At 37.4% G+C, this 51,553-nt stretch overlaps 1 protein-coding gene across 1 annotated transcript; it reads left to right on the forward strand.

Moving 5' to 3' along the window:
* The first annotated feature begins 7,237 nt into the window (after positions 1-7,237).
* Positions 7,238-29,442, forward strand: LOC139148223 (alanine--glyoxylate aminotransferase 2, mitochondrial-like). The gene is made up of 13 exons (XM_070719538.1): positions 7,238-7,550; positions 15,707-15,783; positions 18,121-18,305; positions 18,767-18,890; positions 19,521-19,615; positions 20,562-20,721; positions 21,101-21,229; positions 22,825-22,990; positions 23,362-23,421; positions 24,464-24,552; positions 25,160-25,309; positions 26,394-26,492; positions 26,807-29,442. Exons 1-13 carry the CDS (start codon positions 7,487-7,489, stop codon positions 26,912-26,914), a joined length of 1,506 nt encoding a protein of 501 aa, XP_070575639.1. The 5' UTR covers positions 7,238-7,486; the 3' UTR covers positions 26,915-29,442.
* Positions 29,443-51,553: the final 22,111 nt, after the last annotated feature.

Genomic DNA, 51,553 nt, shown 5'->3' on the forward strand with positions numbered 1-51,553 from the left:
TTACTACAAATTGATACCAAATATGACAAAATTATGTTCACAGCCTTCGAAACTATCTCACAACATATCCTCGGTTGGTGTAGGTAATTTAAGGTCACAAACTGAGAAAATTACCTAAAATATAAAAAATTGGGGGTTCCCAACACTTTGAGCAGAAAATTTATCTAATAACATCCCTCGGGACATTTGTATCAAATTACAAAGCTATCAGACAAGTAATTTTGAGAACAAGTTTTCTTGACCAAAAATGACAAAATTGGGAAATACAAATTTGTATATTTCAGGACAACTTCCACATATCTAACTATTGTCATCCCTGGACATCTGTACACCAAATATAAAAGCTGTCTGTCCAGGGGCTTTAAAAAGAAAATATATTTTAAGATTTTTTGACCAAAAATGACAAAAATTGCCCCAAAACAGTAATTTTTCCAATTTTGTCGTAATTTCAACAAATTAGAAGGGTAACACCCTTGCAAACAACCAACCCAAATTTGGGAAAAACTGGGCCGGTGGTTTCAGAGAAGAAGAATTTTTACTTAAAATGAGAAAAATAACCAAAAAAATTCAGCAAAAATACTAAATTCAAGATATCTTCACGATATTCATAAAACTGTATAAGGTTCACAGGTACTTCCACACAAATTTTCAAAGCAATCAAAAGAGCGGTTCTTGAGTTATTAATTCTTGACCATTTTCACATTTTTTAAACTCATTTGCATAATTTTGACAATGCAAACTTCATTAGAACAAAATCTGATCTACAGCCCAGGATGCATCAACATACCAAATATCAAGCTGAAAAGTGCAGCGGTTCGCGAGTTTTTGATGTTGAAGGACATACTATACTTATACACACATATACATACATTCATACATACATACATACATACATACATACATACATACATACATACATACATACATACATACATACATACATACATACATACATACATACATACATACATACATACATACATACATACATACATACATACATACATACATACATACATACATACATACATACATACATACATACATACATACAGACCACCAACTTCAGCTTATACGATAACCTTACATTGGTATACCAAATGTGGGCTAAAATAGCCCTCTGAGGATTATCAGGAGATGTAATTATTATTGGAACCAAGCAAAAAGGCTCGTTTTTTGTTGCTCCTCTCAAAGGTTTTGGTATAGGCACTTTTAAATACAAGCATAGGTGTTACCGACAGGAATGGAAGTTTTACAAACGCAAAACTTGTTTACGTTATTTTAATGATATAAAAGAAGATATTTCGAATAAAAATTACACATTTTCAAAGAGAAACGTGAGTTAGACAAGCAAAAACAGGTGTGACACATGACCAATATGAATGGCCGGTTTGGAATACGGGCATAGGGTTTGCAAGTAGAATCACAGGCGACCCAATAAGTTCTGAGTTTTTCACACTGTTTTCTCTATCATTTTCTCTTCTTTCTTCATGCTCTGAATGATCGGAATAAATAAAATAAATGGTTTATATAACCTAACCTAGCCTCTGTGACTCTTTATTTATTTTACACTCCATTACAAGGACGTATATCTCTCATACACACATGCTGTAATTAATTAGTCAACACAACTAATTATGCTAATCCGTGGACTTATCAGAGGTTGGTCAACACCCGTTTTAGTAACCATTCCTATCTTTCGCGATGTAGACCAACCCGTAAAATCCCTGATAAGTCCACGGATTAGCATAATTAGTTGTGTTGACTAATTAATTACAGCATGTGTGTATGAGAGATATATATCCTTGTTATGGAGTGTAAAATAAATAAAGAGTTACAGAGGCTAGTTTAGGTTATATAAACCATTTATTTTATTTATTCCGATCATTCAGAGCATGAAGAAAGAAGAGAAAATGATAGAGAAAACAGTGTGAAAAACTCAGAACTTATTGGGTCGCCTGTGGTAGAATGAAGGTTGTGCGACATGAAAATAGGTTTGTAGAAAACTGAGAAAAAGTTTTGTACAAATATAAAATAGGTGTTACAAAAAGAAAATGTTTGTTACAAAACGAAAATGTTTTTTACTAAAAGAAAATGTTTTTTACAAATTGGAATCGGTTTTTCAACAATATTGCACCGTTTGACTTGCCATAGAGGTCTTTAATTGTCTAATCATAGACAGTATGGTAGAGGGGCCACACTGTCTAAGGTCTAATTTGCTTCGTGCGTACAATTCTGACTGTTCCCATTTCTGCCACTGGCGGCGCTGTGCATTCCAATCACTAAAGACACGTTACCGTCACGGTACCCGATTATGTGAACACTCAACATACTCAAGATTACGTACACCACATTGAGCCAGCCGACCGAGGGCTCCCATATTGATCAAATAGCAACTATGCTGGTAGCATTCACAGTTAGCATTATATGACTATACACACATAATTAAAGTGTTGAAAATGCATGCTAAGCACTTTTTGTGTAAAATGCTTCAGGAATTATGTCGATGCTCAAACACAAGATACAGAAAATAAAAAATGCAGAAAAAGTAGTAGATAGAAATATACATACAAAAATCACCGAAGTTACAGCGGAGGTCCCAGTCTTATATTGCACAAGTGTCAGACTCTATTTATTACAATACTTGATTTGGTCAGTCTATGCGTGAGAGCAGTGAATTGCCAACAAAAATAATTCAAAAGGTTATTTAATTTAATTTTCCGATGAAATAGTAAAATTATGTTGCAGTATTGCGGAAAACCTCGTTCGATGATGGCCTAGACTATCGTTCTGAAATGTTGCAAACTTGTATACTGTGCTGTCGCTGTCACTTTGACTTTCGTAAATTACGACAAAAATGAAAATTTTACTTATGAACAATAATGAAAGTACTATCGGAGATTTGCGAACGTTTATTTTTAATTTTGAACGATGATTTTCGGTTAAGATTATGAATTATGTGGAAATACTCTGTCATATATTGTCTTTCAAAAACTACTCTGCACAGTACACCTGTCATCGGCCCTTGATCGACACATGGTGACAGCTAGCTTTGGTCTTTGACCTGTGCTAAAATGAGCTTGCGCGAAAAAGGTCCCCGGGTCGTGTACTCTGCAGATCTGACAATGGTGTGCCATTCAGAGGTTTTGAGACACCCAAGCACTCACATGCTGTCAACTTTCCGAATGGGCGGTTGAAGTTAAGGGGATCGAGAGAAAGCGGGCAGCCTTAAAAATGCTTCAGATGGATAGTATCCTCAGCTGGAAAAGAAACTTAGGGATAAAAACGGCAACTGACATAGGAAAAAATTAGAAACCAGGAAACCGTCGAGAAGAGATCAAGAGCAGTCAGCCTGAAAGACAGTCGAACTACAGTCGAGTGAAGTCCGGACCGCGCATGGTTGAAGACGTACCGCAAAGTGTTTGTCTCTGCATGGAGGTAGAAGCGACATTCCATGGTAAAAGTTTAAGATTAGCCTGAAATCTCAGTTGTCATAGACTTGTCATTTGACGATCTGCAGATTGAATTTTTCAGTGAACTTGCCAATTTTAATGGGTTTCCTTCAAAATATTTTACAAGAAACTGTCTCAGTAAATGTTATGAATAGGCCTACTGATAGTATTCTTTGATGCTCCAGAGAAAATGCTGTGCACAGTCCCATGACAAAAAGTTTATCCAGACAAAAAAATAAATGACGATCATCTGCCGTTTTAAGTTAACTAAGAAAACATTAGCAGGATCACCAGTTTCACCTTGCGCACTAAAATTTTCAGTTGTAACGAGACAAAATGTGTGAGAAACCACAGGGAAGGAAAGGTCAATTTTGACTGCCAATGTTCTGATCAGTGATTGTCTTCAAATAATTTTAGAGCTGAACATGACATAGAGGTACCACTTACTACGTATGGATGACATGCATACTTTCAAGATAACAAAGCTTTCCAAATATGAAAAACAGGGGACAGATTTTCTAGCATCTAAAACTTGTGCAAACACTGATAATATTAATGACCGCTTAATATATAAATATATATAATCATCAACCACTGACTACACAGAGGGAGTTACGGTTTGTGTCACAATATACTTGAAAATGTTATGTTGTGTAATAAAGATCGATAAATTGAATAACATATTCATGGGCCGCTTGACCAAAATGACACACTTTATTCAGACAATGATCTATGATGTACTGTGTTATGCAAGGGATCTTCTGACAATGCGTATTAAAGACGCTAAAAAGGAATTTTTCATTTGCTTTTGTCTCTCATAAAATCATTCATCATTTCTATCCCTTTAAAATCATTGAGTACCAGAAGTGCTTGTTGAAAATTGGCGGGCTCAGCATTACATAATTTGTGCTTATTAATATTTTTTGATCCGAATTCGTAAATTTACTAACAATTTCGAAAGGTCAGGGAGAGCACAGTATTCAAACAAGAAAAACGCAAACGGCCAAATGCTACAACTCAGGCACCGTGCGCGGAATTGCATGATGTCATCGTCTCGAAATGAGTACACTTCAAGATTTCAGTCTTGGGATGATAGAAAGGTGATGGAAACTTCGATGCATGGCAGTGGTGACAGCCTTAAGCTTACCTGTTGGCGATAAATTTCAAGTTGACGAAGTGGTGTTGTTTTAGGGGCAAAATGGTTTTCGGCGACCTGACTTTTTGGGCGAAAAGATTTTGATACGAGGTTGTTTAGGTTCGAAGTGCATGGTTTTGGTGCGAAATGGTATGGGACAAGACGGGATGGTGCGAAGTGATTTTGGTGCGAAGTGTCTGGGAACCCGCGACGCGATCGTAGCAGACTACCCAGCGAACGAGCGCCTGTGACCATACCCAGGCAAAACCTCGAGCTACAGTACTGCAGCTGTGTGCGATACTGCGTTCGCCTGTTGCAGATGATTAGTCTTACTCCAAAGTAGTCCAAAATAAATTACTTATTCTTGACCGCGGGTGACGTCACTTTCACCTCACGCACGCGAGTGAGGTGAATAGCGCTGTTCACGGTTACAGGTGTGTTACTAAATATAGCTGTACGCGCGCGACATCGGACACGCAGCTTGAAATGCGGACAAATTATATCAAGTTGCATATACATGGCCGTTTTTGCAGCTTGCACTCGAAGTCGTGAATATGCCTTTTAGTATTAATTGTTACACTAGCAGTCGCCTACTAAGATGTGTTTTCGTCGTTTTCGCATACGTAATTTTCAAAAGCGTAATCTGAAAATGCGGACAAATATTTATTTTTGCATATTAATGAGAGAACAGTGACGTAAACAGTGAACAGCCCTATTGGGATTTGACTATACAGGACAGTGAACAATGCAGAAATTATGTGACAAAGGACAGAACTTGGTGTTTATCATTGACATAATGTTGAAACTTTGAATACTGGTGTAAAGGTTGAAAAATCATCACTTCAATATTTTGTTCTCACGGCAGTGTGACGCAAACATGACGTGAAAAAACGCAAGTTCCCGGATGTCCGCGGTCAAGAATTAAAAGTCGAAATTTAACATCGCGTCCAGACACTCCCAGACTGATCCGTCGCTCGAGCTTTTTTTTTTTGAAAAAGATAAATTTATTTCCACATAGTCAAAATAAAACAAATCTACATAACTGTGAATGCATTAAAATTACAATGCGTCTTGTCTGAAGACAAAAAACCCCAAATAATTAGCTGTTTAATTACAAAGATCATCATAAGAATGCATTCAGAATGCATTCTTCTCCTTCAAGTCTTACAAGGCTTGAAAACTTTGTGATAAAATCCTCAGTTTTCTTATAAGTGAAATACGATGTATTCATCCATGAGGAGAGATAAAATTTCAATTGCATGACATAGGATTGAAGGGAAACTTTAATCCCATCAAGAGTAACCGAATTTCGAATATTCCAAACTGTATATTTTAAAAAGCAAGTAATACAGTAAATAATGTCAGATGTTGCATTATTATCATTTTCGATTCCTGCAATTGCTAATCTTTTGATATTGATATCATTATCAAAGTTGTGTTTTCTGACAAAGAAACAAATACATTTCTGCCAGATTTCTTTAACATATTTACACTCAAATAAGATGTGTTCCAGTGTTTCTTCTTGGCGACAAATATGGCATTTCCCATCACTTAAATTGAAAGTTTTGGCTAAGCTTTCTAGGCCTCGATGGAATATCTTCCAATTTAAATCATTTACTGAATTGCTGACAATTCCTGTTGAATTAAGACGGCTGAATAGAGTAGCTTTGTAACTGTCAGTGAGGCTTAGATTCTCAGCCCATTTTTGACCAATCTGACCTTTGACTGCATGCCATTTCTTATCAACTAATTTCCAATAAAGTGACTTGGTTTTGACATCACTTTTTGTCAGACCATAATTCTCTAAGTCTAAAATATGATAGTTTTCTTCATTTTGGATGTTTGAAGAGATGATTTGTTTCCAGGAATCTGGAATAGCATTGAGGAGTGTTTCATACTCTGTCTTGATTTCCTCTTGCACATGTCTATTTGTACCTCCTCCCATTTTTGCAATTATTCCCATGGTTGAAGCCAGTCATTTCTGTCATCATTCCAGATGTCCTTAAGCCTTAAAATTCAACTCTTTGACCATTTTTCATAAAAGAGGACACTTCCTTCTTCTTAATATTGTCATTATACCACAGAACTTCTCTAAGAAGATTCTGTTTTGATGTTGGTAGATTCACTAGTGTAGTCTATTAGTGACTTCCAGGTATTTAACATATCCCCATACACCATTTGGGTTCGTTTGTTGTTGACTTTGAAATTGAGATGGAGGTAGTGATAATCACTATTCAGTTTATTGTCATAATTCGCTATGAAATATTTTGATAAGCTGGCCCATTTCATTTATCTGGATTTTTCTCAAATAATTTCATAAGCCACTTTAATTGGAGTGCATCAATTTTTTCTTCAATGTCGACAACTTTTTTGACACAGTCATCATATCTTTGAATGAAAGTGCCCCTTTTAACTTCCCGTTTGCCTCTCCAAATAAAATTCCATAATTTACTATTTGCTTCATTAATAATTTTCTTAGGTACGTGATCAAATGATGCAAGGTACCATAATTTTGATGCAGCTCGAGCTACGCTCCCGGGGAGCGTAGAGAGCGCCCCCAGCGACGGATCTTCCAGTCTAAGACACTTTATGCAAAATCAGACGATTAATCATCTTCCCCTACTGTACTGCTACGTCCAGAATTTAATCTAATCGATTTTTGACGGCGTAAACGACGATGTGACTGTTTACAATACAGACGTCAGCTGACGGTTATTTAAACCAATCAGGGGATCGCTTATGCAGGACAAAGGTCATGGCCTTGAAGTGTTGACGTTGTCTCCTGCAACATTTGCATACTCCCAGTACGTAAACATCCAGCAGAGTTGGCAGAGCTGAGAAGGCTTCCACAGTTGTTGGTTGTTTATAAGTATTTATTTGTGGTTCGAGAATTGTAACGATGTCGTCTTTACAGCTATTCAGACATCTACGGTCCCAATGGCCAAGAGTCCTGGCTTACAGCAGTAAGTTGACAGTGCATTTTTCGACTTGCATCACAACCCATGCGCGTGCATGGTCATCGCATAACGGTACTGTGTATACACAATATTTACACAAGCTGTTGCGTCCTGAGTGTGTGTGTTTTTTAATGAGCGTAGTTGTAGATAAGTCGCTAGCATACAGTCCCCACGAAAAGTATGCCTCCCAGTTTGAACGCTTTTTACATCGACTTCTATCGCATATCATGGTACATGTCATGTACACCGAGTGAGAGACGCCATTGAGCATGCCACCGTTTTGATCTATACGTGTCCTACATTGGCCTCGTTTAATGGGCGGTTCAAGGCGGTTTTTTGGCGCTGAAATTGAAAATACCAAACACTCGTGTTCCGTATATTCGTTATGCCAATAAAGTTGTGCGCGTTTCATTTTGCCGTGTTTTTCTACCGTACATGTTGTTGACCGGTGCTCACCGTGCCATTAATATTGAATGAGCTGGAGGCAAATTCATCAAACCAGAGTGACCTCCTTTTTGTAGGGTCCACTCAAATACAGTCGTCTGTAATAGCGGGGCGGTCAGTCCTCTGCGTCAGTCCGGACATTCTAACTTTTTTGTCTGAACATGGAAGTTGCACACATGATCTCAGATTTCATGATTTTAGATAATAATGATAATATTTATTGCTTGTTTGTTTCATTGCGATAAAAGTCTTACATGAAATAAGTTTTGATTTTTCTCAGTGTCATAACGAGATAAATGAAATAATAATAATAATAATAATAATAATAATAATAACAACAAAAACATCTAGGTATTTCTAATATCTATGTATTTCTTAGTGTATATGTATAAATGTAGGGTGTAAGTTATTCATCAAATGACAACTCTTGCTTTGTCAGTAGAAAAATGAGCTGATTTAGGTGTGTTTCAATAGTTTGTGAATTTTTTGGTCTTGTAAGATAAGGTATGCTACAGGAACTTTGCTGGTTGTTGGAATTAAAATCGTCCATGACACTGTTCAAAGGGTACAGTTCATAAAAGTAAAAAACATGGGAAAAAATTAAGTGAAAATGTAAGTTTTGAAAGGAAAGAGAGTTATGATTGATCATATCATCTAAAAGCAAATTATTCTCAGAAATAATAGTAAATCTAGCCTTCCGAACTAGGTCAACGACCACCAAATTGGTTTCTGTCCAGAACAAGTGAATCTGCCATTCCACTGGTTTGATGCACTTCTGATTGAAAAAGACTGTATGCATGGCAGGACTTATGAACTAGAGTGGAGAGAAATGCTACACTTACCATGTCTATGTTGATACTGTTCACAAAGACATATACAGTATTAATTTTGCTCACCCTGGACCCTAGCTGCAGTACAGTAGCTTGAGGTTTTGCCTGGTTATTTGGTCGGACAGCAAAACCAGACAAAACTTCGAGCAGTGTACTGCAGCTATCTTGACCCATGTGAACGTTTTTCACATAGTTTAGTATAGGATACCATCAAAGTTAGTTGGTTTCATAAAAAGCAACACACAAGACTCAAAGAAACATGTGCTAAAGCTGTGTATTTATGCCATAGAAAGTGGAAAGACGACTCTTTCTACTGCCTATGCTTATACTCAAATAACTGATTTTCACATAAGAAATCTTTGAAATATTATGTATGGTACTCCTATGAATTCATACCTGTTTGCCAGCTGGATGAGTGTTCTTAAGTTATAATTATATAGTAACGTCACCATTATGTAGACATTCCCTTGTGTGTAAAATACACTCATCACGAAAGACATTGATGGCCAGTGTGACTCTACATTGAGTGTTAATCCTTGCTGCTGTACAACAGGCATGTTTCCTCCAAGGGCCATTAGGCATTGTCAGTCATAGCAATGGTGTAAGAAAAATAAATTTATGATTATGAATACGTTTGATGAAATTAAATATTTCTGTCATTATTTTATACTTACAAAAGTACCCTACTGCACTCCAATCCTGAATGATGATCGGTTTTCATGCCAAATTCGCGCAGTTGTATTTCAGACCCTGTTATTAATATGATTTGGAATATTCTTGATAAAAAATTTGTATTTCTGTCATTATTGTACACTTACAAAAGTAAACTACAACACTCAAATCCTGAATGATGATCAGTATTTATTCCAAATTCACCCAGCTGTAACACAGACACTCAGAAATATGGTCCATATATATAGTTATACACTTCAGCCGCATTGTTGAGTAACTTGATGCACAGTGCATGGTCACAGTACTGCCTCGGCAGACTCGAAACAGTAAATAATAGGAAGGGGTTGACTCTAACCGTCCAGGCAGTGCACAGGCCTTCAAATAACTCACAGTTTCTTCCTTGCTACTTGTTAATTTCAATATTTATACCACACTGGGGCAAGTTGATAGGTCAGGCATCAAACTGGCCTGGTTTTAGACCAGTGTTTTCCACAATACTTTTGTCAGATACAGTTATGTCACATACAGCGTTTACCATTGTTGATGCTATCATCTTGGCAGGCACAGATGTTTGCCTTTGATGCCATCGACTGATATCTGTTTTGCAAAACGTTCAAAGTGCTCTCTTTTTAGACCCCGCGGACGAAGTCCGGCGGGGACTTATAGATTGGGTCCCGTCTGTGCGTCCGTCCGTCCGTCCGTCCATCCGTCCGTCCGTCCGTCCGTCCGTCCGTCATCAACAGTTTCTCAGACACTGCTGAACAAATTTCGTTCAAACTTGGCACAAAGGCATAGCACTATGACCTACAGATGCACGTCAATTTATTTTGTGATACGATCGAATTTGGCCGCGAGGCGGCCATTTTGTTGCGATTTTTCATGTCTTTGGACCATAACTCAGACATCGTTGTGCAGAATCTATTCAAACTTGGCACAAAGGCATAACAATATCGCTTTCATATCCATGTCGAATAATTTTGCGATACGATCCAATATGGGCGCGAGGCGGCCATTTTGTTGCAATTTTTCATGTCTTTTGACCATAACTCAGACATCCTTGAACAGATTCTGTTCAAACTTGGCACTAAGGCATAACACTATGGCCTACATGTGCATGTCAAATTATTTTGCGATATGATCCAATTTGGCCGCAAGGCGGCCATTTTGTTTGCAATTTTTCATGTCTTTGAACCGTAACTCAAACATCCTTGAACAAATTTTGTTCAAACTTGGCACAAAGGCAAAGCACGTACTATGGCATGCATATGCATGTATCAATTAACCTTGCGATAGGATCCAATATGGCTGCAGAACTGCCATTTTGTTGGAATTTTGCATGTTTTTGAAGCGTAATTCAAAGGTCATTACACCCATTTTGTCCAAACTTGGCACAAAGATCAAGCACTATGGCATACATGTCAATGTACTTCATGACATGTTCCAATATGGCTGCCAGATTGTCATTTTTTTCCAATATTGCTGCCAGATGGTCACCTTTGGATTTTTTCATGTCTTTGAGGCTTAATCATATGCAAATATTCCTTAACCAATGTTGTTGAGACTTGGTACAAAGATAAAGTACTATGGCATACATATGCATGTCTACTAATTTTGTGCTCTGATCCATATGGTCAATAGACAGCCATTTGATTTCAATTTTGGTGTGATTTTTTTATGTCCTTGAAACATAAACATAGGTCCACTGTCCCTCGATGGACTGATTTTGTTCAAACGTGATACGAAGATAAAATACTATAATGGCTGCATTCTTGTGCACATTAATTTGTTTCATTATATGATCCGAAATGGCTGATGGCTGATTACAACAACATACCCGATCCCATACCATTTCGAAAATTCCACCAAACCATGTGTATAGTATGTGCCGTCATGACACTAGAGGCAGTGAGGGCATCGTTATGTGTGATGTAATCAAAAGTTCCTTCAGTGGTCATTACCGGCAGAGATCATGAGTCATTTATTGAACGTTCCTCAGATTATTTTATTATGCAAGTCACAGGCCTGATGCACCCGTTGCATCAATGTCATTCCACAGCGACCTAGACCACAGCTACCGAGACACAAAAGATTATAACAAAATGGATAAGCGGGGACTGTGTCATCAACGATGACTTGTTCTATATATGGATGAAACAGATGTTGGTTGCTGAAGGTTGTCACTGTATGAAAGGAGGAAAAATCCATATTTTTTGCTAGGTTCCCTTAGGAGTCAAATTGTTGATGATTTTTTTTAGTTGTTTTGTATGTCAATAATTGCAAGTCTTCGCTCTTCTCCAAAAGCATGTATAAACACCCATTGTTTCGCCTTTCAATATAGTGTCTATTCATGTAAAATCCACTGTTGTTGTTTACAGTTGAAACCAGAATTCACTTGTCAACAATAGCAACAGTTCACACATGTATGGCCTGAGTTGAATGCTGTGTATCTCAGCATGCTTTGGGGAGTAGAACAAGAAACTGATGTTGACATCAAAAACAAAATGGATAAACAAGTCAAGAAAACTTTAACAGTTACTGGCCCTTTAATAGAATGTGGCCCAAAAAATTGCAAATCACATCCCAGATTTTTTACTACAACTGCAATGTCCTTGACCATCAATGATCAAGGTCAGCCACGTTTTCACAAACACGTTATCTTCAACAAGTGCTTGAACCAAAACTGTTTTGTAAACAAACACTTTTGTGAAAGCTACGTGAGCTGTACAATGTAATAACACATTCTCTTTATATGGACTTCATGATGTGAATTGCTGCAATGCTTACTTCACATATTTTTCAACCTCAGTGTACTCATATAGCTCTAAGCGTAACACAACATGGTACATGGTAGGGGTTGAGTAGAGAATTTTGCTTGTCAAAAGGCTGCAAACATTTGAGTATAAATAAATGCATAAATCAAATAGATTTCTTCCATAAAAATACAACTCTAATTATCAAGATCCTATAGCAGTGTTTCTTATCTTGGCATAACAATAGAACGTGTACTGCATTTACACAAACTCATGTGTCTCCCTCCGTGTGATTTAAAATCCCAAGCAGGGATGATTCACTTCTTTCAGCAGTCGTGTCTATATTTCTGTTGTCCCCCTTCTCTAAAGACCACAACATGATTGAGTAAAAGACCGACCCATCGCTGCATCAGATCTTGAATCAGATTCATCTTCCCCGCATTTATTTACAGATAGGAGTAATTGCACCATAAACATCCACAATCAGATAATTATGAACAGTCAGCGGTGATATGGAACTCTATCATGTGTTGTTGCCATAGTAACAGGGTTTACTCTATGTGGGTGCCTACTGAAACTAGGACACTATGTATGACTTACAACTTGGCTGAATTACATGTACTGTATCTGCAGTCACCCACAGACTCATGCATTGCACAGATAAATGTTTACATTGTCAAATAAATGTACTTTACAATTTGTGTTCAATCCTCATTTAAGATAGGGAGTTCGAATCACACCATTCAAACCTTTGATGAAATAACTGGGAGATGTTATTATTTTAACACTGTTCGACTCATACATGTACCACTAGCTGAAATCTTCGATTCATGATTATTCACTGTTTGAAAATGATGTGGACGCGTTGAATATTGATCAATCTGTAAGCGATGCATTCGTTTTCAAAGTCAACCCTTTGCCCAGCAAGCAATTTGTTTGACCAGCTGTGACGTAGATGGATAACTTCTGTCAACAATTATCCAGTTAGACTAGGATGTCAAATATCATAGAGTTCCATAGACCGATCTGTGATGTATTTCTTTGTGTTGTTAATATAGACATCAAAACACGTACATGTAAAATCAGGTCAGGAGAGAATGGCCATTAATTTTCAATTTTGGCTTTAAATCATTGAGAAATAGACTTTTTTTTCAGTTGACGTTGCAGCAGATGGGCCACTGTAGTGCATGAATTGTGTGCAGTCTGTCACATCTCAGGGGGTTAATGTGGCTGGCATAATTATAGCACCACTTTAATAAGCTACAGTAGGTCACAAAACTTGACAAGTACCGTACACGTGGCACAAAATGTCAACGTCCGCTTCTACCAAAGTTGTTCAGATTTGGTTAAAATATTGCCCAAGCAACAATCTACATGTTAGAGTTGTCAGTCTTGTATGAAATAAGTGTAGAAGTACCCATTAGCTGACGTTGTCTGGTAGCGTTAATATTAGCCTGGTGAACGGGCTGTGGCATTACTCAACAAATATACCATTTCAATAATAATACAGTTATTGCTATATAGTATGAAGTGTGTTTACTCCAAAGATGAATAGTCGAAATCCCTTGCAAATATCAAAAGCATGATTAATAAAACCAAGTCAGATGCATTTAACTTTGCCAACTACTAAGCTTCCGTTTCAAAGTTTTTTGCTCACGTGTTCACACACGTGAGCATATGGTTTAGCCATGTCTGTCTGTGTGTGTGTCTGTATCCCCATTATCTCAAAAACGGCTGAACGTATTTCAGTCAAATTTGGTAGACATCTTCAGAATTCAAATGGCTAGAACTGAAAAGGTTTTGGTGGGCGTGGCTTGCATATTAATGAAGTTATCACAGTTTTAATTTTTCTGATACATGGTAGTCTATGGGAAGCATGATGACCATGGTTTCTGTACATCTCGACCCCTAACCAACTCGACCCCAGTCAACTCGACCCGCTACCAACCTAACCCTGGAATTGGTATATAGGGATAACTTAGCATAACAATTTTTTTGACAAAATGTCATGTGACCACGATGACCTTTGACCTTGAATATACGTATATGTCCATAACTAAGTAACCACAAGTGCTACACCCTTCATATTTGGTATGATGGGAGACCTTATGACACCACATCCTGTACCTCATTAATTATGCGCATATCTAATTCTGAGCCAGCCAATAGAGCTGGAGGTCTGATTTTTGGTATATAGGGATAACTTAGCAATACAATTTTTTTGACAAAATGTCACGTGACCTCGATGACCTTTGACCTTGAATATACGTATATATCCATAACTCAGTAACCACAAGTGCTACACGCTTCATATTTGGTATGATGGGAGACCTTATGACACCACATCCTGTACCTCATTAATTATGCGCATATCTAATTCTGAGCCAGCCAATAGAGCTAGAGGTCTGATTTTTGGTATATAGGGATAACTTAGCAATACAATTTTTTTTGACAAAATGTCATGTGACCTCGATGACCTTTGACCTTGAATATACGTATATGTCCATAACTCAGTAACCACAAGTGCTACACGCTTCATATTTGGTATGATGGGAGACCTTATGACACCACATCCTGTACCTCATTAATTATGCACATATCTAATTCTGAGCCAGCCAATAGAGCTAGAGGTCTGATTTTTGGTATATAGGGATAACATACAAATACAATTTTTTTTTACAAATTGTCATGTGACCTCGATGACCTTTGACCTTGAATATATGTATGTGTCCATAACTCAGTAACTACAAGTGCTACACCCTTCATATTTGGTATGATGGGAGACCTTATGACACCACACATCCTGTACCTCATTAATTATGCACATATCTAATTCTGAGCCAGCCAATAGAGCTAGAGGTCTGATTTTTGGTATATAGGGATAGATTAGCATTACAATTATTTTGACAAAATGTCATGTGACCTTGATGACCTTTGACCTTGAATATACGTATATATCCATAACTCAGTAACCACAAATGCTACACGCTTCATATTTGGTATGATGGGAGACCTTATGACATCATATTCTGTACCTCATTAATTATATGCATATCTAATTCTGAGCCAGCCAATAGAGCTAGAGGTCTGATATTTGGTACACTGGCATAAGTATTTGATAGAAGTTTTATGCAAAACTACCAGGTTGAAAGGATGACTTTTGTTCATCATAATGCTTTCAATGAGTTGCAAACATGTGGCAAAGGTTCAAGTTTACACATAACTGCAATATATAATGAAACACGTGAGCATTTTCAGTTCATATCTGGTTTCAGGTCTGTAATAACATCAATGCGTTGAATCGTAGAAAACCCATGCAAATTATTGATAGATTGACTGATCAATTTTTCTGCATCATAAGTCTATTCAGATTTCAATATTTTGTATTTTAAAGAATTTTTATACACATTTTGCTGAGTTTGAAAGATTCTAACTCGTGGAATATTTCGTTGTTGTTATCTTTCAGCTGCAGCCAATGCGCCCAAAGTGCTTCAAGATATTCCTGAAATGCCTCCACATGACTTCAAACCTGAACCACACACTGTAAGATTTTTTTGGTATTTCATCAGTACTTTTGGCTTCATCCATTGTTGTGCTTTATACAACGTGCTTTCATATGAGTGAAGGCAACAGTATTGTACAAATTTCAGACTCCTGCATTTTCAGACAGGGCCATTAATACTCTTCTGGAAAGGCCTTGAAAGATCCTGAAATTTAAAGCCTCCTGGAAAACCCCGGAAGGTTTCTCGAAAATGATTTGGGTCCTGGAAAGTCATGGAAAATTGATAATCCCACCACAATGTAAAAAGTGACATATTGTAAAAAATGATCTCTGGAAAATGGTATTTTGAACCTCGAAAAGTGCTTGAAAATTACTGAAAAAGTCTTGAAGTGATTTTATTTGTATGGTCCCTGTTTAGTGAGACATCTAATTATTACAACAAGTACAAAGACAGCTATCCCTTTGTATATATAAATCAGCTCTAGCTGTCCTTGATATCAACCTTGTACGATTTTGAAATTTATAAAAGACTTGTGTCAAAATTTCAAGGCAGACAATTCTTTATAATAAAGTTTATTGCTATATTTTTTCCATTGCTGTGGCCATTATATACCAGGAGTTAAAAAATACGTAAAGGAGTTTGAGAGAAATCCTGTGATATCAGCATTATATTTTTGAACTGGCCAAGCTGTATATCTTTTTGACCACACAGAACAAGCCCTCCCATCAATATTTACATGTGACCCTGTCACTACCAAATTGTGACCTCCTCCTCTGTTTAAAATGGGGTTGACCTGATTACTGGAAAATTAGGGTCATCTGAGGATATTGACATATGTGAGAGCACCAGTACTGAATGGATTGTGAATCATCAAAAAGATGTAGTTGTTTTGTCACTTTCCTTTGGATCCGGAGAGAATTTTTGGTTTCAAAGCTGTACATTTATTTATTTGAAAGAAAGAAATGGTAGCAAGGTACAGCAGAAAATGAGATCCCGTGTCCTCATTCAAGGGTTCAACCGCAAGCCTCGAGTTCAACACGGTCAAAGTATTGAGCTGTGGATATCATTTGCATGACCTTTGACATAAATCAGATGACATCGATAGATCACAGAGTATGTTAATCTGTTCTATATTAACTTTGGTGCCACATTGTCAGGGTACTGTGGTACACATACATGTATCAAATGGTGTTGAAGATCAGGAGAAGAGAAAAACATACTTCAGCACTTCAGAAATGACATTGTTTCACCAGAAATCGTTTCATCCTTTCACTGAGTAGTTAGGGAGTACAGAATGTGACGGCCAGATTGAATTTCATTGGTTGAATGTATGCTAATATTTGATAAAGTCCCCTAGCAAACCATCTTACTCAAGTCCCATTTGATTTGACAGATCCTCCGTTTATTTGGATCGAGTAGGATGACTGTTGATGGTTACTTTTAAATATCAAAGTTATACTCACTATCGAGAGCAGTTTTTAGCTTTGATATTTGAAGTTGCATATCAGCTTGACAGGGAATTTCAATGAAATTCAGCTTTGTGAAAAAAGAGAATTCATTTTGTCGCTGTGGTCATTTGCTTTGGGCCTGTCAATTTTAGTTGCTGAGCTTGAATAAATTTTCAAAGTACATAGAGATCCCCCATATTTGACTTTTGACTGCTGAGGAAATATAATGAAGATTATACATGCACCCACCATTACTACAGCCCCAACTGTCAGTTGGTTGCAGGACTCCTAAACAGAACCCTACTAGTGGTCTGACTGGGCTGGTACCATACACCAAATGAGTTTGCTTACCCCAGGGCATATATACAATCCATTTGTTTATATCAGTACCCTGTACCTTTCCAGAAATATATCCTGAGTACTTGAAAATTCCAAAGTTGGGCCAACTGATTTATCAAAGTATAGTGTAACCCACTATTAGATACAGGGCTTAGTGTTTGTGATATTGTGTAATATGTCAGCGATTTTACCATGTCTGTTTAGGAAATGTAGTAACATATAGCATTTCTACTACCCCATGTGATTTCATGAAATACACCAAATGGACTGCTTTAATCTCATAGACACTTCACTGATTATCAACTTTTAATTGCAAAATGTTACTCAGCCCTAACACTGTCCCGAAATACTGTGTACCAAGATTAACTGTCAGTAACTGATGTGTATTAAAGAAATTCTGCTTGCTGTAGCCAATTATTGATTTTCACTTAGATGGCCATGCAAAAATAAGTACACTACGGTTACTGTATGATGCTACTGATGTTCTATAGAAGTAAGTAAATATGATTGACACACCTCTGTTACCATACATGTATATGGGAATACACCACAAATTAATGCCACAGTTGCACATTTCACTTTTGCTTCAGGGTCTAAGCTTTGAACACGCCAAGAAGGTCAGAAAGGGTAACCTCCATCCCAGTCTGCTCACCTACTACAGAGAACCAGTCTATGTGACCCAGGGTCACATGCAATGGCTGTATGATGATACTGGCAGGCGATACCTGGATCTCTTTGCTGGCATCGTCACCGTCAGTGTTGGACATTGTCATCCGTAAGTAACACATACCTTAGTAGTCACTGAATTCCCCAAGTTGGTGAATACTAATTGCAATCATTGCAGGCAGAAAGGTATAAGTTCTTTAATCTGAGGTTTTTCGTATTTCATAATTGTACCGCTCCCTCAAGTCTCAAATCTGGCAAGTGTACATATCATATATCTCATACTTCAGGAGCAATTTTGAAAATTTTAAGGTTTTTAATGTTCACCTTTAGGGAACAAACAATTTCTAGTTTTAGGAAGAAGCCAAAATGATTCAAAAAGTACTTTCTTGTTAGCATTAATTCCCTAAAATTGCTGCCATGACAGTTGGTGTATTAGTAGCAGGCACTGTGTAGGACATGATGTGATGGGGTTTCCCGGTTTAACCTGTCTTTATTTATTTCAAATTGTGACTCCCTGTAACATCACTTTGTTGAAAGAACTACATTAAGTTGTAAAAATGTTGTTCTCAGGAAAGTCCATGCTGCCTTGGACAAGCAACTGAAGAAACTGTGGCACACAACCAATATATACATGCATCCAAACATCCATGAATATGCAGAACGTTTGACTGAGAAACTACCAGGTGATCTCAAGGTAAGAAGTCAGAGTATATGTTTGCTTCGTGATCGCGCACTGCATGAAAACCCAATAATACTTACTGTATTAGCATGGATTATTGCCTGCAGTTTAGCTGAAGAGTGCACATACAGATGAATACAATCAAGAATCCATTGCTTGTATTCAGCAAGCCTGTATTCATGTGGATTCATGTGATTTCACGTGTATCATTCTATAATACAGGCAACTCATTAGTGTGAATTTATCTGTATTATTGCGTTTTGATGGTTCTCAGCTGATCAGGTAAAAATGCCTCCACGACTCCTGGTGTGAAGATATCACTCTCAGAATTGCCCAATGACATTATGTCTGAATAATCTTGTGTTCAGTAACATAACTTTGTAATATTGCAAACTTATGATTATTCCTCTCCAAGAGAAATGTAAAACTGTAAATAGTGTGTACCATTATGATTCCTGATGGTTTCCGTGTGGCATTTTGTAAAAGGAACTACTAGTGAGCTCTGTAATAGAATACAAAATGATTGTATATTCTGAAGACTGAGATAGACGAAACAGAAAGAATACTGGCAGATAATGCTGTCACATACCATGACAGGCTCATCACACTGTGTTTGAAACGTCGGTGTTCATTATTGATTTCCAGGTGGTGTACTTTGTCAACAGTGGTTCAGAAGCCAATGATCTCGCCATGCTGATGGCAAGACTGCACACAGGCTGTTTTGACATTGTGTCATTGAGGTGAGTCAGTTCTTAGGTTTACATGATCCGTATCTGACTGTATGGTAGTTGTAAACTGCATGAAAACTCATCACTTTCTCCAACTTTGAACATGGCAAGACTGGAAGGCTGACGAGTAGTGGAGCGCCCTCATGTGACAGACCTAGTCATAACAATTGGCAAACTGAAGTTCAGTCAGTTGGAGCATAGACCCTTGAGAAAACCGTTTTCTCAAGGGTCTATGGTTGGAGGAAAAAATGTCATCATTTCACAAAAAAACCCAAAAAGCAATGGTACTGAGTGGTGATAACGTGTACCAATAATTGAGTGTACAAATGATCAGGATTTAGACAGTAACATTGGCTGCCATGTTCTTGTACAAGCAATGGCTGTCCGTAGATGCTGATATTGGTGCATCACAACTCTTTCTTGACCAAGGACAGCTATCAAAATGACATGAAGTTCATGACATTTTTAGTTTTATTTAGTGCACACAATTGTCAAATTATCAGTGCATCAACAATGCTTGACCAACTTACGACACTGGTTTAACCCTTTCACCACCATGGTTCTGCCCAAACCCTTTGTTATAAGTGGTGAGTGTGGACCTATTTACAGGGAATTTGGGATGAACAGGTTAAACTTCCTCAATGATATTCCTCTGTAGGGAACAGTAGATAAGAATACTTACACAGCAATTTTGGTAAATTCGCCAATCTGCAGCTTGCAACATGCCATGTGTAATATATTGATTTCCCAGCTTGTGGGCTACATTCAAACTTCCAAGAGAGAGAGAAAATGTCAAAACCCAAAAGAAGATATGTATTTTCACAGATTATTACAGCCCTATACATGCATGTAATGATCTTGTTAATTCAATTCATTGAGGTTAAAAAGAATAAAAAGAGATACAACAGTACAAATCCAATGAACATGTATTCATATTCCATGTTCTTCATCTCACTAGGAATGCTTACCATGGCATGAGTCCCTACACCTTTGGTCTGACTGCCATAGGTACCTGGAGTTACAACGTTGCCAGAGGATTTGGGGTTCACAACACCATGAATCCGGATGTCTTCCGTGGTCCCTGGGGAGGTACCCACTGCAGGGATTCACCAGTTCAGGTAACAGATGTGACATCAAGCATGTGAGATGTTTATGGATATTGCAGATGCCTGTTGTGCTTTCTGCCACTTCTTCACATTGCCATCAGCGTCCACAAGGTATCATCTTCCCACGGACAATTTTACATACTAGTACTTGTTTCAGCATCAACATGGGACTTCTGTCTTCCTGTTTAGTCAGTTATAGTAAAAATATTGCCCAGCGAAGCGGGCTCTTGATCTTGCCATATCTTTTGTTCTAGGTAAACCAATACGTCATATCATCAGTTTTCATCATAGCTGTAGCATATAGATTTCAATAAGATGTGAGCGACATTACTTTTAAATATATAACCTTCCTCATGCTTAATCTCATTTGTTGTGTGTTTGTCTCTGATAGACCATAAGGAAGTGTGACTGCCCAGCTGATTGCTGCCTTGCTAGCGATAACTATGTTGAGCAATTGAAAGATGTACTCAGACATACATGTGGAAAAAAAGTGGCCGGGTTCTTTGCTGAACCAATACAGGTATGTCTGCTTTTTCTGTTACTTTTCAATTATTTTGATTTTCTTCACAGATCTTTCTAATATTATTTTTTTGTTATTAAAAGGCTTTTCAAAGGGTTTGAGAGAATCACTCACAGGCTGGTGTGATTTAACATTGAAGAAATGACTGTATATCATGTTTTATTATTAAGGCGATAATTCATTAACAACTGAGAGCTGTGACAGCGCAACCTTTCTGGCGACTTTCATTAAATGTACTGCGATAAATATCAGACTGAGGGTTAATCAGTGTTTCATGCTTTAAGGCAGTATATACCTCGAAATTGACAGATATAAACTGTTGCTTAAACTAAACTTGCCTATAAACAGCTGGGATAGCGTGTCTGAAATACTGCCAAGCTGTCAATAAGTTGTCCAAATGTCACATTATAACACAATTTATGTAAACAACATATTGGAATTGTAAGGTCTTGCTCAGCCTACAGTTGATTATTGGTGATATGTCATTCCCTTCAACTTTCCACTAAGTGTCTTTGCGAGCCAACCATGTTTGAAACTGTTGAAATGTATTGGTTGCAGCATAGACCCTCGAGATTCTCGAGGGTCTCTTATGGTTGCAGCCTCATTGCTCTTGCAAAACCATAATTGTACGTGTATTCCCCATGCTGCACACCCCTGAGCTCAAATGGTAAATCCCAGTGGAAACAACACTTTCTAAATATTATATATCGGCAGTAAAAAGGATATCTGATTGGATGACTAATCTACATGTAGCTTTATTTAATGCTATAGCGTATTTCTTTTATCATGGTAGGAGATATTTTTGTCCTCAGTAATAAATAGATAGGTATTTTTGTCCATAGAATAGACCAGGATATTTTTGTCTTCAATAACAGGGTGATGTTTTTGCCCTCAGCAGTGAGATTTACAGCCACTCACCAAGTCAGTGTACAGCCAAAGGCCAGTCTCAAACTTGGCATGTCTTTGATGCAAGACTGAACCATACTTGTGCTCGGCTAGCTTTGCGTCACTTGACCTGGTTAGCTACTGTTTATGTAGGGACTGTGCTTAGATGAATAGTTGCCGTTAAATGCCAGCTGCTGTCACCGTAAAATCAATGCAATATCCACTGACTTTGAAGAATGGCCGTGCTGTTCTGACTGTACATTTTCCTCAAAAACTGTCAATAATATGTCATGTTTAATGTAGTAGCACGTCGAAAGTGAAAGACAAACTTTTGCTCAAACTTTCCTTTCAACCATTCTCTTACCAAATCAACAATAAATATCAGGGGTCCCGTGCAAAGTTTAGAACTAGTGAAACAAATTACTCAACATTTTGCGATATTTGAAATTCAAAATGGCTCCCATCTGTTTGTTAACTCTATGGGGTAAAAATAAAATTCTGAATTTTTTAAAAACTAAGACAATGAAAGGCTTTCTTTCTTCAAGAGCTTTAAAATGAGCCCCCACAAGTGGTAGATCAGAATATAATTGTAGAAATTTGAGGGTCTGAATGTCTGTCCTAGAGGAACGTTCATCCTTTGAGAGGGTATGTTTTACATGATGAAATGACCGTTATATAATTATACTGTACATTGATTCTGTCACACACAGGGTGTAGGTGGAGCAGTGCAGTACCCCAAAAATTTCTTGAAAGACGCTTACGCAGCAGTCAGAGAGAAAGGGGGCGTTTGCATCGCTGATGAAGTTCAAACGGGATTCGGAAGGCTTGGCTCACACTACTGGGGATTTCAAACCCATGGAGTTATGCCAGATATCGGTATGTGATGTGTTGCACATGATGTGTATTATTGTAGGACTGTGATGAGCAAATGTGCTGTTTCTCAAATTTTGTCAGCAAGATATTAAAACACCAGTAATAGTTATAACAAAGGATCCCCTTTTGTCAGGCAAGTACTCCCCTGACTATGACTTCAAAGTTCATATAAATTATTTAACCATAAATTTTTGCTTCTCAGTTCATGTTTTACATATATTAGATACAGCAGGATTCTTAAACATTGTCATCATGTTCAAAATGTAACAACCTAGAGGGTACATTGTGCGACTTTGTGATTTTTTTTTCGTGTTGCACATAATCTTGTTTGTTCATAAGAATGGTTGAAACTTAAACACAATGTATCTTCACAGTGACAATGGCTAAAGGCATGGGCAATGGATTTCCAATGGCAGCTGTCATCACAACACCAGGTAAGTGCAAGTGACATCGCAACCTTTTTTCTTGTCCTTTTTATTAATTGCAGTGATTTCAGGGACGTACGTTGCCAAATCATGTGTTTCCAGAATTTTATGTGCAGAGAATTTTTGTACAACTCTTGAAATACTACTGTAGATGTACATGACTTGTTGTTGAACATGGGTCATCACCTTACTGATTGTTATGAAATCCTACCAGTATAATCTGCAAGAAATGACCGAAAAAATTTTCAATTAAGTCTACAAAGTCAGTTTGAATTTTATTTAATATTGATGATTTGATTAGAGTCCAATGAGAAAATATATTTCTAATAGCTTTCACTGTCACACTTTACTCAGTGCATGTATAGTGTGACTTTGAAATCTTAAAGTGAAAATAAGTGACTAACTAGTGTACAGATCTTTGTGTGTTTTTAAAGCTCGACAAAAATTCTTGGTAGCCCTTTTAAAGCAACCCATGTTACAATGAAGGATTCGAAAACTGTTGCAGCAATATTTACAGCTCTTTGAAACAGTTCGAGCCAATGTCTTTCTATCATAGTGATTCAGCCAAAGAAATGTTTCAGACAGTAGATGGACCCAATTTTAACCTCCCAGTGAAAGCTATATTTCACTTAGCACTGGGTGAAATTAATTTTTTGACCAACAGTGCATCCATGGTGTTATAAATATTTCAGAGTTCACAAATTTTAAAAGGAAGATACTAGAGTTAATACGTTCTGAGCACATTTTGATTATATTGTGAAAAATTGTATTTTAAGAGTTATGTTATGGAGATAAGTAATTTTTTTCAACAGCTTGAATTTGGACATTAAGTACACTTTAAAGCCACGGTACAAGAACAGACACTTAGTGTTCCAAGGTTACACTGTCTGTTCCTGTAATCTGTCGACTGCCATTATTCTGCATATTTGTCAAATGGCAACATTGAAAACGACAGGGTTTGACACAGAGCCTGCCAGTGGAAAGGGTTAAACACTGCTGAGTTCTAATCGGCATGAGTGTTAACTTTGAATTGATGTTTGTATTTTACCAGAAATTGCTCAGAGCATGAGTGGGGTCCTGCATTTCAACACATTTGGTGGTAATCCCATGGCTAGTGCTGTCGGTACGGCTGTCCTTGAGGTAAGGTTTGAAAAAATGCTATTATGTGACTAAAATAATATGAATGCCACATTTGAGTGCAAGTTATGTGATGAACAAAGTTGGACTCTTGAAATTTACTATTTTTAGTGTGTTTGAAAATCATGTTTTCTTGCTCTTTTTTGATGATTTAACTTTAAACGTTATATTATTCCAACCGGGGTCATGCAAGAATTTTACTGCAACAATTGTTTATTTATATTGGTAAATTCTGGTGATTTGCCATTCAAATTCAACATTTCTCTGTGAACATGAAAGAAGATAGTTCAACTGGTTCACCCCAATTCCAGTCCACAATCACCACTGATGACAGTAGGTTTGGGCCAAACCATTGTGGTGAAAGGGTTAGCCAGTACTCGATCATCACTGTCTATGCCTTGAGCAAATATATGTAGGCGGATGTTCTCCACTTACTTTTTAAATATCAATATTTTGGGTTGGACCAATCTTTTACCACCACAAAATGAAAGGAGACGTACCTCGATGTTTAAGATTTCTGGTCCAAGGATCACAACAGGGACAATGCCTATTGATAAACACATCCATTTGTTTTAGTGTGCTTACTTTTTTGGATTTGTTTATCTTGTAGGTGATTGAGGAAGATCAATTGCAAGCTAACTGTGTAAATGTTGGCACGTACTTTCTTGAGGAACTGGCCAAAGTGAGGGATGAATTCCAAATTGTTGGCGACGTCAGAGGCAAAGGCCTCATGATTGGTGTTGAACTGGTCACCGACAAGGTAGGGAAAACAAAAGTTAAAGTTGCCAATTACTTGAACGTTGAGGGCGCTATTGAGTTTGTCCACCTCCGCCTTTATGAAATCCAGTTTTGTCACTTTAATAGTCTCTGCAGGCGTGTATCTGCTATATTGTCAGAGTGCTCAGCAATTGTACCCCTTATTAATATTATACGAGAAATTTTCTTTAGGAACTTTGGATTGTCAAACTGTTTACGAATTAAATCCTTAAGGTGAAGTACTACGAATTACGTCAAAATTAGGTTGTGGTGTCATTTTTTTGAAACTTTGCATAAATATTCTTAGAAGTTGTGCAAGTGCAAAAATGAAATAAAAAATGGGTGTCACCACGCTCGTTTCCATGGAAACGGACGTTAAAATGGCGTCGTTAGAAATAAATAAAAATGATATAATTCACTTAAACTAAAGAAAGCAATTATAAAACGCTTAGCAAATGAGTTAATTTTAATAAATACCAAGACTTAAGATCCATATCTATCGAATGTATAGTTTTCATGATGTTTGTGAAGAAATTTTAACATAAGTATCGATTACAAAATGACGATATCGAAATTATATCACTACATAATTTTCAAACTTTCTTCCTGTCGCTTTGAATGGTGTCATTTTGACCAAACTTGGCGAATAAAATCCTGATATAATATCATTTAGTTTACACTTTTAATAAAAGGGTGTCACCACGCTACTTTTTACAATATCTCCAGGTGAATGGGTAATATGCGCCATGTAAATGGGAGAGAAATGTTAATTTTTCGCTAATATTGAATAAAAACCAGCTTCCTAGGGGGTCAAAATATGACAAGGATATAGGTCACATGTATTTCTAAGAGACTGGGTCAAAAAATTAGGTAAAAGCGCTATTTCAACAATGACAGGTGATGTTAAATACATGCGCTACAAAATAACCCATTTGCGGCAGGCTGGAGTTAAATCTGCGCAGAAACGTTCTAGAGCACGTGCGCGTCCGAATTTGTCGCCCTTTTCCTTAAAAAATTACAAAAAAATTAATCTTGCTATTTTTGATATGCGCACCATTTTTGTATATTTTGCTCTTTTACTCCTGTAGGAGACCCGTAACCCACTGCCCCCTAACGAAGTTGGTGATGTGTGGGAGGATATGAAAGACATGGGAGTGTTAGTCGGTAAAGGAGGACTCTATGGAACGGTCAGTGAATCTTTCTGTTCAATCTTGACAATTATTCAGAGAAGGTCTCCATGTTCAGATGCTGTCTTCACTGATTGTCTGCTCTACTTAATATGTCACAATGTCCACCTTGTTAAAACTCTCATATGGTATATTGTGTGTTCTTTGAGAAATACTGTCAACAACAAGTGAAGAAATTTTTAATCAGGGGCATTATTTGATTTCATAATCCAAACTTACAAATCTACAACAGATTCTGTGTACTCTGATTTCGTTCATACACATTTCCCAAATGAATCAAATTTGTGTTTTTTCTCCATTTTCTTTATGAATAGGCTCTTCGTATAAAACCTCCCATGTGTATTACGAAAGAGGATGTTGATTTTTGCACGGCTGTGATGCGCAGAGCTCTACAGAACCACAAGGAGAAGTACGGCCTGTAGGAAGCCAATAATCAAGCCTTTGTTACGTCCAATGTGGAAACATACCTCCCGTAGAGAATAGACACAAATGGTGTAAATAGCTGCTTGCTTTTTCTATCATAAAGATGATTTTTAATTTTGCTGAGAAAAATTATGCCATGTATACGGCAAAGCAGAAGCAGTGAAATTCATGGGCAACCAATCGATATTTATGGACAGCGGTCTTATAATGTGAGCCTTACAAATCTGGGTGTGACTTCCAAAACACGGATATACTGCCAAATATGCTCAATTGTTTTTTTTTCTTATTTTGTCATTGAACTTATGATTGATACTTGATACAGGGTTGGCTATGACTAGTACAGGAGGTGGTATTGCTTGTATGTTATGCACTTGATGTTTGTCTCATGCAGAAGGGTTAATCAATGAGCAAAGTGATAATCAGCCTATTCTTCCCCCTATATATATCACAGTGTGCAGGTCCAACACATATTTTTAACACAGTTGGACTGGACCATTATTGTTATGATTGGGCATTGATTGAGGCACCAACTGTGAAGTGCAATTTGCCATTAACTTTGAATTTCACTTGGCTGAAATTTATGATCATAATATTTCTAGAGCAGTTGACACTCAGAATTCAAGTGGAGAGCAGCACTTATATTTAAAGCTGTCGGTGTAAGCCAGCATGTAATAGACCCACTAGTGTGTCTATATTGCACATGTTTTTGGAACTGATTTCTTTCCCCTTGTGTCCATGGAACATGATAATAACTAGTATACATGGTTTTTATTTCAGAATGGGTATTCTTTTATTGTGGTAAGCAAATCTTCAACCACGTATGGTTGGTATGATTGCTGAGAAAGGGTATACTCTTGGCTGTAGTAATTAGGTCCCTAGGGTATTACCGTGAAATGCACTTTCACAGATTTTTTTTTATCCTGTAAAAGAAGTTGAGGAAAACAAAATGTCTCTGAGGTTTGAAGAAACGTGTAACAGCTTGCAAATATAAGTGGCCGTGGTTGTGTTTTTTAAGTTGTAGGTCGCATCTTGACTTTCAATGTTGACAAAAATGATGTGTCTGTCATTATTAATCGTGTCATTCAATCTTGAAAAACTTTCTTAGCATGAAAGTGACATTGAATTTATTTTGTAAACTGGATGAGAGCTGAGTCTTCTGATGGGTTTGTCAAAGAGGGTTTGAAATAGCAGTCATGTATAATGGTTTGCCATTTACCAGGAATGTAAAATAGGAGCCAGTAGTTGTTTAAAATAACCAGTTCCCATACTTGCAAATTTTCTTAAAACTGAATGCTTTCTATCATTTTTTGCTCCCTCATCGATTCAGCTGCCTGTTTTTGACATTCTGTCCCCTACTTTATAGAGTTTAGCTAGAGCCTTGGTTAGCCTGTCAAAACCAGACCAGAGTCAGAATGTTTCAAATGTACTGATGTGCAAAAAAAAATTTGAAGAAAGTGTTGTTTTGGGTACAATAAGAGAACCTTATTATGTTTGATTTGATTAGATTAGACGTGATCAGATTTTATTTGAGTTGTCTGGCAATTGCCTATATAGGTTAATCTCTTGCAAAGATTTGGTCAGAATTTAACCAATGATGCATGCACAATTACAAGACAAAAACCAATTATATGTTCAACAACTGCTTTATGCCTTCAATATCATATTTCACAAGACAAAAGATATATTTTCAAATAGTGTGTAATGTGACTTTTACAGCTGTATTCTTTTATCAAGCCTATGGGTTAGATTAGGCAGAATGTAAGAATTATTCCTTGGCATTTATGCTGCAAGTCTGCCTTGGCAAATTTTGAAATTTTTGAAAATTTACACACACACACACGCGCACACAAAATCAGTCGGATACTCTCAGCCAAACATGCATACAATGTGAAATTATGTTGCCATGGATATAAGGTATGACCATTTATTTTGCATTTTAAAGTATATGAAAAGTGGTTTAAGAAAGGTGTCGTACAGTTGATACAGTACCGATAAATTTAAACAAAAAACTAATATATCCTGTTGATTTGTTTGCTGGTGTATCACCATTTTAAAAGTGCCGTGGTACTATCAAAAGAGATACCAGGCTCTGTGACAGTAATAATTAATATGGTGTCATAGTAATATATGATAAGGCAACATTGTTTACAAAATGTACTGCAGTGTAAAGTTCAAAGACAAGGGTGATGATATAAGTAACACAAGCCTCAGTTTTGCCATACTCTATACATGTCCGTGATGGTTTTTATGCCCATCTCTATGAATGTATAACCATCAGAACTATATTTCAACACTGCTATGGACACAAAGTATAGATGTGTATTTTATCCTATCGCAACTAATGCAAAATGCAAACTACTTACATAAACACGATGGAGGGTTTTCTATTATTTGACGGTTTGCTAGATAATGGTAATTTTAACATGGTGTATTTAATGTACTAGATGGCTATGATGATTTTTATAATGAAATGGAAATTCCAGGTATGTAATAAAGTGCCATGACAGATGAGCTGAGCAACAAGTCAGCTATGCATAGATTGCATTTTTCTGTATTTGTTATATATATATATATATATATATATATATATATATATATATATATATATATATATATATATATATATATATATATATGTATGTATGTAATATATGTATGTTTTGGTATGTATGTATGTATGTATGTATTTATGTGTGTGTGTGTGTGTGGGGGGGTGTGCGTGAATGAATTATGTATGTTAACACACTACAGGCTTTTCGAATCTGTGCTTGTATGATTGTGTCTGGTTAGATTACTTCAGCAGGCGTATATATGTACATCATACTACATGCATGTTTGTGGAATGTATAAATTCATGTGTTCGGTAAGTACGCACGTTGAAAATGTTTGCGTGTTTCCATGGATTTTATATATGTAACCAGCATGTCAGTGTCTACGTCACTGTGTCTGTGTGTGTTGTGGATCTATGTTTGTAATATTCTGCAGCCGACAGACATTTCTTGTCAAAATATGACCGAGGGAAACAGTATCTCGACTGCCGACCGTGGAGTGGTGGAATGCTCGGTGTCCGGTTTGTGGATTAGTCAATTTAGACAGTGGTTGACCTGAAGGTCATGCCCATAGGTAGTAAAGGATATTTTAGGGTAACCTTGCACAGTTGGAAATTTTATTCGGTAGAGAAATGAGTTTTGAACAGCAAACTGTCACTGAGTAAAAGAGAAGCCAAAAAGAAGCGCATTTAACCTTTATCGTGAAGCCATTGTTATATGGACAAAGCAGTGATTTTAGATTTGTGTTCACCATACAATTTATGCTGCGTCTGAACAAAAGTAAGCCTTATTATCTGCTAATTAAAGAAAGCTATGATTAAGATTTCATTTATGGAATTCAATACGACAAGGAATTACAGCAAAACGTAAACCGGCATTTTATTGCCTCATATCATTTACTTACAATGAGAGTCGGTCACAAATATTGTTTCGGGTTACCGATATCGATTTAGCTGTGTTCCCTTCAGAAATAATGTTTCTTCACTCACATGCAAAGCCTTTGGATAAAATGTATCAACATATTATATGTGACATTGACTTCATCTACAGCTCTCGGCTTTTCACTCCGACAAACCTTACTGAATGAAATAAGCGAGCAATTTCGAGTAGAAGCGAGGAAAAATGATTCACAAGAACTGAAGATAGACCGCGAGAAAAATGGAAAGGGGCGATCTCAGTAAAGTTGAGCGTAAGTATGGAAGACCGGTCACGACATGTGACATGCGACCTGCGACTTCAAAACTGCGACCTGCGTCCTGCGAGTTTGAAACATACGACCTGCGACTTCGGCATTTAGACCAAGGTGTAGGCCTAACCTGCGACTTCACAACAGCGACCTGCGTCCTGCGTGTTTGTCAAACTGCGATATCAGTCTTGATTTGTTCGCACCATTGCTCTGAACACGAGCCTGAAAAACACGAGGGACACCATTGCACTATATTAAAACAGCCGGTTTACCGCATTCTCGCGACCAGAGCATTATTTTCGCACCACTGGCCTACGCAAAAATCGGCCAGCGAAAGAATTCAACCAGCGATAGAAGTGCATGAAGCTGTGACGGTAGAGAATTCCACAAACGAAGAGCACAAATTTATTTTCCTTCTTACGAAAGGCAAACCGATCTGAAATAATGCAATAGCAATAGGGTTTTAAACGTCTACATCAGTGTTTAATAGTTTCTGGAACTTTTCTGCCTACATGATCTAAAATATTATATACACACAAAAAATAATATGTACATATTATAGTATGTACATATTAGGCTTAAAGACTGAAAATAGGATTGTAGGAGGGTTTAATTATGTCCTGTTTTACAGTTTTAACTCGCGTTATCTATAAAGAACTTGAGTCGGTCTCTGGCTATTCATGGTTAGCAAATATGTTTGCACTTCTGTCAATATCAGTATTATTTTAACTGCTTTACTTTGCATATGTTATTTGTGTAGACAAATGTAGTCGAAGTTAACCAGTAAGAATATTTTTATTTTTCCAAAATTTACTGAACAAAAGTTGGATCAATTCGATTTTTTGACGAAAAGTAAAAATGAAATTAGACGAAAAGATGGCACATCCGATGATCAATCACTAGAGAATTGGAACAAAATTGGAAATGTTAGAAAATGAACGACAATAACTGAAAATTCGAATGTTTGCAATGACACTGACGCAGTTATGATACAGGGGGTACAACTGATGAATTAAACAGACAGCTAGATGGTTATACCACAGTGAAATGAGGATAAATACCAGAGATTTCTAAAAATCAAAAGTTTGTCGATAACATAAGGAAAGAAGCGAGGTAAGGCAGACGAAGAATATCTAAAATAATTTGAAATTATAATATAAACATATAAATGCCTATCACGTAGCATATTTTTTCCATGCATTAACACGTACTGTCAACATTTCCGTCATAAAATTATCTCTCCAGATGAAAATGAGTGAACTGGTGTGTACATGAATTGAGTTTTGCCAGACTTGGTGAACGATTTACCAAAGCGAAAGCAATGGCTTATTAATTGATCGATGTTGAACGTTAAATCTCCTTTCCACGTTTTACCCTTTGAGCGCTGTAATTTCTCCCCACCAAAATTTTAGTGCAAAATTTTACCAATTGTATGATTTTTCCGTAATTTTTTGATAATTTTGGACCAAATCGACATCACATTTCATTGGCTACAGGTTTTTTCCCAATTTTTTTGCAAAAATTGAGAAAAATTGACAGGGTTTATTATATAAAGGGGACAAAAATAGACTTTGGCGCTCAAAGGATTAAAGTTCACGCAAGACGCCTCCAATCTAATACTGAGGAAAACACCATGAAACGTTACGTGTTGTTGTCGCATGTCGCATTGTGAAGTCGCAGGTCGCAGTTTGACAAACACGCAGGTCGCTGTTGTGAAGTCGCAGGTTACACGTAGGTCTAAATGCCGAAGTCGCAGGTCGCATGTTTCAAACTCGCGGGACGCAGTCGCAGTTTTGAAGTCGCAGGTCGCATGTCGCATCAGTCGTGACCGGTCTTCCATACGTACGGATAACACTACAAAAGCTGGGCTCATCATCGATTCGTCAAACGAGGGCGCACTCACCACAGTTTTAATTGGTCAAAGCCCGCAAAATCGCTTTCGGAAACGTGCCACTCAAGCATCGTTTCTTTTTGCCAGCTGTAAGCGAAGACACGGATAAATTGGAAAATTCATCCTTCATTTTTGGAAAATGAGAAATGTTCACTGGGTATACTGCCGAGTTGGTGGCTAATGATTATCTACGAAATGGAGAAACGGCGAATTGGTGAAATAGCAAAATGAAGAAATAAACTGAAAAAAATGAGAAATTATAGGAAAACATGCTTGATACGATGTCAATAACCAACTTCGTCACTTACAATATAAGTAGAACTTCAATATTGTTGAAAATCCGTGACAAATTACGTCCACTCCTTCTGATGTCGTGATTCTTGATATATCATATTCTAAAACACTTGTTTTGACATTTTCGATTTGAAATTTTGATGATCTAAGTCGTGACAATGCCCCAGTCCTCAAACGTTCACAGTGAATAAAACAGGAGGCAGATGTAAGACATCCTTCTTTTATATATATATATCATACAACGGCACCGGACTTTAAATCAAATAAGTCAAAACGTCGTTTTAGCGTGACCAATTACGTCCAGGTGATGTGCCATCTTTCAGCTGTTCTGGGCTATCATCATGACAACTATATCATTGGGCACATTGCTTTTATTCCTTCTGGCCTATACAAATTTAATATTCGATAAGGAACACTTCTTGCATGTGAGTTTGACCCAGAGTTTGACCCAAAGCGCCCTCTATCGTTAGTTTGATGGAAACGGGGCAGAATACATCGCAATCATGTGCTGATAAGGCTTTGCTACAGCACCAACTTGTCGTACATAATTATAAGGGCGTTACATTAATCTTTCATTTTTTTTTTCAAATTGTTAAAGATGTCTTATATATACAAATTATTTTATGAACGTCACATTACGACCATCAAGATTTTAAAAAACTAAAGTTTTCGCTAGTGTTAAAATGTACCAGTCAGGCTCGAGCACGGTAATGAGGGCGGCCGGTCGCAGCTGTTGACCGGCTTTCATTGGCCGCACCCGCGTACTCGTGTGCGGGATACAGGGTAGCTGTACGTATCCACGGAGTTGTTGTGCGGTCGGTGTTAGTTTCCACACTTTTTATATGCTTGCTAGCTACCAGAATGCGAGAACAGCGAAAGAAAACACTCATAAACGAAACAGCACTGCTAAACAAATGACAGTACGACGGGTGTCTACTAAGCATAGGCGTAGGAACGGGGGGGGGGGGGCGGCGGGCCGACCGCCCCCCAATGCTGAAGTGGGGGGGGGGGAGCAAAGGTATACTTTTGCCCCCCCAACTTTTACAAATACACATTGACTACGGCTAGCTGTACCAACTATTGCTGAGTGCTATGTAGGGAGTTAAACAAACGACTGGAGTTAAGGTGCCGTAAAATAAATTCTTTGTTTGCCGTCCGCGTGCGGGTAGGTTTATGGACGAAATCTCGAAAACAAACACAGATCGTGTGATCGAAAACTTTGAATACGGCGGGATGTGCCCTTTATTTGTTCGCGATGTCGCAGTAATTTACTTAAAAGTCGCAAAATCGCAAATGTCGTACGATCGTTTCCATACAAAACTACGGAAGCGTATTCGTGCCATTTTTTTGAAAGAAAAAAAAATTAAATATCTCGTAATTACGAGTTTTTGATTCTCGTAATTACGAGTTTTTGGTTCTCGTAATTACGAGTTTTTGATTCTCGTAATTACGAGTTTTCGATTCTCGTAATTACGAGAATACAAAATCTCGTAATTACGAGTTTTTATTCACGTAATTACGAGTTTTTGATTCTCGTAACTATAAGCCCTGATTCTCTTAGTTATCAGACAATCCTTAACAACTCAGTCCTTATATAGTTTTGAGCTTTTGTTTCTCATACATATTGTTGGTTATTGTTCAACGAGAATATGGTGTTTTCAATATGGTGTTTTCAATATGGTATTACCTTGATTTATAAGGTTTAGTAAGCAATTATAATTCACTCGTAGATGAATAGATAAATGAACGAACTTTGGACTGTTGCATGGCTACAATTGTAGATATTCAGTATGTTATCCATTACATTAAAAGTCAAGCATAATCGCGCGTAGACTTTGTATGGCTGGATAAACAACAATCCGTTTCTTTGCATTGCTTCCTCCTAATGTAAAAGAATAGTACACAAACATTGATTATGATCTAGATGTCATTGAATGACCGAATTGAAGTGCAACTCATTTCAAGAACCCAAGAAATGATTGAAAATGGCAAATAAAAGCGAATAGATGTTTATTTTTATCACAGGTGTTATCAAGTAGAAGTGGAAAGGAAATCTCAAAATAGACGACGAGTTGAAATAACGCAGTGAAAGTTAAATTTTCATATGATTCAATAAACATTGAAATTACAAAATCATCATTATGCAAACATTCTTGCAATTTGAAAACCTCATAATTTTGAGATTTTAGAAATTTGCGACTACTTGACTGTAGTTTTGACCATGTATTCATTTATTCGCAATGACAATAACGGACTATAGATTCTCATTACAAGATAATTCTCGTAATTACGAGTTTTTTAATCCTCGTAATTACGAGTTTTTGATTCTCGTAATTACGAGTTTTTGATTCTCGTAATTACGATTTTTAATCCTCGTAATTACGAATTTTTGTATTCTCGTAATTACGAGTTTTTGATTCTCGTAATTACGAGTTTTTAATTCTCGTAATTACGAGTTTTTAATTCTCGTAATTACGAGTTTTTGATTCTCGTAATTACGAGTTTTTGATTCTCGTAATTACGAGTTTTTGATTCTCGTAATTACGAGTTTTCAATTCTCGTAATTACGAGAATTTAAATCTCGTAATTACGAGTTTTTAATTCTCGTAATTACGAGTTTTTGATTCTCGTAATTACGAGTTTTTAATTCTCGTAATTACGAGTTTTTGATTCTCGTAATTACGAGTTTTTGATTCTCGTTATTACGAATTTTAAAATCTCGTAATTACGAGTTTTTGATTCTCGTAATTACGAGTTTTTGATTCTCGTAATTACGAGTTTTTGATTCTCGTAATTACAAGATTTCAATTCTCGTGATTATTAGTTTCTGACTCTCTTAATTATGAGCATTGATTCTCCTACATATTATGAGACTTAAACTATAATGACTCGTAGTCTTTCTATGGTGTTTGTGCTCTTTAGTGTGAACCTATAAATTGCTTATACATATTGCTATTGATCATAATTCAACGAATACAACCGTTAACGTGAATCTTGACTTCATCAGGTGTAGTGAGCAAGTATAGTAAAATCGTTAATGGATAAAAGAATGAATAAACTTTTGGGTTGTTACATGGCTTACAATTGTAGATATTCAGTAACTTATCCATCAGATCAAAATCCACGCCAAGCACATGCTAAGCATGGCCTATAGATTTTGTCTGTCCGGATATGCAATACATTCAGAGCTAGAACTAAAGATGCATAAGTATGCTATTATGCCAATATTTCAGTCCTATAAACACCTATATTTGGTCTTCTCCGACAAGCTTAAATATCTCCGCTCTCAGAAGATAACATTGATACTACATGTGCCTGCCAAAGTGATGTTAACTTTTTACATTTAGCACAGACCGTCAGCCTTTTCATGTTGTGTCTGCACTAGAAATCATGATGAGAAACCAGCATCTTCTGAAATATTTGAACTATCCTACTGTATGATTTTATGTATCTGTCCGACATCCCCCTTCATATATGAAAAACATATCTAAAAGAGCAGTAGACCTCAACAAGGTTTGAAAGATTTCAAAGCTTCATTGCTCGCGAAAATAATCAAAGTATGTACATAGACAGATAAAGAGAAGTATTTGTATGATGAGTGTCCTTGCATTGTTTCCTCTCAACATAAAATAACGAAAAATGTGTATTATGTATTTGATGACCTAATTGAAATTTATGTTAAATCCCTTTCAAACACATAAATGGCAAATAAAATGGGAAATAAAAGCAAAAAAGTGTTGATGAAGTGATGATGTTTAAATAGAAATGAAAAGGACATTATGAAATAACACAATAAAAAGTAAATTTTCACTTGACTCGTGATATTACGACATGTTCATTACGCTCACATGCTGGCCTTTTTGATAACTACACAATTTTAAAATTTTAGGAATATCCAATCAGCCTACTCGACAAAAACTTTTGATCATAAATATTCAATCATAACAACAATTACAGATTTTACATTTTCATGAAAGGATAATTATAAAATATGTTTCAATATTCATATTTATGAGTTTCCGATTCTCATGATTACAAGTATTAAATTCTCGTAATTACGAGTTTTTGATTCTCGTAATTACGAGTTTTTTAATTGTCGTAATTACGAGTTTTTAATTCTCGTAATTACGAGTTTTAAAAACTCATAATTACGAGAATCAAAAACTCGTAATTACGAGTTTTCAATTCTCATAATTACGAGAATTAAAACTTGTAATTACGAGATTTAAAAACTCGTAATTACGAGAATCAAAAACTCGTAATTACGAGTTTTTAATTCTCGTAATTATGAGAAATAGAACTCGTAATTACGAGAAATAAAAACTCGTAATAACGAGAATAAAAACTCCTAATTACGAGATTCATAAACTCGTAATTACGAGAATAAAAATTCGTAATGTCATTGTTTTGCTCTTGATTACTTGTAATTCAAAAACTTGGGTAAGCTTATCGAAAATTACTAAATTTCAACTTTCGTTTATGAAAGTCAAATTGTGTTCAAAATGATAATCTATCATTTTCAATATTTAAGAAGTCATGTGAAAATTTAATAGTACTCATGTCATTTCATCCAACACTTCCTGTTTGAGATTTCCTCATTAGTACTTAATGATATCTACGATATAAATAATAATCTTAAAAAATAATTATAATCATGATAATATTTTCGCTTGTATTGCCATTTTTATTCCTGTCTGAGGTTCTTGAAAGGGACTGTAGGCGAGTGGATTATTCAATAAGATCATACACAATTCTATCGTCTTGCTCCATTTTATGGTGGTATTAAACATTGCAAGGACATTCATTTTAGAACATTATGCTCTTAACCAGCTGCGATACAAGCTTTTACGGTCTTTATCTTTGTAAGCAATATCGGGAAATTGGGAGGGTTGGAAATCTGTGTGAGCTACGATTTTCTTACAGGAGGAGGCTGTCGAAGAAGCACACAGAAATCATAAACACAGACAGTTCTAGTATTTCAAGAGATATAAGATGCTCATCTCATAACTTCTGAATAAAACCCTCATGAGAAAAACTGCCAATCTACGCTGAATGTGAAATCTTACATCACAGTGCTATGTATTTGTAACATAAAGTCTGGAACAGCCTACCCAATATTGTCAAACAAAGTGCAACAAGAGATTTATTTATAAACTCATTAAGACAGCATCTCTTAAGTGAATACCAAGATGTGTGAATATCTATCTATTTTTTTTCATTTAAAATATAGAATTTTGATTAACAATTGACATAATTAGCCCTTTAAAACAAATATTGCAATGTAAATTTCATGAAAATGGGGCCAGGCTCGATTAACTCTGGGCTATTATTCCTGGCTCCAACTTGCCTTTTTCCTCGTCATTGTATACTTTGTATACCTTGTATACTTATACTTATATTTGGAATTGGCAAAGTAAAGTAAAGTAAAGTAAAGTAAAGTAAAGTAAAGTAAAGTAAAGATTACCTCACAGGCTTGACAGCATGTCGGAGAAGACCATAATAAATTAAAAGGTGTTTATAAAGGTGTTTATAATGGCATACTAAAGATGTATCATTCGAAGCAAAAAAAATGTGTTTCCAACTACACAAACTCTGCCAACGAAGCTTGGCATGCATGAAGTTCGAATTGTTGATAACTGTTTGAATATCTGTACAAATGTAGCCGTGTGACAGTCAAAAGATCATTTATTCAATTATTCATATATAAGTGTACTGCAATTATTTAGTACACCGTATCAAATTCGGGTTCATGCAAGCATGTGTTAACCGTCAAAAGATAATGAATAATGTACATAAGAAAGTAGAAAACAATAAAGACCTACAACCATATATAGCAATGTTTAAAGATTAAATCTGGTAATTGAAACAATCAAGACCTGTTGTTCCGATAAATCAAAACTCATTAAAATCAAAAACTCGTAATTACGAGATTTCAAAACTCGTAATTACGAGAACTCAAATCCCGTAATTACGAGAATCAAAAACTCGTAATTACGAGATTTCAAAACTCGTAATTATGAGAACTCAAAACCCGTAATTACGAGAATCAAAAACTCGTAATTACGAGATATCAAAACTCGTAATTATGAGAATCAAAAACTCGTAATTACGAGTTTTTAAAACTCGTAATTACGAGAATCAAAAACTTTTAATTACGAGATCATTTTTTTTCCTATAAAAATGGCACCAATAGGCTTCCGTACAAATCAGATTAATTATCTAAAGGGATACATCAACCGCTGTATGTAAAGTGTACATGTGCACCTCCTGCTGTAGCGGACTGCAGTGTACGCAAGTGAAGATCAATCGACCGTTTCACAAGTTGATTTCTCCCTAAAAGTTTTCAAATCTGCGGAAGTGCGTAAAATCTTTTTGGTCTCCATACAAGACGGATCGAAAACAATTCTTGACTGGTTTAGCTTCGAATATATAGGAACGGAACTGAATTTCCATCAGCTTTTCCACGATCCGCGATTGATCACGATGTTGGATCTGCACCGTGGCAAGCAGGTACCACCGGTGAAATGTCCGTTGTTGAATGCTCCAAATAGGTCGTATGCGGTGGAAGTTGCCCTTTCTTTGAACATTTTTTCTGTTAAAAAACGATTTGGACATTTTATAAGTCCGGATTAGAATCCAGTTTTCAAAATAGCAATGGCCATTCGGCATTGCTGTCTTGACAAGCAGAATATTTAGCATTTTAGTATGCAATAGCGTCAGTTTTCTGTCATTAATATGCAAAAATAACTATTAGTCCGCATTTTCGGCAAGAACGATGATATCAAAACCTGCTAGTGTTATAATGAATACAAAAACTCACACTAATTCTTATGAATTTATGGCTCTGACCACACTGAGCTACAACAAAGACCACGCATGAAAAACTTTGTCCGAATTTCAGGCAGCCGTGTCTGAAGTCGCGCGTGCAGCTATATTTAGTAACAAACCTGACATCGAGATCAGCGCTATTGGAAGTCGGCTAAAAAGTAGTTGATTACAAAATTCAGAATAAATAGCCTTTAAATAGAGCATTTAACTCAACAGAAACAGTGCTAAAGACTAGTATTTATTTGAATCTTAAAAAGGAGAATTTGTACTCAAGGCTGTTATGATTTGTTCAGCTACCCACTTTTCTTAATGCAAAAATTGTAATTGTAATGAAGAGATAGTAGTTTCATCTTTTACCAAGATGTTTAGCATTTGTTTTCTGAGTGACAACTACATACTTTGTTATACTCAGTAACTTTTGCAGTTTTATATTTGGAATTTTCAGGTTTTGCAAGAACACCTTTTTGTTCTAAGCCACGAGTAATATCATAGACAGAGTGGCAACACTGCATGCCTTTTTTCCATGGTCGTCTCTGGTAGACTATGGCCTTTTCATGTTAAAATGAGCTTCAAAGGTGTTAAACGTTTTGGAGACTTTGTTTGTTTGTTGATAATTGCGCGAGATTATGCGAAAATACGACGAGATGGTATCGTTCTGCCAGTCGCGTAGCAACCATAGTTACTTTGTGAGCTCTCGAGAGCAGAAACACTGCCTCACGCCAATCAAAACATAACACGCCAGCATTTTCATAAACATGTCCTTCCTTGACGAACGTGTAAAAGACGGTATGACTGACCGTAACCATTGAGTAAAACCAGACAGTATCGATAAAAGACTTTCAAATGTGGTTCAAACACCTCATCATATATTCATAAAATATGAGGAATTTTTAAAATGGTAAAACCCACTTTCCTGAAGCTCAAAACACTTCCGTTTTCGCAGCACATCAATTCCGATCAGCACCACACGACAACAACACACAAGCTTTGTCGAACATACTTTCGCTGAACAATGGTTCTACTCCGAAATAAAGGGCGCGATGCGTACGCGTTCTACATACTCAGTACGCCCAAATAATCACGTGATGCCGGTACAAACAAACCCACATGTGTACTGAACGCGTATGGAAATACACGTACGTCTGTGCGCGTTTGCGCACATGGCTTTGTTTGTACCGTGGTCGATTCGAATTCCGGGTTTGGCCTATTGGTGAAAATCCGAAAATTACCGAAGGGTGCATGGTCGGCACTCTTCGGAAAAGAGAGCCAAGAGCTTCGTGAGGCGAGGCAAACATGGATTGCTTACGTAACCGCTTCACGCCTTAAACATAGCTGTTGCCACTCTGTCTGATATTACTCTGTGTTCTAAGCTTACCCCAACATGTTGAAATACATAGTGTATAGTTGTCAAAACACTGTTACTACTCGTTTTTTCTCCTATTATCTCATTACCTCATCTTGGCCTGTTTTTATTCATGGACTCGTCTAAGCTTGCGTGAGAGGTGCTGGTAATCTTCGATTGACTACACGAATGTTCAGAGTTCGTTGGTACAACATAGACTGTATTTCTCGGTAGACAAGCTTGACAGCTGCCATCGCCCAAGATACGCTTCTCCAATTGTCTGTCCTCCTGCCCTGTCTGTTGTATTTTTCTCTCTTGTCCTTTGTATTCTCTTTCCCGTATTATTTTAGAATGGGATTTTAAACGTTATGTCTAAGGCTTGGTTTGGATCATATGATAGATATGAATTAAAGATGGAAATATATGTTAATCGTAAACACAATACAGATCTCGATCTTAAATGTACATGTAGTAATTAATATACAATGTCACTTAAAACACGTTGCAAAATTGAAGCCATTGCGGTAAACGGTAAGTTCTTATGTTCCTTCATTAGGTGTGATTCAAATATATTTTGTTTTTTCAAACTTCGTAAACATCGTCGTAATACGTAATTTGCGTATTTTACATTTGTCGCAAATATGCTTTTTATTCATAATTGAGATAAGCTTATATGGATATTTACCCGCGATATGGACAATCCAGTTATGAGTATCGTCTATCGCTGTAAATGATGTTTTCGTTGAAGACCAGCCAAAACTCCCGATGATGTCCGATCGGTCCTCTGTCCAAGTCCCGATCGTCAAGTAATTTTTTTAAAGCCTACATAAAGAATGTATTTCGTGCAAGGCCCTCCCGGAAACTCCCGATGATATCCGATCGCTTCTTTCGACGAAGTCCCGCTAGTAATTATGTGTATGAGTTTACGTGTGGGACATTGAATGAAAAAAATGCTTTAAATGTAAAAATGTATTTCTTGCATGAAAAATTAATAATGTAAAACATGCAGGATTCTTGACTACCGGCCATGGATGCTATTTTTGAACTAAGAGTCGGACAGAGGTAGTCGGGTGGTCAGATCTGTTAGGGAGCATTCGTTTTTTACAGGGAGGGGGTCGGTGGAAATCAGGGGGGATGACTTTACGAAACCTGTTTTTAAGGGGGGGTCAAATTTTGCAATCAATGATTGAAAGGGGGTCAAATTTTACAAAGGTTTGTATGGAGTAATGGAAAAAATTTGACTTTTGAATTTCACAGAAATGTTACTTGGTCCTTCATACATAATCTATGAATAGTTTATGAGAAGCTATGAATAATTTCTTTTAAATACAAAACTAGCCAAATCTGTGTTTTTATAGACTCTTGATTATTGATATTAACGTACTTGATTAGGCTACGGCGATTACAAGTTCATGTGTGTGCAAAAAAATTGATTTTGGAACGTCACCAAAAATGTTGATTCTCTTTAAATTGTGGTGAGTTACCTTTGAATATATTTTTTACAATACAAAAGTAGCTGTATTTATAGGTTTTATATCGGCGATTTAGCAGACCTTTGAAAGGTGCAGAACATAACTTAGTATCTTGACAGTTTTTAACATTTTAGGCCCTTTTACCTCCGACTCGCCGGACTTTCTTTAGCCACTGTCTTCGAACAAGGAGCTGCTCTGTGGGAAAACGGTAAAAACTAACACCATTTTTGTTCTTCCTTTAGTCGTTTTTGCACCCAACTCCACTTAATTCATTTTTCATGCTACTGAGCATTAAAAAGTTGTAACGTGCAGAACTATACTAGACAGTCATAGACTCCAATGCTACGGTAAGCTGTCACACGATAAAAATTACAAACTACCTCAAAAGAGGGCTAAAACTGCAGCAAGTTAAAAATAATACAGTAAAAAATTAGGTCGACCAGCGAGAGATAAAATACTTGTTAAAACGCAGAGGATAAAAACTGCAACAAGTTAAAACAAATACAGTAAAATACTGACCGGCCAGCGGGAAACAAAGCGCAGAGAATAAAAACGCAGACGTTTCGGGTGCGGGTGCGACCCTTCGTCAGTGTCGCACCCGAAACGTCTGCGTTTTTATTCTCTGTGCTTTGCAAGTGTTTTATTTCCCGCTGGTCGGTCAGTATTTTACTGTATTTGTTTTAACTTGTTGCAGTTTTTATCCTCTTGTTATTTTACTGTCACACACGCTCGTATCGCCGATGACGTCACGCACGCTCCTTCCATGAGCCCTTTCGCGCCCATGGGATTTCGAGTTTATTTTCGTATGTCGTCTACTTCGACGTCTCCTTCGTCGCGCCGCAGTCGCTGGCGGGTGCAAACATGTGGAAAATTTGAGCTGCAGTTTATTCAAGGTGGATTTTAGAAGGGATAAATGGTGACACTCCCTAGACTTAGGTTTCCCTTTAAACAGCGCGGAGAATTTCCGACATCGGGGAGATTTCACAGCGCGGAGATAAATTTCCCACTGCGCGGAGATTTTTACACAGCGCGAAGATATTGACACAGCGCGGAGATTTGTCGTTTTCGTCCACGGTACAAGAAACATTAAACAATCTCACTCTCTAGCAAAACCTTTTTAGCAATGATTATGGCCCTGTACATCCTGCCCCATTTCTATCAAACTAACGATAGAGGGCGCTGTGGATCACACTCTGGGTCAAACTCACATGCAAGAAGTGTTCCTTATCGAATATTAAATTTGTATAGGCCAGAAGGAATAAAAGCAATGTGCCCAATGATATAGTTACCCCGATGATAGCCCAGAACAGCTGAAAGATGACACATCACCTGGACGTAATTGATCACCCTAAAACGACGTTTTGACTTATTTGATTTAAAGTCTGGTTCCGTTGTATTAATATATATGAAAGAAGGATGTCTTGCATCTGCCTTCTGTTTTATTTACTGTGAACGTTTGAGGACTGGGGCATTGTCACGACTTAGATCATCGAAATTTCAAATCGAAAATGTCAAAACAAGTGTTTTAGAATATGATATATCAAGAATCACGACATCAGATGGGGTGGACGCAATTTGTCACGGTTGAACGCCATCTTGAATTTATGCACCTTAAGAGGTCAATTTCTATTTTAAACGAGACACTGATTAGTTTATACCTGCATATCTCCAGACAAAGTCGTGAGCAAACTTCGTGGATATTACCGGTGGTGTCAAACCTTTTCTGAAACTAGGATGAAATGAATATTTATACATTGCTGTCTCTCGAGGCCTCCAAAATTTTGAATGTAAGCCTTGGCAGATAATGTTGGTAAATCGTCTTGTATTGTCTGACATTTTCAATGGAGACGATATCGTATGGTCCTTTCTTGGACTTCTGAGTTCAGACAAAGCCGCACGTCACAACTTCCATTGTCATAACAGATAGAATTCGACATGTAGTTCAGACGACATTTAGTTTCGTTCGTTAGAGATATCAGACAATAATACTACCAATCTTGGTGTCCTATTTTGTCGGCAACAACTATTACAGTTCCAACAATTCACGTTTTCAAAATAAGCTCAGCGACCCTTTTTCCTTTTGCTGGAATTATTCCCAGATTCCTTCGAGCTGTTGGCCTAGGTAGAAGATGAATCCGTGACAAATTACGTCCACTCCTTCTGATGTCGTGATTCTTGATATATCATATTCTAAAACACTTGTTTTGACATTTTCGATTTGAAATTTTGATGATCTGAGTCGTGACAATGCCCCAGTCCTCAAACGTTCACAGTGAATAAAACAGAAGGAAGATGCAAGACATCCTTCTTTTTATATATATAAATACAACGGCACCAGACTTTAAATCAAATAAGTCAAAACGTCGTTTTAGCGTGACCAATCACGTCCAGGTGATGTGTCATCTTTCAGCTGTTCTGGGCTATCATCGGGCCAACTATATCATTGGGCACATTGCTTTTATTCCTTATATCCTATACAAATTTAATATTCGATAAGGTACACTTCTTGCATGTGAGTTTGACCCTGGTTTGACCCAGAGTTTGACCCAAAGCGCCCTCTATCGTTAATTTGATGGAAACGGGGCAGAATACATGGCAATCATGTTGCTAAAAAGGCTTTGCTACAGCACCAACTTTAATCTTTCATTTTTTCAAATTGTTAAAGATGTCATATATATACAAATTATTTTATGAACGTCACATTACGACCATCAAGATTTTAAAAAACTAAAATTTCGCTAGTTATAAAATGTACCAGTCAAGCTCGAGCACGGTAATGAGATCACCCAGCACGGGCGGCCGGTCGCAGCTGTTGACCGGCTTTCATTGGCAGCACCCGCGTACTCGTGTGCGGGATACAGGGTAGCTGTACGTATCCACGGAGTTGTTGTGCGGTCGGTGTTAGTTTCCAGTTTTTATATGCTTGCTAGCTACCAGAATGCGAAAACAGCGAAAGAAAACACTCATAAACGAAACAGCACTGCTAAACAAATGTCAGTACGACGGGTGTGTACGAAGAAGGGTACGGCCGCGAGTTAACGTAGCTCTGCATGGCTGTGGGTTACGGCGTTATACGGCCTCCCACCATAGCCCGGCTGACTGCCATAGACAAAATCGCTGGTAGCACCTCGGAAATACGGCCCGCAGTTTCTCCGCCGAAACAGCCGATTTTGAATCCAAAACTTGCATTGATCTACTTTTTCGAGCACACCCACCTCGCTTAGGTACATGATGACTGTGCTTAGCTGCGCTTGTAAATTTACGCAGAGCCCAATTTTCTCTCTAGGCCTATATGCGGGGGAAGCGTTCGTAATTAGTGGTGAGCACTTTTTATTGCAGTTCACTGCAGTGGCTTCTGAATCTATTCTGGACCAGATATGAACTGAAAAATGCCCACGGGGTTTCATTATATATTGCAGTTATATGCAAACTGAACCCTTGCCACATTTCTGCAACTTCATTGAAAGTGTTATGATCAACATAACGAATAATATTCACCACAGATTAATTCTAAATCCAAATATATATCCCCAATCAGGAAAGTTCATTAAAATATGCAAATAAGGAATTGATTGAAATGTTCTCATTAAATATGCAAATTAGGAAAGGCTGAAGTAAAATGTTAAATGACTTTTAATAATCTCGTATCATAGTATCTTTAATGTACAAAACAATTTGTCAGCTTTGGTCTGGTCAAGACAGGTAAATATCCTTAATTAGGAAAGTTCATTAAATTTGCAAATAAGGTATTGGCTAAAGTAAACCAGATATGAACTGAAAATGCTCACGTGTTTCATTATATATTGCATTTATGTGCAAGTTTGAACCTTTGCTACATGCTTTGCTACATTTAAAGAGTTATGATCAACACAATGAATTTCACCACAGATCAAATCTAAAGGTCATTAAGTATTCAAATATGTAATTAGCTGAAATAAAAATAATTAATTTCTTTGAGTACTGTCATTGTATCACAATATAGCATGTGTAATTACCTTGGTCAAGTCCTTCAAGCTCTATATGCCAAACCGTGAAAGCTTGTTAGCTATTTATGCAAATTATGAATTAGCTGACATGAAAATGCAAAATGACTTTCAATACTGTTATAACCTGGTATAATGATCAATGTACACAGCATGTTTCGCCAAATTTTATCAAGTAAATGCCAGTATATATCCCTAATTTGGAAGGTTCATTAAATATGCATATTGGGAATTGGCTGAAAAAAATGTCAAATGACTTTCAATAATCTTGTATCATAGTATCTTTAATGTACATAGCAAGTTTTGCCAACTTTGGTTAAGTCAAAACAGATAAATATCGCTAATAAATGCGGGATATCGGACCGCAGGCGGGCGAAGATTGCATTATAAGCGCGCCAACCCAAACTCACTGCATGGACATCACATTTACGAAATCGAAGTCCAAAGTCAACTACGTCATTGTTAGAATAAGAGAGGTTTTCCATCACACGGGAGCATACCACAACAAATTTTGCACAGATGGCGTTGCACTGGCATTGAAAAAGGGTGCATGGGAGCATGGGAACGCGGGCAGTTTCCTCGCTATGGGTAGGAAATGCATTGAGCAAGACACACTTCCGGGTTCGCAAAAAACGAGGATCCCATTTACGGGGCGCTCAAATATAACTATTTGCTGTGATACATAGCAGAGGCGTATATGTTTGTGATGCTGAGAATAACATCAGTAAATAAATGACGGGTTTTAAAAGTTGACGTTTTTTGCGATGAAACAGACTTCTGAAGGTAGCTCGCTTGGGGAACACGTCATCCCGGCCGCTGTCCGCTTTGACCCCAGTAATTCACACTGGTTTTGGTCGGCCCCAGGTACCCAAGTCACTTCGACCCCGTCACACTTTTGCCTACATGTCCACGGAGACGATTCAACATATTCCACAACAAAGCCAAGACAAAAATTGAAATATCAATAAAATGGCTTCACAAAGGCTGAAATACACGATACTCGATGAAGTATGAAGTTTATGAAATGAAATCAAAATTGACAACACAAGTGTTTGTCTCGGGTAATACCACTGAGGTTGAACTATTCTACAGACTGTTTTTTCCATACAGTGCAGTATTTGTCAGTGACAAATTAATCTTTGCAATACATTTTTTTGCGATGAGCTGGAAATTTGATTAATATCGAGTTAATGTACATAAATATTCCGTTATTTACTGGGACACGTTTATTTTCTCGATCCGCTATCTGCGGACTACGTGCTGAAGTACATTGACTGTTCATGTCAACGATCGTTTCTCCCTCTGCAGAGTTTCTGTATCCCGTTCAACAATGCTGTACCTCGATCACACGATAGTGACGCTATGTAGCTGTGCAGTATTGAATCATAAAATGGCCACCTCGTCTAACAGTAACACGTATTGTCGGGATTATCGTACGGAAAAAAGACTGCAAAAGTAAGACTTATGAATCTTCATCAGAATTGAACACATCATGATTGTACACGAGTATCAACCGTGAATGCACGTTGAGCTCGGCAGTTACACAAGCATGGTACGCTACATGCGTAGCCCTACGAGTATGGCGACAGTGTCCGGCTTTGGGGCTACGCCGCCTGCCGGAGGTGGGAGGCGGCGTAGCCAAAGCCGGACACTCTCGCCATACTCGTAGGGCTAGCTACATGCACTGCCGCGATGCCGATCGTATGCATTCCAAGGCCTATCCCGGAATTTGTTTCACAAACAACCTCAAAGGAGAGCAAACATACTTCTATGGACAATGACGAATACGTTTCTTGGCGAAGCAAAATCAAAACAGTGCAGAAGTACATGAAGTAGGTCATGGCCTTGGACTCTGTGCACGAACCTGATTGGACACTTCAATACCTTTGACCCAAAGTAATATTATTCATCAGCACTTCCATGCCATGAGGCTAGGTAGAGAACGTATTAGCCCTGCGTACGATGCTGTGTGTTCCGCTACAGCTAATAATAGCCCCGCTCACCACAGCCCTGCAAAGACCCGTACGTAGAGTTGGTGACTTCAAATCCATTTTTGGACTTGACGTAAAAAGCCAAATTACTGCCGAAATTCAGCGTTCTTGGGCCCAAGTCGTATCCCTGCCTACCTCAGCTACTCGATCGCTTCCAAAAATGCCAGTCTTTATTCTTTTTTCGTAAATAACCGTCGATGTCGGCAACTCTCTCGCTAGCCCTGCGTACGTACGCAGTGTACGCTGTGTGTTAGGAACGCACACAGGGAATGCACAGCGTACACTGCGTACGTACGCAGGGCTAGCGAGAGAGTTGCCGACATCGACGGTTATTTACGAAAAAAGAATAAAAGACTGGCATTTTTGGAAGCGATCGAGTAGCTGAGGTAGGCAGGGATATGACTTGGGCCCAAGAACGCTGAATTTCGGCAGTAATTTGGCTTTTTACGTCAAGTCCAAAAATGGATTTGAAGTCACCAACTCTACGTACGGGCCTTTGCAGGGCTGTGGTGAGCGGGGCTATTAGCTGTAGCGGAACACACAGCATCGTACGCAGGGCTAAGAACGTATGTACTCATTTCTGGCGATCGAGCAGCGAGGGAAACAATCAATTACCAAGGATAAAGCTAATTTGCTAAACGATATTTTATCTTGAATAGTGAGTTGAATGAGTAATAAAATATCATATTTTTAATGTTCAATACGAGGTTGAAACACGGAGGGACCGTGGTTGAAACCAGAGCTATCCAGCTGCAGCTGTAGCCAACCTGGACAAGCACATTTCACAGCGCCCTCAAACAGTCGATTGTTTTCACTTGTCATACGCGGCGTAACAGAAAAATTAAAACTTTCATAACTTCATTAATATCCAAGCCACGCCCACCAAAACCTTTTCAGTTCTAGCCATTTGAATTCTGAAGATGTCTACCAAATTTGACTGAAATACGTTCAGCCGTTTTTGAGAAAATGGACCAACAGACAGACAGACACACAGACAGACAGACATCGCTGCGACATATGCCACGTGTTCACACGTGGGCAAAAAATGGTTGTAATCTGATTCAACCATCAGCACTCGGGCGAAACCAGCCTGCAAACACATGAACAAAAGAGCATCCGATATCGAACTTCTAAAGTCGACGTTCATCGAGGAGTGCAACCAGAGATAATAATGAAATATGTAACAAATCTGATGAGAAAAAAGAAAAATTTACAGGATAGAAAATGTCATCGTCGATAGTAAATAGCCGAGTGGTTGTTAGAAGTAATGTTAATTACAGACTGTTACATCGCGATGTTCATTTGTTTGCAAGGCTGGTTTTCGCGCGAGCTTTGGCCAGATCTTTTATAGGTTGCGAAATCTCCGATATATATCGGAAAGTATTTACTGCGATTTGAAAAATCTGTAGTAACGTCCGTTTTTCGAAGTTGGGGTCGAACTGAGGAAGTCGTGCTTGCTAGATCTGTAAAGTGATGAAATCTTCAATATAAGCGTATATTAGGATATTTACCCGCGATATGGACAATCCAGTTATAAGTATTGTCTATCGCTGTAAATAATGTATTTCGTGGAAGACCAGCCAAAACTCCCGATGATGTCCGATCGGTCCTCTGTCCAAGTCCCGATCGTCAAGTAATTTTTTTAAAGCCTACATGTAAAGAATGTATTTCGTGCAAGGCCCTCCCGGAAACTCCCGATGATATCCGATCGGTCCTTTCGACGAAGTCCCGCTAGTAATTATGTGTATGAAGTTTCGTGTGGACATTTAATGAAAAAATGCTTTAAATGTAAAAATGTATTTCTTGCATGAATAAATTTAATAATGTAAAACATGCAGGATTCTTGACTACCGGCCATGGATGCTATTTTTGAACTAAGAGTCGGACAGAGGTAGTCGGGTGGTCAGATCTGTTAGGGAGCATTCGTTTTTTACAGGGTGGGGGTCGGTGGAAATCAGGGGGTTGACTTTTACGAAACCGTTTTTAAGGGGGGTCAAATTTTGCAATCAATGATTGGAAGGGGTCAAATTTTACAAAGGTTTGTATGGAGTTATGGAAAAAAATTGACTTTTGAATTTCACAGAAATGTTACTTGGTCCTTCATACAAAATCTATGAGTAGTCTATGAGAAGCTATGAATAATTTCCTAAAACTAGCTAAATCTGTGTTTTTATAGACTCTTGATTATTGACATTAACGTTCTTGATTAGACTAGGGCGATTACAAGTTCATGTGTGTGCAAGAAATTTGATTTTGGAACGTCACCAAAAATATTGATTCTCTTTAAATTGTGGTATGTGAGGAAACTTTGAATATATTTTTTACAATACAAAACTAGCTATTAAAATCAGTGTTTTAAAAAAGTTTGACAATTGATATAAATGTACGTGACAAGAATATTTTATTTAAAAGAGCAGATCTGAAAAACCGATATGACAATTTAACCCAGTGATTATTTGTAAAGTTCAAAAGGATTCTTTGAAAGGTCAAAGGTCAAATGGAAATTATAATTCAATTAGATATTATTGATACGGACTTTGACATCTGGGGGATGGTCGCTGTTTTTTGTGCATGAAATTCAAGGGGTGGGTAGCTCTTTTTCTTGCAAACACTTTTGAAGGGCCTAATTTTTCAGCCCAGGGCCATAGGGTGCGAAGTTTAATGAATCAAATCTGATGATTTTTTGAGGGGTCACATTTTACAATTGATGAATTTAGGGGGGGGGGTTAAATTTTAGAATTTGATTTGGAGGGGGGTACTTACATTTTCATTTGTCCCTCAAATTCCACCGACCCCCTCCCCGTAAAACGAATGCTCCCTTAGGTGGTTAAATCTCCGATATACATTGGATATTTACCCAGGATTTGAAAAAGCATCGTCTAGTATCAGAGTTAAAGTCCGAAATCGCCTAAATTTATCGGGTTAATATTGGTGATTTTGAAGACTCAGCGTGTCGAGACACAGTGCAAGGAAATCTAGTATGATCGTTTGTATCGATATTAGAGTCTCGGAATTGCCAATATTTATAGGGTAAATATCAGCTATTTCTCAGCGTGCCAAGAAACGATAGGCAAGAGGTCGTTCTAGGCTGAGGTGTAGTCC

The sequence above is a fragment of the Ptychodera flava genome, chromosome 13 (genome assembly GCF_041260155.1).
Source record: "Ptychodera flava strain L36383 chromosome 13, AS_Pfla_20210202, whole genome shotgun sequence".
Lineage (NCBI taxonomy): Eukaryota > Metazoa > Hemichordata > Enteropneusta > Ptychoderidae > Ptychodera > Ptychodera flava.

What these genes read in the sequence shown, in the direction of transcription:
- LOC139148223 (XM_070719538.1), top strand. Translation starts at nt 7,487, where the DNA reads ATGTCGTCTTTACAGCTATTCAGACATCTACGGTCCCAATGGCCAAGA. An exon ending in TTTGACATTGTGTCATTGAG is followed by an intron (nt 19,616 to 20,561) that starts GTGAGTCAGTTC and finishes TCATCTCACTAG; the next exon opens with GAATGCTTACCATGGCATGA. An exon ending in AGCTGTCATCACAACACCAG is followed by an intron (nt 23,422 to 24,463) that starts GTAAGTGCAAGT and finishes GTATTTTACCAG; the next exon opens with AAATTGCTCAGAGCATGAGT.